The sequence below is a fragment of the Martes martes genome (assembly GCF_963455335.1).
Source record: "Martes martes genome assembly, chromosome: 15".
Classification (NCBI taxonomy): Eukaryota; Metazoa; Chordata; class Mammalia; order Carnivora; family Mustelidae; genus Martes; species Martes martes.
In genome coordinates this window covers 62,153,237-62,225,325 of record NC_137903.1, presented here as the reverse complement: position 1 = coordinate 62,225,325, position 72,089 = coordinate 62,153,237, and the positions used below count along the sequence as shown (strand labels likewise).

Sequence of the window (72,089 nt, the reverse complement as noted above, 5' to 3'; positions counted from 1 at the left end):
GTGATAAAGAAAGCAGATGGCTGGAGCTGGGGGCTCGAGGGGGATAAACATGAAAACTCTGCGCCACGGAGGGGGGCCAGCTCCTTAGGGCCCGCACTCAGCCTCCCTCAGAGAGCTCTCGAGGAAGCCGAGTGAGGGATTAGTCATTGCCACTGGGGGCCGTTGCTAAAGGAGTCCCGACACTCCTTCCAACAGAAATGCAAGCATAAAGCCCCAAGGAAGGCAAGGGGAGGGCACCGGTCTAGTTACCCTGAGATGCCAGTGTTATCCCAGAGCACCCCAGGAATTTCCTTTTACCCTGGTGGAAAGGGTCTGGCCACCTGACAGCTCAGGGTCAAGGTTGTGGCTGACACAAAGGGAGTTACCAAACGCCCTGCTTGTTATGAACTTCCAACGGCTGCCAGGGGCATCCCAGACCGCCCCGCAAGGCAGCTGAGGGTGCGCGCCTTCTCTCCCAGACCCTCCGCAGCTCCGGGGGGACAGGGACCTTGTCTGCTCCTCATCGGACCATCCAGCGCACGCGGCCTTGGGCTTGGCCTGCGGAGGGAACTTCCGGTCAAGGACTTTGCAACTGCAACCATCCTCTTCTCAGTAAACTACTCTTTGAAGCAAATGAAATGTAAGAAATGATGCTAAGAGTTCTGCTATCATCTGCTTTGTATTCTGTGTGGGGAGAGTGAACCGTTTTGAGAAAATGGCATGGCTAGAGCTGGGAGGTTTTTAAATGACCCTTGAAGGGGAAGGTTGGGAGTCCACAGAAGGAGAAGCTGGATAAAGCAATGGCTCCCCTCGGTGGCCTTCCAGAGTCCTAACGTTGGGGACTGCTGTCTCTGCCTGCGTCTCTGGCCGGCTCCTAGATGAGGACACTTGCTGACGTGACACAGCTCATTCGTGCTCAGACACGCTTCTGGGGAAGAAACGAAGCCAGGCGCCCTGTCCCCAGCCCAGGGGCTTCTCCGCTCCACCACCTCACCCCGGCAGCTCCAAACAGAGACTGTGCACTGAGGACACCTGCCCCTTAAGCACAATCACGTTTTATTTTATGGATGCATGCCTAGAGCCGCGGTCTGTATTGGTCACATGAAAGTAAATCCACAGAATCACGGGAGCTCCCCCAAAGCTCTCAAGTAAAGTGATGGACATGAAATGTGGGGACGCTCAGCCCTCCAAAAAGACTGCAGTCAAATGCAAACCCCCCAAAACAAATACACGAATCTATGCTGAACCACACTCAATAGGGAGCCGTCCACGGCACCCATGTGCGGAGAGGTTAGCAACTACCCAGTGAAAGACGGAAAGGTCTCCTGCCCAGAGAAGTTGGCCTCAAGGAGGACTTTGGCCTGATTCATGCACATAGTGACAACAGCTGGAGGGCTAACCCTCAGACCTGCAGAGGGTCTGAGGAGGGAACTACTCGGACAATGGTAGGTCTTTGTACACCGACTGGGGGCGTAGGCATCTGGCCAACACCGTGACTGACTGAGCCCCATGGCCAGAGGCAGACCGAGAGGCAGTGGGACACGATGAAGACAAAAGCCCTGAGTTACAGGGCAGAGTTCGGGACGCTGCCGAATCTCGTGCTGTGTGATTGTGGGCCAGTGACTAGTAGTACACAGGGAGCCTTGTCTCCCCAGCCTGAGGTCCGGGCCTGGCACGTACCTAGAAGAGCGCACTGATCAAGGTGAAGTACAAGGTACTCCGTTAGCATGTGGGGGGGGACTATCACGACTTCTATTTACATTTTACTTTTACGGTCTTCTGTCTGTAAGTTTCTATTTTGGTATATGTTTTTAATGCAAATGGTAATTCAGTGATACATAGATAGTTTTAAAATTATGTGGCCGAAACTGTGTGAAGGCCACCGGCTTAGAGCACTGTGAGTTAGGAGAACACAGGTTCAAATCTCTCCTCTGCCACTGACGAGCTGCCTGACCGTAGGCAAATCCCTTCATTTTCCCGAGCCTAACTTTCAATCTGTGTATTAGCGAGATAATAATAGCACACACGTCATAAGATCGTTGTGAGGATTAAATGAGCGCTTAGCATGGTGCCTGGCAAGAAATTAGTGTGAAACAGATAATAGCTCTTATTACTCATCAACAAAATGGAGACGATAATTTCTTTCTTGCCAAATTGTTGTGAAATTTAATGACATGGTATATTTAAAAGCACTTTGTAAAGTATAAATTCCAGACAAGTGTAAGGCACTATTTTTACTGCTTGTTGAAAAAATGTTTCCAAGTGCCAGAGTATTAGACCAGTTGAGTTTAACCCTTCCTCTCTGGGACCACCCGACTTTCCCTCATATTTCAGTTACCACGGGGGGGGGGGATTCCTGGGAGAGAGTGCTCATCAGCACGGGCGCCCCAAGATGTTTCTCTATAAACACAATTTGAACATTACCTCAGAGGCTGGGCGCAGCCTCGATAAGGCAACTCGGTTACCTCCATGTTTCAAATGTTACCATTTTCTAGCTAAGTCCAAGATATCCCTAGCATTTCCCCCAACTCTTCTCCTTTAAAATATAGGGTCAGAATGTGAGGTGGTTTGTTCACATAAAGCAGCACTTTTGAAACCACAAGATTTATGTGTTTAATAAGATCTACAGAACCCTGTGAGTCGGTGCCAAACTGGGTTTCCAAAACAGGGCTGGCTCCCTGAGCGAGCTATTTAAATGGAAGAAAACATAACCAACTTAATTCCAGCTTTCTTTTGGTACAGTAAATGATTTATAACTCAAATCATCCCTGTTTTAGCTCTAGTAATACCATGGGGCACCAGTTGACAGAGCAAGGACTACAATAACCATATTCTGACTCCCCCGGTTGAATCACCTTTAATCTGTCTCTTTCGGTGACCCAGGGAAAAGGTGGTGGAGGAGGCGAGCTGGCACTTGCCCTTGACTGAGGTCTGGGAGCAGAATGTTGGGGAATGCCCTCACCTCAAGTTCCCTCGGGGCACCATGTTGGGGAGGATACAACTAGCTCAGGGATGGTCCTACATTCTCCAGTCCTGGAGTTGGGGTACAGCCTTCCTGGGACCGAACTCCCATGGGCAACAAAACAGAACTTCACCTGACTCTGGGAGTCCGGAAAACAGTGAAGGGCAAGAAATCCTTCCACCCTTTGTGCTCCGGGAAACATCTGTCTGCACAGAACCACCAGCCCTATGTGACAGAATTAGACCTCACGATGACCTCTTTGAGGACCTGTGACCAGACCCTCCCAATTCCCACAAATGATTAGCCGAACTGGTGGTCCCCAGTGACCAATCTGGAAAACTGCCCACTCACTTAACTTGATTAAACGTTATCGGGCTTCCCTCCTTCCCCCAGGCCCCAGAACTTTGGGTGCCCCTAAGCTTCAGCAAGCTTTTGTGAGTACTGAAATGCAGAACATCGTCCCCTCAGTGGCTGCTTCCTGCCTGAGCTGTCTACTCACACCCCCTGCTCACCAGCCCACCCTGGATGCTGGCTTCCCTCCAGCCATCACTGCTCCCCCCATAAAAGAAGAGCCCTTTCCTCCTGGTTTTCGGATGCCTTCTTCCCATTGCAATGGTCCTTATGAATAGAGTTTCCCCTTACCCGGGTCCGGATGTGTTTTCTGAAAGGAAAGCTCCACTTGATATTCTACCCCTAGTATTTTCTTTCAAGTATGTTTTTTCTTGTATTCGCCTATTAAACAAATCTGTACATATCAACATACAGAGAGAGAGCTCAACATTGGTGCTCCTGATAAAAGCAGCAAACTCTCTCACGGCGTTATGCTATTAGGGGAGCAGCTGAAAGAGAGAGAAGAAAAAAAATAAACAAGAAACGATATGAAGTGCTTCAAAAATAAATAGGGCCAGGTAAGTGAGAAAGGGTACTCTGGCTTGGGTGTGAATTGAAATTTTACGCATGATAGTCGGATAAGATTTCACAGACACAAGTAGACACAAATAGACCTAGAAGGCCCTGAGATGTGTTTCTGGGGTGTGTTGGGGGTGTTCGAAGAAGAGCCAAAGGCCAGTGGCTAGAACCAAGTAAGCCAGGGGCAGGAGATAAAGTTCAAGCAGTAGGGCGTTCTAGACCACGCAGGCTAATAAGCCAGTGTAAGGATTTTGGTTTTTACTCCAAATGAGATGGACGACCAACAAGGAGTATGAGCCATACTGTGGTGCTCTAACACCTCACAGAATGTCTTCACGGAGTAATACTCGGGCGTCCAGGCGGAGAGCGGACTGGGGGGGAGGGGGAGAAGCAGGGAGAACATCTGCGGATCCAGCACAACATCCCTGCGGCAGGAAGAGGGTGGTGGGCCCTGCTGGGGTGACAGGACCTGAGGAGCCGGACTCAGAGCTGGGGTTGGGAGGGTGTCTTGCTTTATCTCCTTATTAGATGTAAAGCGGCGTTCTACGTGAATATTACGTATATTCATATAAGTTGTGAGTTTGAGACAGAGATCTTCACAGATTTGGGATGTTAATATTGATGAAAGGAGTATCACTGATTATTTAAATAATTAAAATGTAATTATTTAAGTCAAATAACTATTTGTTTCACGTACTTCAGCCAATTACATAAATTTAGCTTTGCCGACTACCACCGGTCTACTTTGCCTGATGACGTTAACCATGCTTTCGCCTCAGGCCTTTGTCCTTGGTCCCCTCTGTCTCCCAGTGTCACTCAAGTCCAACACGGTGAAAGTCAGGGTCAATGAACCAGACTGCAAAGTGACACACCGCTTCCTTCCACAGGACCGTCTTGCCATGAGAAAGAAAATGCCAACCGGCCCGAAGTTTGTGCTCCGTGATATGTGCTCCGTGTGGCTGGTTTACCTTCTGGGACAGTCTCCTTACCTCACCCCTTCCTGGGAGCAAACAGTTCACGGACCACCCTTTCTGCACGAGACCACAGGCTCATTCACGGATAACTACACGGCGGCTCTTCTTCAGTCCATGCGGGTCCCTGAACAGGTGTCCCTTCCTCCGAGAACGTTCCCTCCCACGCTGCTGTCTGCATCAGCCGCCTTTGCCTTGCTTTACTTTCTTTCCACTGTAGCCGTGACCATTCTGTGACTTTGCGTTATGCAATTATTTGTTTAGTTCAGGTGAACAAAGCGCATTTCAATTCAGGCGTGAACTTTGTCCTACTGAGTTACAATATCCGTGCCGAGGAGATTGCCGGGCACAGACAGGGACGTAAAAGTGGAAGTGAATGAAGAGAAATATAATGACCAGATGCTTGCTTATTAATATCAGGGCCCCCAGGGATGCCTGGGTGACTCAGTGGGTTAAGCCTTTGCCTTCAGCTCAGGTCATGATCCTCGGGTGCTGGGATCGAGTCCTATGTTGGGCCCCTTGCTCAGCAAGGAGTCTGCTTCTCCCTCTCCCTCTGCCTGCCGCTCTGCCTACTTGCAATCTCTCTCTCCCTTGCAAATAAGGAAATAAAAATCTTTAAAAAAAAAAAAATCAGGGCCCCTGTACCTCTTTATTTTGTGTCCATCTAATAAATCTTTTACTTCTTTATTTTTAACAACTCATTTTCCTATGAACACATTTAACAACACATTTCCTACGTGATGGACTCACAGTTTTATCAGGCAGAAAATCTATTTCAGAAGAACACAATAAGATCTAATTATTTTTGAGCCGTCCATTTTATGTGAACCATAACATGCCATAGATCCGAAAACATTTCAGTTCACTCATCTCACGGTGAAGTCTTGACTCAGGCAAGAACTAGGATGGCTATTTTTGGTTCCAGTCCACACCCTTTAAGAGTCCACAGACAGATATAGACTATTCTCATGGTCTAAGGTCCTGGGGTGACAACAGGGAACATAAATCACAGACTGTCACTTAATGCGCATTCCTTCCCCGGTGCCCCCAGCAACATCAGCGCCCTGGAGAGAAGGCCTTGCCCCGTTCTCCCAGACTCACGGGGTAGGGAGCCACGTTGAGCTTCAGCTCCTTACTTTCCAGCCCCCATGAAATGAGAATGAACACGGGGTGACAGGTTTACTGGTGGAACCCAGACCCACCGTGCGGGAAAAGGCAGGAGGGAGTTGGAGCCCCAGAACGTCTTGCTGCCTTCAGTTCTTGAGCTAATCGCTCGTCCGAGGGGTACGTCCCGAGTTCCACACCCACTTCCAGTTCTGCTTTCTCAAAAGGATACAGTCATGACAGCATTCCTCCAACCAGAATTTAATGGGTAAGGGTGACTTTCATCTCTAGTTTTCAGCTATTTAAAAAATATATTTCTGGGGCGCCTGGGTGGCACAGTCAGGTAAGCAACGGACTCTTGGTTTCCGCTCAGGTCGTGATCTAAGGGTTGTGGGATTGAGCCCTGAGTGGGGTTCCACGCTCAATGCAGAGTCTGCTTGGGATTCTCTTTCTCCCTCTGCCCCTCCCACTTGTACTCTCTCTGCCTCTCTCTAAAATAAATAAATCCTTAAATACACACACACACATATATATACACACACATATTTTCCTATGTTTTACTGGTCATTTAAATCAAAATTTGAGAGGAAAAATAAAATTGCCTTTTCTTCACACTACTATCTGGCTCAAAAGTAATTTCTTTGTATTCTTTTCGGTAACCAGCATGCTAGAAAAAAGGCTGAGAACCAGTTCTGGGAGTCAGTGATCGGCTTGTTTATTCAATGCTGCTATCAAATCAATTTTGGTTGTGAACTCATAAATACCATGACATGTGTGTCTCAATCCTTGTAATGATCTAAATCTAAAGAAGTTGATTATGGAGAGGTAATGCAGAAAAATGAAGGGAATCAGGGAGAAATGAGTGATGATGTTTTTATCCTGCTGAAACTGTCAAGGACCAGAGGGTAGGAGATCTGAAAGCAGAAGTAATTGGCTTTCCCTGGTATCTATTATCTTCCCAAGCCAAGATACCAATGAGCATAGGATTTATAAAGTAATAAATAACAGTAAGCTGAAGAAGGCAGATCTTTACATCTGGTGTCCACGCTTGAGGACAGAGAGCCAACAGTACGCGTTCACATCTCCAGTATTTAAAATCATGTATTAATTTCTCTACCACACAATATGTGGGCAATTCAGCAAAACAGAAATTATTTAATTTAAAAATTGCCCTAAATTTCCCCTTCTGATGCTTATTCATTATCTTACTCATCTTCGTTTTTGGCCAGAACTGTCAGGAGACAGATTCTCAATGAAGTCATCAACGGATCTGTGTCATGGAGACAGCTGTTAGGTTTTGGTGGTGGGTGAAATGGTTGACTTCCACAGATACCTCCGGCTGTTTAACTGAATGATTTAGGCAAGACTAAAGGCTAGACGAATGCCTTGTGGAGTTCACGTGTAGCAATCATCACCACATCAAAACACATGATTATCATTAACGACTCGTGCAATGCCCTTCGCATCATACAGCATCATACAGGCAAGTAGCAAAGATCAGCCTTTCCGGGTCCGTTAATTTGCTCACAAATCACAGCTACAGGAAACAAAATCCAGGTTACATAATCAACCCTAAAGGAGGAGGGGCAGCTTGTGCTATTAGCTAAGACACTGAGAGAATTAGTCACTGGCTTGCTGGGGAGGGTTTGGAGGGATGGGAGTCCTCGCTCCAAGTGGCTCTAAGTGGCCCCACTTGCCGAGCACAGACTTGCACGCAGAGACTGGAGCCCCGGGAAGATGCCTGCAGAAGGGGTTGCGTAGGACCAACACCCCGCGGGACTGGGGGAGGCACGGGGGTGAGCCAGCAGATGGGGACTCAGAGGGCGCCTTGGAGACTGAGCTAGTTCCCCCTTATGTCTAAGTATAATTCAGAGGCAGATCAAATCTGAAACATTTTATTTCGAAACTGAAAAAGCCTTTTATTTCTATTCAGATGAAAGTCCAAGGTGGTGCCAGTGTATAATACGTGTGATCGCCTCCCTGGAGCCCCACGATTCTATTTCCTCGCTAAGCTTGGCGAGGCCCTTTCCTGCTTACAATTACTAAGCTGCGTTATCGCTTTGGAAACAGCCCAGGTGCTTCACAGGGAGAGAGGAGAGAGCGATTCCATTTCATTTGTATTACTCTGCCAGCTTCCCTGCCCTATTCTACCAAGTGGCCTAGATTCAGATGTTGAGCTAGCACTCTTTTAGCTGGTGGTGATGAAACCAGGGTCAGGAAAGGTAATGGACATGGCCAAAACGAATGCCTCGTTAATGACCCAGCCAAGCCCCTCCTCTCCTAGACCCAGCCAAGCCCCTCCTCTTCTAGCTCTAAGTTGGGAGAGAAAGACCCCTCTTAAGAGACTCAGAGAGCGGCGACCACATTTTGTTGAATTTCAAGATCGCATAAATTTTATAGACCACTAAGAAAAAGAAAGATGCCCAATTAGAAAACTCCATTAGTGGTGAGCTGTATCATGATTTTACAGATGCTACAATATATATGTTAGAGATATATAATATACATTATATAGAGATGTTATTCTATGATTTATACACACACACACACACACACACACACACATACTATGTATATATCAGAGATACTGTATCTATCTTAGAAAAGCATCTTGCATCTTAGGGGGTGCCTGGCTGGCTCAGTTGTTAAACATCCGCCTTGAGCTCAGGTCATGATCCCAGGGTTGGGGGATCGAGTTCCCCATCAGGCTCCCTGCTCAGCAGAGAGCCTGTTTGTCCCTCTCCCACTCCCCCTGCTTGTGTTCCCTCTCTCGCTGTGTCTCTCTCTGTCAAATAAATAAAATCTTTACAAAAAAGAAAAGTATCTTAGAACTGAAAAAATATGGTAATAGAAATCCCCATGTTCCTAGAAATTCATCTAGGCAGGCTACTCCATTATTTCAGGTGCAAACCAAACAGAGTGCCACACCCAATGGCTTCAACCATCTACTTTTTTTTTTTTCAAAGATTTTATTCATTTATTTGACAAAGAGAGATCACAAGTAGGCAGAGAGGCAGGCAGAGAGAGAGGGGAAGCAGCCTCCCCACTGAGCAGAAAGCTCGATGCGGGGCTCGATCCCAGGACCCTGAGATCATGACCTGAGCCGAAGGCAGAGGCTTAACCCACTGAGCCACCCAGGCGCCCCTCAACCATCTACTTCAATTAGTCACTCATTCTATACTAAATCCTCTGTAGTAAGCTTATTCTTCAGCTGGTGATTCCACAGTATTTGCTCTGTGAAAATCCATTAATATAATCCATTTATCTTCCGTACACGATAGCACATTTTTAAAAAATTTTAATTAATGGACTTTTAGAGACATTTTAGATTTATGAAAAGATCAAGCAGAAAGTAGAATTCCCAATCACCCTCTCTCCCCTGCCCCCAGTTTTCCCTATTATTAACATCATGCATTGTTGTAGCACATTTGTTACAACTGATAAGTCAATATTAATACATTATTAATTAACTGAATCTACAGTTTGTAATAGGGTTCATTCTTTGCGTTATACAGCTATGGGTTGTGACAAATGCATGATGACACGTAGGCACCATTACAGAATCGTCTATAATAGTTTCACTGCTCTAAAAAGGTTTCACCTGCTCATCCCTCCCCCTCCTCAAATCCCTGGTAACCACAGGATTACTAGGGGATTACCATGTCTCCATAGTTTTGTCTTTTCCACAATGTCAAATAGTTGGATTCATATTCATATGGTTGACTGGCTTTTTTCATTCTCACTTAGCATTTTTCAATAAATATACATTTAAAGTTCTTCCATGTCTTTGTATGTATGACCATAGCTTATTTATTTTTATCTTTGAATAATATTCCACTGTCTGGATGCACCACAGTTTATTTATCCACTCACCCAATGAAGGACATCTTGATCATTTTTAATTTTTAGAAATCATGAGTAAAACTGTTACAAAACCACAAAAGACCCTGGGTAGGCAAAGCAAGCTTGGGGGAAAAAAAAAAAAACAAGGCTGGAGGCATCACGATTCTGGACTTCAAATTATATTACAAAGCTGTAGTAATCAGAACAGTATGGTACTGGCACAAAAACAGATACACAGATCAATGGAAGAGAATAGAAAATCTAGAAACAAGTATATGCTCAATTAATCTTCAACAAAGCAGGAGAGAATATCCAATGGGAAAAAGACGGTCTCTTCAACAAATGGTGTTGGGAAAACCGGAGAGCGACATGCAAAAGGAAAGTGGACCACTTTCTTATACCAAACACAGAAATAAACTCAAAATGCATTGAAGACCTAGATGTGAGACCTGAAACCATAAAAATCCCAGAAGAGGACACAAGCAGTAACTTCTTTGACATCGGCCATAGCAACTTCTTTCTAGATATGTCTCCTGTGACAAGAGAAATAAAATAAAAAATAAACTATTGGGACTACACACGCAAAATAAAAACTTCTGAACAGCAAAGAAAACAATCAATAAAACAAAAAGGCAACTTATGGATGGGAAAAGATATTTGCAAATGACATGTTTGATAAAGGGTTAGTATCCAAAATATATAAAGAACTTATAAAACTCCACACCCAAAAAGTGAATCATCTAATTAAAAAATGGGCAGGAGACATGACTAGACATTTTTCCAAAGAAGACATACAGAGAGTCGATGGGCACATGAAAAGCAGCTCAACATCATCAAGGAAACTCAAACCAGTGCCACAATGAGATACAACCTCACACCTGTCAGAATGGCTAAAATCAACAACACAAGAAACAACAGGTTTTGCAAGGATGTGGATGGAGAAAGGGAAACTCTCTTGCACTTTTGGTGGAAATGCAAACTGTGCAACTGCTCTGGAAAATAGCATGGAAGTTCCTCAAAAAGTTAAAAATAGAGCTACCCTACGACCCAGCAATTGCACTACTAGATATTTACATAAACAATACAAAAATACCAATTCAAAAGGCTACATGCACCCCAATGTTTATAGCAACGTTACCTACACAAGCCAAATTATGGAAACAACACAAGTGTTCATTGACTAACGAATGGATAAAGAAGCTGTGGCATATATCAACATAAATATACAGTAGAATATTACTCAGCCACAAAAAGAATACAATCTTGCCATTTGCAATGACATGGATGGCGCTAGACAGTATTATGCTAAGCAAAATAAGTCAAAGATGGACACTGTATGATTTCACTCATAATTTAATCACTGTATGATTTCACTATATAATTTAAACAAAATAAATGAGCAAAAGGAAAAAAAAAAACCAAGAGAGAGGCAAAACAAGAAATGGATACTTAACCCTAGAGAACACTCTGCTGGTTACCAGAAGGGAGGTGGGTGGGTGGTTGAGGAAATAGGAGATGGGGATTAAGGAGTGCGCTTGCTGTGATGAGACTGGGTGATGGACGCAAGGCTTGAATTACTGTATCATACACTAGAAACAAATGTTACACTGTATGTTAATCAACTGGAATTTAGATAAAAAAACTTTAAAAGCCTGTTATAAACTTCAAGTCCAGGTTTTTGTGTAGATATAAGTTTTCAATTCATTCGTGTAAGTACCAAAGAGGGCAGTTGCTGGATCTTATGATAAGAGTACACTTAGTTTTGTAAGAAACTGCCAAATTGTCTTCGAGTGTGGCTGTGCCATTTTGCATTCCCATCAGCAACAAATGAGCTTCTCTTGTTCCACCAGCATTTGCGGGTGTCAGGGTTTTGGATTTTCACCATTCCACTAGGAGGTAATGGTACGTCATGGTCATTTCTACTGTAGTTCCCTTATGATGATGTATAATGCCGAGCATCTTTTCATATACTTATCTGTCACCTCTGCATCTTTGTTGAGCTATCTGCTCAGATCTTTTACCTACTTCTTAACTTGGTTTTTTCTTTTTGTTTGTTGTTGAATTTTAAGAATCCTTAGTATATTTTGCTTTTTTATTTCTCAAAATAAAACAGTTTAAATAATTCATAAATAAAGTAATTTAAATAATTGATAAATAAAGCATAAATAAGTTTCATCAGAATCAGAAATTTGCATTAACAATAAAATAAAAATAGCCTTTAAATAGGAAAATGAATTTCAGTTTTCTCCACCACAAAATACCTTAGGTAAGATTTTTTTCAAGCATCAGAAAACTTCTTATAATGTGAAATGACTAACCAGTCAGATAAATAATTTTCCTCTTTCCAGCTTGGATTAATATTAATTGATTATACCTGTGGTTGCAGAGAGACGTCAGGGATGAGGTGAGATTTAGTTTTACACACATTTCTTGGTTATAAAATAAAACCAAAGACCTATGATTTATTTCTCAGGCTGCTTCAAGTGACCATGAATCAAAATGTTATGTGTCAAATAGATGTCCATGTCAGTAACTCTGTTTGAGATAATCGTAGTAGTCTTTAGATAATTAAAAGTGAATTAGATCCATGAGAAGTAAAAGAACAGACATTATGGTAGATATTTAACTATTTAATATTCTTTTTTAAAAAGATTTTATTTAAGGGACGCCTGGGTGGCTCAGTCGGTTAAGCGGCTGCCTTCGGCTCAGGTCATGATCCCGGCGTCCCGGGATCGAGTCCCGCATTGGGCTCCTTGCTCGGCAGGGAGCCTGCTTCTCCCTCTGCCTCTGCTGCCACTCTGCCTGCCTGTGCTCTCTCTGCCTCTGACAAATAAATAAATAAAATCTTTTAAAAAAAAGATTTTATTTTTAAAAAAATTTTTAAGATTTTATTTATTTATTTAACAGCGAGAGACAGCGAGAGAAGGAACACAAGGAGAGGGAGCAGGAGGGGAGAAGTGGGCTTCTCACCGAGCAGGGAGCCCGATGCGGGGCTTGATCCCAGGACCCTGAGATCATGACTTGAGCTGATGGCAGAAACTTAATGACTGAGCCACCAAGGGGCCCTAGACCTAATTTTTTAGAGTAGTTTTTGGTTCACAGCAAAATTGAGAAGTTTGAGATGACAGAGATTTCCCACATTACTCCCGTCCCACATGCACAGCCTTTCCCATTATGGACATCTCCCCGGCCCCCCAGAATGGTACATTTGTTATAAGTGAGGGATCTACGTTAGCCCATCATTATCACTGAAAGTGCGTAGCTTACATTAGGGTTCACTGAGCTTTTTTTAAAATAAAGTTAAAAAATACGATGACAGGCGCTGGCCCTCAGCTCCCTATGGGCCAAGCTCTTTGCTAGAGATATTTTCCCATCAGCATCTGTCTCCCATGATGCCGGAGCAGCCCTCTATCTGTTAGGTTAAGACTGTCTTGTTTATCTTTTCAACTTTAGGGGTGATGAAGGGCCAGAGACATGATAGGGGTTAAACACTTATTGTTGAAAGAATGTCTGTTACCCAGCATATATATTCCTCACCAGCTTCTTTGAGTCTGAATTTGTGTATTAATAAGAGAGACAAGTTTCTAGCATTTGCCATGCAGGCCGTGTTCCTCAGCCAGGCTCAAACCTTGATCACGCCAGCTCCGAGGTGTAGTGAAGGCAGCGTCGGCGCGCCTCGCCGTTCCACTTGTAATTCATGTTCCCACTGAAGAATGAAAGTCACAATATTGTGTTATATTTTGATGTGTTGGAACTGGGGAGGCTGTCTTTTTTAATTCTCACAGAACTTTTGATCTATTTATCATGCTTCAAAATAGCTCTTCTGCTTAGACTTTCCAGTAGTGTGCCGTGGTTTACTGATGCAAATGCTTTACTAATCAACCAACACTTGGTGTCCGTTTCCTCTGTGTAACAGTGTATGAGAGCCTTGTTACGACGAAGTTCATATTTCAACAAGAGACTGAACCAGATAACCTTTAGATGTGTTCCAGCTTTGTGCTTCTGTGGTATAACAGAGCCCGTCAGCGCTTATGTTCAATGACTGCACTCGGTCTCCCTGTGAGCTAATCCTCCCAAACCCTATTTGTCACACTGCTGAAAAGAAAATTGAATTATGAAACTTGACAGCATTCAAGCTGCATATCCCTGAAACCTAAGACTTCATACATCTGGGGACAGAATTCTAACAGGGCGGCTGAGCAATTGTGTATTTGGAAATCTACCCTAAAATAAATTTGCTTTAAAAACGTGGGTAATCATTCCAACTTTCAGATTAAACTTCTACTCATTGTGTACATTTCTTCCCATACTCGACACCCCCAAACCCTGCCACAATAATGGTTTTGTGACTAAGACTGGTGTCACCATAATGTTCTTGGGACAGAACGATAGGCCAATGACTCATCAGGCACTAGAATGGGAGAATATTCAAGAGACTTCACATCACTGGCATTTGAGATATTTCAATACTGTGACTCTCTTCCTAAAAATAAAGACAACTAAATAACTTGATTCAGTGATAAACGTCACAAATCGAACAACTGTGACAGAGTACAGAACAAATTATAATTACTTATAGAATTATTATGACTACTCATAAATACCTTAACATTGGCCAACCGATTCTTCTTGTCAAAATACACTGCTTCTTCTGGAGCTCATACCCTCAATTTGCCCAATTACTCTCCACAAATGTTCTTTTTGGTGGCTGAGCCATGAGATGATATTTAGCTTCTAAAGGCTTTTTTCCGTAGGAAAAACATCTGAAAAGCAGATGAATACCTTTCAAAGGCAATTGTAATTGAGGTGGTGGGTGAAAAAGATGGAAAAAACATCATCTGAGGCCTCTGGCTTGTGCCCAGAAATCGTGGCCTGGAGCAGGAACTCTGAAACGCGGCCTGCGTGGCTAATGGCGTGCACTTCTCAGCGTTGCTAGCATCGCATTTTGCTTTCTTTCCCTTGCTTCCCCAGCTTCCTCCTTCCTTCACTCAATCTTCGTGTCTGTCCCTTCCTTCTCTCCTTTCTTTTCCCTGTGCTTCTCGCTGCATATTGACTTCTGAAGTATACACCTCGGAGCAAACGGTGTGGGGACCTACAAAAATGGGTGCCTTTGCCTTTCTGGCTGCCCTTCTGATTGAAATATGATTCTGATCATATTTCAAATGCTAAGCTCAAGATATGATTAATTCCACACTGTCTTGTTTTTGGTAAGATACTCAACACATTGGAAGTTGTATAGGCACAGAGCTCCTGGGAAGTTGTCCATACCTGCTTTAAGGGGCTGTTTTCATGAACCCGCTCCTCATTCTGAGTGTTCCTTTTCCAATGCATTTACCTTCCTCTAGACCCCTTCTGGGGGATCGGCAATGGCCAGCCCCAACACCACAGCCCTGCCTCCCTTACTCAACAGTACCCCACACTCTTGACCTCATTTCACCAAAATTATGTCTCATTCCTCGAGGATCCTGCTCTGTGACTGAAGCTAACTTAATTTATTACTACAAGCCAACCCATTAATAATTTAATAGATAATGTTTGCTTTTTCCAGGGATTGTCACTTAGAATTAAGATTTTCTCAAAGAAGTGATCACATAAAGTCTTTATTTGATCAAGTATTTGTGAGGTGCTTCTGAGGCTCCAGGTACTGCCTATGATATTAGATATTCAGAGGCTGACAAAATGCACATGGGCCCTCGTCCCTATCCTCACGGAGTCTTCTAGTGCAGTGGGTCTTTGAGGCAACAATGTAGAGCAATTGTTCTCACACCATTTGAATCACATCACATAGGTCTAGGTGGTCCTGTAGGACCAACTAGGTGGTCACCACATGAACTGCAAACAATTTTTTGGTCCTTCTTAGTAGCATTTACATTCTGGGACATACGCTAGCACAAACAATGGTTATGTGAGTTAGAAACTTGTACTCCCGTTTTGTAAAGGAAATTGGCTTCACAGCGTTAAGTCCTCTGTACTTAGAGTCACAGGACAAGCAAGTAGCTGCGTCAGGCTCTGGAGAATACTTTGGAACCCAAGTCCCTCATTGTCCTTTCCACCATAAGTATCCCTCAGATCCTCCTCAAGGTCATTTAGATGGGTACATAATCAGGAATCACATGCCATCTTCAGTTTATCTCCCTCCAGAGAGATAAGACCACAAGACAGTCTTAAACTATTACTGTGCAATGGTCCCATGCTAATAACATGTCATTCTTACTGCAAAAATTATTCTGGCTCGAGTCATTCACCAGGAACCCTCTTTGTCCTTTACTTCATTTATTTTTGTATGTATTAACCCACCCTATTTCTATGTCTTCCCCCAAAGTGTCAATAGGGCCCTCGGGGTCAATTATGGTTTGTCTTTTTCTGTCTGGTTCTTTGTCTCTAGGCATAAATCTATCATCCGTTAGTCATCCTCCTCTTACATCAGCTGATCGACAAGTGGCTTAGTTCCCCAGCTCACCCTCATGCGTTGCATTGGTGGCACAGACAGTTGATGAGGCATGAGAAGAGCATGGTACTGCCTTATGTTTATTCTATAAATGAGCCAAAAATGGCTTCTGGGTATTGGTCCTTAGGTTGGTTGCTTTGTCACTGCAGACAAAGACCTGTTAGTTCACAAGCCTGCCAACCCCAAACTCAAACTTTTACACATCCAGTGGTTTGAAACATAGTTCAAAAAAGCAGATTTTTAGCCATTAGAGCTTGCCTGTTTTGTGTACCTCATGAAACTATACCCAACACATGCCAATGATAGAGAAGATATGCTCGGGCCCTAAAGATCTCTGCCCTTCAGAACTCTCTGACCCAAAGACTCCTGCTGTGCTCTAAGTAGCTTCCCCTGGACACAGAAGCCCCATTCCTGACTCCCTTCCCCCTGGGAGTTCTCCTGCCCTCCCCTGCTTCTGAGTGGTGGCCCCCCCAAAACTAAGACACTGGAGGGTCTCAGTCTGTGAGGGACTTCCCTCTCCTGCAAATCTGTCAGAGTCACCCAGCAAGACTTGTGCGTACTATTGCCACCTTGTGGTCATGTCCTTCCTTGACTTTCTCCCAAATCCCACCAGCATCCTTAAAATAATCCGAACGATTCTTGGGTTCATTGGAGATACACATAATTCCATAAGTTAGATGTGGTTTTAGTTTATTATTATTCAATTATGAGTGGTATTTGGTAATATTTATTTACCTACCAGTATAATGTGGCACTGTCATCCCTGAGGGGGCACACAATTTTTATTTTATAGTCATGTTGGTTATAACATAGAAGTGAACTAATTCATGGAGTAAATAATTACCAGTCATGTTCTTGAATTTTCAAAGGCAACACCCTGCCCCTATAGGATCAGTCTTACTTCATCACAGAAATATTTGAGGATCACACAGATGGAAAATGAAGAATGTCTTGTGGTGCTAGAAAGGTAAGGAAACACTCTGAAAAATCTGACAGCTCATTAGAAGAACACAAGAGCCAACCTACATGGTCAGAGTTAGAGCAAACTGAATCACAAAATAAGTAATAGTAGATATTTTAATACATCGAATAAATATTCATAATGTCATACTGTTATAAATAAATTTAAAAAAATAAGAAAGTAAATGTGGGGAAGAAACAAATCTTCCTTACAGTAGAATTCCAATAAACAAAGGTATAAGGGAACTAAGAGAATCACCACTAAGCAAAAGTTACAATAATAACCGTTGCAGATAAGGTCCATCACAGATGCAAAAATTGGCGGGTGAATGTTGGAGGCAAAAGAGCATTTGCATACTTTCAACATATCTCCCCAAGGTAATCAGAGCAAAGGGAGAGACAGGAATCTTACAGCAGAGAGACCGACAGCCACCAACTCAACCAAGTCGTCCAGGTAAATAGCACTGGCAACAAGACATAGACATCATGAACCCCTTCACATGATGCACTAGAAGACGACCACATCATTTCCATCCTCTTTGTGTCAAAAATGCATAATTTCATCTCAACCATGAGAAAATATGAGAAAAATCCAATGAGAAACATTCCATAAAATAACTGGTCTTTGCTCCTTCAAGGTCAAGTATCAGGTCATGAAGGAGAAGGAAGGACTGAGAAACGGACTAGCAAAGACCAAGAAGGATTTACAACGAAATGCAATTTGGGACATCAGATAGGATCCAGGAACAGATGAAAGCTCATGGTGGGGAAAATGGTGAAATTTGAGAACAAGACTATGGTTTTTACTAGTATTGTACTGAGGTTGACTTCCTGATCTTGAGCATGGTACTGTGGTTGTGTAAGATGTTTATGTTAGGGGAAGCAGGTTGAGAGATGTAAAGGAAATTTTTATACTATTTTCCCAACTTTTCTCTAAGTTTAAAATAGTTCAAAATAAAAAAGCTTAATAAAAAAGGGAAAACAGGGTGGAGGAGGCTTTCTAAGACTGCTAGAAACTCCCTAGAAGCTCTCAGTTCGGGGTTACCTTAAATCGTGATCTGAGGCACAGTCGAGCCACTGCTCCTCAAGCAAGTAGCAGATCCGGGGAGAACCCGTCCTTCCTTCTCCGGGAGAAGTGGCGCCGGAGCGCAGGGCAGGAATCTGCCGGGTTTGCAGAATCCAAACAGGGCTGCGGGCCAGAGATAGAAACGTTCGGTCACAGGCCCCCTGAGCTCTGAGCACGGCCAGAGACCAGGGAGAAAGGAGGGATTGGCGGCTTTTTTCTGAGGGTGCACTGAGGAGTGGGGCCCCAGCTCTCGGCTTCTCCAGCCAGAGACTGGGCGGCCGCCATCTTCATTCCCGTCCTCCACAGCCGTACGGAAAGCGCTCAGGGAACAAAAGCTCCGAGCGCGAACCAGAGCGGATTGCTTAGCCCGGCCCCTGGCAAGGGCGGTGCGGTTCCGCCTCCGGCAAAGACGTTTGAGAATCAGGGCAACAGGCCCCTCCCGCAGAAGATCAGCAAGAACATCCAGCGGAGACCAAGTTCACCCATCAATGAGAATGGGAAAACTCCAGGGCTAGCAGAAAGCAACCTTATTTTTTGTATACATATAAGTTTTTCTTTCATTAAAATTTTGGGGTACAGTTTCTTCAAACAGATGAAAATATACCTAAACCTAGCATGTGGCTTTGTTCTAGTCTCTAGCCTGATCACATTCTTTTTTTTTCTTTTATCAACCAACTTCTTATCAATTCCTTTTTTAAAGCCTTTTTAAATTTTCATCTTTACAGTCATAGTCCATTCAACCATCATGTTTACCCTTATTTGTGTGTATGTGTGTGTGTGTGTGTGTATTTTTTTTTCTTTAAGATTTTGGGAGGAAAATTCTTCTAACACACCAAAATATACCAAAAATTAAGTGTTTGGCTCTGTTTTATTCACTAGTCTAATCATATATATATATATATATATACATATATATATAAAATTATATTAATAAAATATACATAATTTTTTCCTTTCCTTTCTTCTGTCCCTGGTTTTAGGTCTCATCTGATTTGGTTAGTGTATATTTCTCTGAGGACATTGGTACCTTTTTAATATTTGTTCTCTCATTCATCTGTTCTCCTCTGGATAAAAGGACAAGGCAGAAAAACTCACCTCAAAAAAAAGAATAAGAGGCAGTACTGACAGCTAGGGACCTAATCAATATGAACATTAGTAAGATGCCAGAACTAGACTTCAGAATGACGATTATAAAGATACTAGCAGGGCTTGAAAAAAGCATAGAAGATACTAGAGAATCCCTTTCTGGAGAAATAAAAGAACTAAAATCTAACCAAGTTGCAACTAAAAAAGCTATTAAGGAGATGCAATAAAAAACGGAGGCTCTTACTGCTGGGATAAATGAGGCAGAAGAGAGAATAAGAGATATAGGAGACCAAATGATGGAGAATAAATAAGCTGAAAAAAAAAAGAGAGATAAACAACTACTGGACCACAAGGGGAGAATCTGAGAGATAAGTGATACCATAAGACAAAACAATATTAGAATAATAAGTATCCCAGAAGAAAAAGAGAGATGGGGGCAGAAGGTATATTGGAGTAAATTATAGCAGAGAACTTCCCCAATTTGGGCAAGGGAACAAGCATCAAAATCCAGGAGACACAGAGAACCCCCCCTCAAAATCAATAAAAATAGGTCAACACACCATGATCTAATAGTAAAACTTACAAGTCTCAGTGACAAAGAGAAAATCCTGAAAGCAGCTCGGGACAGAAGGTCTGTAACCTACAATGGTAGGAATTAGATTGAGGGCATATCTATCCACAGAGACCTAGCAAGTCAGAATGGACTGGCATGATATATTCAGAGCACTAAGTGAGAAAAATATGCAGCTGAGAATACTCTATCTAGTTAGGCTGCCATTGAAAATAGAAGGAGAGATTAAAAAAAAAAAAAAAAAAACTTCCAGGACAAACAAAAATGAAAAGAATTTGCAAACACCAAATCAGCCCCATAGGAAAAATTGAAAGGGGTCCTCTAAGCGAAGAGAAAGCCTAAAAGTAACAGACCAGAAAGGAGCAGAGACAATATACAAAGACAGTCACCTTGGAGGCAATACAGTGGCACTAAATTCATATCCTTCAATAGTTACCCTGAATGTAAATGGGCAAAATGCCCTAATCAAAAGACACAGGGTATCAAAATGAATTTTTTAAAAAAAAGACCCATTCTTATGCTGTCTGCAAGACACCTCCAGATTTAAAGTGAGGGGGTGGAAAACAATTTACCATGCTAATGGACATCAAAAGAAACCTGGGGTGGCAATCCTTATATCAGATAAATTAGATTTTAAGCCAAAGACTATCATAAGAGATGAAGAAGGACACTATATTATACTTAAAGTGTCTGTCCAAAAAGAATATCTAGCAATTTTAAATATCTATGCCCCTAACATGAGACTAGATAATTACATAAACCAATTAATAACAAAATCAAAGAAACACATGGACAATAATACAATAATAGTAGGAGACTTTAACACCCCCCTCACTGAAATAGACAGATCATCTAAGCAACAGATCAACAAGGAAATAAAGGCTTTACATGACACACTAGACCAGATGGACATCACAGATATATTCAGAACATTCCATCCCAAAGCAACAGAATACACATTCTTCTCTAGTGCACATGGAACATTCTCCAGAATAGATCACATCCTGGGTCACATATCAGGTCTCAACCAGTACCAAAAGATGGGGATCACTCCCTGCATATTTTCAGATCACAATGCTTTAAAACTAGAACTCAATCACAAGAGGGAAGTTGGAAAGAACTCAAATACATGGAGACTAAAGAGTATCCTACCAAAGAATGAATGGGCCAACCAGGAACTTGAAAAAGAATTTTAAAAATCCATGGAAACATATGAAAATGAAAACACAACTGTTCAAAATCTTTGGAATGCAACAAAGGTGTTCCTGAGAGGAAAGTATATAGCAATACCAGCCTTTCTCAAGAAACAAGAAAGGTCTCAAATACACAACCTAACCCTATACCTAAAGGAGCTGGAGAGAAATAATAGCAAAGAAAGCCTAAACCCAGCAAAAGAAGAGAAATAATAAAGTTCAGAGCAGAAATCAATGAAATAGAAACCAAAAGAACAGTAGAACAGATCAATGAAACTAGGAGCTAGTTCTTTGAAAGAATTAATAAAATTGATAAACCCCTGGCCAGACTTACCAAAAAGAAAGGAGAAAGGACCCAAATTATTAAAATTATGAACGAAAGAGGAGATATCACAACCAACACCAAAGAAATAAAAATAATTATAAAAACATATCATGAGCAACTAAACTATATGCCAGCAAAGTTGACAATCTGGAAGAAATGGATGCATTCTTAGAGACATATAAACTAACAAAACTGAACCAGAAGGATAGGAAACCTGAACAGACCCATACCCAGTAAGGAGATTGAAGCAGTCATCAAAAATCTCCCAACAAACAAGAGCCCCGCGCCAGATGGCTTCCCAGGGGAATTCTACCAAATAGTAAAGAAGAAGTAATACCTAGTCTCCTGAAACTGTTCCCAAAAGCATAAATGGAAGGAAAATGTCCAAACTCATTTTATGAGGCCAGCATCACCTTGATCCCAAAACCACACAAAGATCCCATCAAAAAGGAGAATTACACACCAATATCCCTGATGAACTTGGATCCAAATATTCTCACCAAAATACTAGCCAGAAGGATCCAACAGTACATCGAAAGGATTACTCACCATGACCAAGTGGGATTTATTCCTGGGTTGCAAGGTTGGTTCAACATCTGCAAATAAATTAATGTGATACAGCACATTAAAAAAAGAAATAACAAGAATCATACGATACTCTAAATAGACGCTGAAAAAGCATTTGACAAGTACAGCATCCTTTCTTTATCAAATCTCTTCACAGTGTGATAGAGGGTACATACCTCAATATCATCAAAGCCATCTATGAAAAACTCACCGCAAATATCATTCTCAATGGGGAAAAAACAAGAGCTTTTCCCTTAAGGTCAGGAACATGACAGGGACGTCCACTATCACCACGGCTATTCAACATAGTACTAGAAATCCTAACCTCAGCAATCAGACAACAAAAAGAAATAAAAGGTATCCAAATCGGCAAAGAAGAAGTCAAACTCTCACTCTTTGCAGATGATATGATACTTTATGTGAAAAACCCAAAAGACTCCACTCCAAAAATGCTGGAACTCATACAGGAACTCAGTAAAGTGTCGGGATATAAAATCATTGCACAGAAATCAGTTACATTTCTATACACAAACAGGACAGAAGAAAGAGAAATTAAGGAGTTGATCCCATTTATAGTTTTACTCAAAACCATAAGATACCCAGGAATAAATCTAACCAAAGAGGCACTGAATCTCTACTCAGAAAACTATGAGGTATTCATGAAAGAAATTGAGGAAGACACAAAGAAATGGAAAAATGTTCCATGCTCCTGGATTGGAAAAACAAATATTGTGAAAATGTCTATGCTACCTAGAGCAATCTACACATTTAATGCAATTCCTATCAAAATGTCATCAATTGGGCACCTGAGTGGCTCAGTGGGTTAAAGCCTCTGCCTTCGGCTTGGGTCATGATCCCAGGGTCCTGGGATGGAGCCCCGCATCGGGCTCTCTGCTCGGCAGGAAGCCTGCTTCCTCCTCTCTCTCTACCTGCCTCTCTGTCTACTTGTGATCTCTGTCTGTCAAATAAATAAATAAAATCTTTAAAAAAATCATCAATTATTTCAAAGAAATGGAACGAATAATCCTAAATTTATATGAAACCAGGAAAGACCCCGAATAGCCAGAGGAATGTTGAAAAAGAAAACCAAAGCTGGTGACATCACAATTCCAGACTTCAAGATCTATTACAGAGCTGGAATCATCAAGACAGTATGCTACTGGCACAAAAACAGACACACAGATCAATGGAACAGAATAGAGAGCCCAGAAATAGACCCTCAACTCTATGATCAACTAATCTTTGACAAAGCAGGAAAGAATGTCCAATGGAAAAAGACAGCCTCTTCAACAAATGGTGCTGGGAAAATTGGACAGCCACATGCAGAAGAATGAAACTGGACCATTTCCTTACACCACACACAGAAATAGAGTCAAATGGATGAAAGACCTCAATGTGAGACAGGAATCCATCAAAATCTTTGAGGAGAACACAGGCAGCAACTTCTTCCTAGAAATATTGCCAAAGGCAAGGGAAGCAAGGGCAAAAATGAACTACTGGGATTTCATCAAGATCAAAAGCTCTGGCACAGCAAAGGCAACAGTCAACAAAACCAAAAGACAACAAACAGAAGGAGAGAAGATATTCTCAAATAACATATCAAATAAGGTGTTAGTATCCAACATCTTTAAAGAACTTCCCACACTCAATAACCAAAGAACAAATAATCCAATCAAGAAATGGGCAGAAGACATGAACAGACATTTCTTCAAGGAAGACATCCAAATGGCCCACAGACACATGAAAAAGTGTTCAACATCACTTGGCATCAGGGAAATACAAATCAAAACCACAGTGAGATACCACCTCACACCAGTCAGAATGGCTAAAATTAACCAGTCAGGAAATGACAGGTGTTGGCAAGGATCCAGAGAAAGGGGATCACCCTCCTCCATTGTTGGTGGGAATACAAGCTGGTACAGCCATTCTGGAAAAAAGTATAGAGGTTCCTCAAAAGTTGAAATAGAGCTACCCTACAACCCAGCAATTGCACTAGTGGGTATTTACCCTAAAGATACAAATGAAGGGATCTGAAGGGGTATGTGTACCCAAATGTTTATAGCAGCAATGCTCACAATGGCCATACTATGGAAAGAACATAGATGTCCATCAACAGATGAATGGATAAAGAAGTGGTATATATATATATATATATATATATATATATATATATACACACACACACACACAATGAATATTATGCAGCTATCAAAAAAACAAAATCTTGCCATTTGCAATGACGTGGATAGAACTAGAGGTTATTATGTTAAGCGAAATAAGTCAGTCAGAGAAAGACAATTATCATATGATCTCCCTGATATGAGGAAATTGAGAGGCAGGGTGGGGATTTGTGGGGGTGGGGAGGGAAAAAAATGAAACAAGATGGCACCAGGGAGGAAGACAAACCATAAGAGTCTCTTAACCACAGGAAACAAATGGAGGGCTTCTGGAGGGGAAGGGTAGGGATAGGGTTGACTGGGTTACACACATGGGGAAGGGTATGTGTTATGGTGAGTGCTGTGAATTGTGTAACACTGATGATTCACAGATGTGTACCCCTGAAACAAATAATACATTACGTGTTAATAAAAAAAAATTTTTTAATGTTTGGGAGAATGAGAAAAAAAAAAAAAAGGAAAATAGGGGTACCTGGGTGGTGCAGTCGGTTGAGCGTCCATTTTGGTTTCAGCTTACGTCATGATCTCAGGGTTGAGTCATGATCTCAGGGTTGAGACTGAGTCCCACATTGGGCCCTCTGCTCAGTGTGGAGTCTGCTTGGGTTTCTCTCTCCCTCTGCCCCCCACTGCCCCTCCCACACATACACGCATGCATTCTCTTTCTAAAATAAAAATAATAAATCTTTAAAAAAGGGAAAATCAAAATGGTGTTGGCCAGCGAGGCAAACACTAGGATGTTAGTGAAAGCTCAAAAACAAGAACCAAAGCTGGATGACAAGAAGGTTTTGAGTCAATTTCCCAATTCAGAAAATTGAAATAAAAAAGTGCTGTGATTTCACCGCAACCCAGAAACAAATACCCCAGTTTTAGCTCAGGTTCGACCATTACTGATGGAGACAGGCCAGGTCAAGGGCCCAGAGGGGGCTGGGCAGGACGAGCCAAGAGGGTCTTGGCCACACACAGAATAGCAATCAAACATGAGCCAGCAGGAAAGGAGCAGAGCGTGTTAGGGGTATGGCGAGAGCACATATGGAGTGTCTGTGAGACTCAGAAAGGAAAGGAGAGGGGCGCCTGGGTAGCTCGGTGGGTTAATAATCAGCTCAGGTCATAATCTCAGGGTCCTGGGATCGAGCCCCACATCGGGCTCTCTGCTCAGCAGGGAGCCTGCTTCAGCCTCCCCCCCCCCCGTCTGCCTCTCTGCCTACTTGTGATCTGTCAAATGAATAAATAAAATCTTTAAAAAAAAAAAAAAAGAAAGAAAGAAAGGAAAGGAGAGGGGGACTCATCTTTGCTCGGGGTCTGAGGTTTTTCTTGAGCAATGTGGTCTTGTGTACGGTCCTCTTGGGCATCAAGAAACTGGTCAGAACAAGGGTAAGGGTCCAGGTGTCCTGCAAAAGTCGCTTGTTCCTTGAAGTCGGGGGTCTGGGCATCAAGATGTCTAGTGCCGGTGGTCTGGAAAATGCACATGGTGGCTTCATTCCATCATTCTCACCCAGTCCTTCCTTAGATATTATCTGCTGTGCCGCTGGAAGCCCCTAAGATATCAGTAACTCCTTGGTCTTACAGGGAGGAAATACCATCAGACGTATGTAAGGTTGGGGTGCAGGTCCTGGCAAGCATAGAAGCAGAAAAAGGAGCAAAAAGCAGATTTTTATGGAGTCCCTCAGTTTCCTTGTGACAAGGACAATTACACAGAATGCGAAAATGTGATGTGCTATATTTACTGTGTTTTAGCTTTTGTGCCTATAATGTTAGTATGATTTTCTGGAATACACGTTCCTTTATGATTGGGGAGTGTTCAAAGGTATGGTGAGGAATGTCAATAAAATTACACCTAACAATTACGAAAGTATAAAGTCAAATATAGTTTAAGTTAAAATCAGAATAACCGTAGACAGTATGTACTAAATGGTGCGGCATGAGGGTACTTTTTATCTTGAAAACATATCACAAAATCCCAAGAAACTATGATCTCCCTCTTCTCCTCACAAGACCATTAGTAATACAGAAAAACTGCTTTTGAAAAATGTTTAATCGTTAAGATAAAATGGCCGTGATATTTTTTCCTTTAATCATCAGAGTCTTTTAGTTGGGGCACCTGGTGGCTCAGTCAGTTGAGTGTCTGACTCTTGATGTCAGCTCAGATCATGGTCTCAGGGTCATGGGAACAAGCCCTGCCCCGGGCTCCACACTCAGCATGGAGTCTGCTTGGGAGTCCCTCTTTCCTTGTCCCTCTGCCCCTCCCCCTGCTTGTGCTTTCAAAATTAAATTAAATTAAATTAAATTAATAAAATATAAGAGTCCTTTAAGATTTGAGGAAATAAAGGAGAAGTAACTAGAGAATCTAGAACAGTGATTGATCGTGTGAAATCTTGCCAGATGACTTAAACAACTTCCTAACAAGAATGACACGATGCACATTGTTCAGACATACTCAAAATGATTATCATTTTATCTGCAATATAATGAATCACTTATTTACATATAGAAAAGTTATCATAGTTTTATACAGATTGATGGTCCCCTGTCCTGGTTACTCACAAAAATTACCTGGGAAGCTTTTCATGAAAATGCCAGGACCTGGTGTCCTTCCTCAGAAATTCTGATTTAATTCACGAGGGATGAAGTAAAACATTGATATTTTTAAAAATTTTCCAGAGACTCTAATACGCTGCCCTTCCCCCACCAGCTGGGGTGAGCATGACTGTTGTAGGTGCTTTTCGTTCGAATATATCTGTAATGAGATACGTGAGATAAATATTATAATTAAAAATTAAATGTTTTGGCAAAACAATAACATTTTGGCAAGACAGACCAAATTCCACCCTTAAAGCAGTATTGTTGGACTTGAATAAAAATAGGTGCCAGAAAATATATAAAACAAATTGTATCTAAATAATTATAAGTATAAACATGACCAAAGATGATTACAGTCAGAATTTAGTTTATCGTCACCTCATCCCAGTAAAATGCAACTTCACCCTATTTTTTAAGGATTTTTTTAGTATAAAACATGTGGTCAGTTTAAATGAGCAGCATCCCCCCCACCAAAAAAAATTGACCATAGTGTGTGAATCTAAACCTGTATTTTTGTTTTGTGTGTCTATCTGTATATCAAATAGAATCATACGTAGTTACATAATCCCAAATCAAGAATTCAGAACGTATTATGGTAATTTTCCTAATTAATGCTGCAATAATTAAACACACACACACACACACACACAAGGAAACAATTCTCTACTGAGTTATTCGCTAGCAAAGCACTTCTCACCTTGTAAAAACCACGAACTGTATTTGGAACAGATTTAATTATCATTAACACATTTTTAGCTACTGTTGTGAGAAGGTGACTATGGCCATCATCCTTGCTGTCAGTCTGACAATTGCAAGAACATACCGGATTTACTTAAAGAAGCCTTCACCAATCTTCCCTGTCCAGTGTACAGCAGCTAGTTTATGTGATAAATCAGTCTGGTTTGGTCCGTGGAATTTTGGGTCATGGTTTTCTCAGCAATTCAGAATGCAACACAGAGTTAAAATCCTGCAGGTGAGTGTTTGACTGGAAAGATTGTTAACTTTGTCTCTTTTGTCTCTCGAACTCTTTGTCTGTCAAACTACAGCCTGTCTTTTCTTTGTTGTTGTTTCCAAATATCTTGAAAGCGCTCGAGCGTAAAGTTGATGCATTTCCTGTTTGCTAAACCTTCAGAGAGTCAGCTACAAGGCAAACAGAAAACTGGAAGAAAACATCTACACAAAGTAAGTCAAAGAGTCAGTCAAGTTGATGTGTAGAAAGCTCGTTCTACTTGATATGAAGACACAAAAACCCCAACAGAAAAATGAACAAAGATGAAAAGAAGAAAAAGAAAAGAAGAAACAAATTTTAGAAAAATAATTGACTAATAAATGCGTTGAAAAAATTGACCTCAGAAGTAATAGAACGAATTCAAACTGAAACAATGAAGTGCATGAAAAAAAAGAATGCATTCAACAATTTTTGAACTGGTCATGCTTACAGTTGGCTGAAATAGTATCTGTCCGCACACAAGAGCTTCCAGCAACCTCCAACTTTATGACTTTTCTGGAAAGGAGTTTGGTAATACAGCCAATGCGTGTTATTTATGGATTCCATCTTTGCTCATTCACCTTCTGACTAAAATGTATTTGTAACCACTTGAGGTCGTTTGTGGACATGAACAGGGTGATGCAAATTCTGGGTCCCGGTGCGTTCAGACAAGACAATCTCTGCCTTCTCATTTTAGCTCTTATTCTGCAAACAGCATTGTAGGAGCCCAGGGCAGGCTCCCCAAATGTGCCACGTTCGCATATTGATTCTCTTAATACAAGTTAGTTAAGAAACGGTTGGCACAGGGTGCCTGGGTGGCTCAGTAGGTTAAGTGTCTGCCTTCGACTCAGGTCATGTTCCCAGAGGTCCTGGGTTCGAGCCCCCCATTGGACTCCCTGCTCAGCAGAGAACCTGCTTCTCTTCTTCTCCCTCTGCCCCTCCCCCTTCATATGTTCTCTCTCAAATGGATAAATAAAATCTTAAAAAAAACAACTGGTGCAAGACACTTAGACCCTACTCTGTCCCCCTGAAAGCAGGAAACAAATCTCCCATATGAAAAATATCTTCCTTTTACTAGGAAGTAAAAAGCCTTCCTCATCACCAGAGATCACTAGTGACTTTAACATCCAAAAGGCTGCAGAAATAAACCTAGTCACTTTTTACTCTCCACTACTTCAGCAGCTTAGAATTCCACTTAGAATTCCCTAATTTCATTACTGGTCCTCTGTGTGCACGTAATAAAACTCTGTGGGTTTTCTTCTTTTTTTTCTCCTGTTAATCTGTCCCTCCCTGCCAGTGTTCCTTTCGTGGTCTACTTAGCACTGTTTTTCTCACTTTTGTGCTTTTTGTTGGTGACTTTGCTATTTAAAATGGCCCCCAGGGGCACCTGGGTGGCTCCGTGGGTTAAGTCTCTGCCTTCAGCTCAGGTCATGATCTCAGGGTCCTGGGATCGAGCCCCACATCAGGCTCTCAGTTCGGCAGGGAGCCTGCTTCCCCCCCCCCCTCTGCCTGCCTCTCTGCCTACTTGTGGTCTTTCTCTCTCTCTGTATCAAATAAATAAATAAAATCTTTAAAAAATAAAAATAAAAAAAATAATAAAATGGCCCCCGAATGTGGTGTTGTCTGGTGCCCGCAAGCACGAGAGGCTGTTTGGTAAGCTTGGTTCAGGCATGACTTAGGTGGTGCTGCGGGCACGAGTGCCACGTTAGTGAATCAACAACATATTTTAAGGAAAAGATTTTCAAGGAAATTTTAAAGATTTTAAGGAAAAGATTTTAAACACATGGAAAACAAGGCATTGGTCGGTTAACGAAATGTGTGGAGCCGAGTCCTGCGGGACCCTGACCTTGTCCTTCTTCAGGAGCCGTGGTTCAGTATCTGCTAACTTGGTCTTGTCCTTCTTGCAGGAGCCGTGGTTCAGTATCTGCTAACTCGGTCTTTCTCCATGAATGTATGGCATATAATGGCCAGAATCTAGAATACAGACCCGCCTGACTCCACTGGGCCGTGCTCTTGACCCCCACACCTCCCCTCACTGCTGTATCTAGAAAACATACTTAGAAGGGTGGCCAGGAGTTTGTAGTAGTGTCAACATAGTAAAAATTAAAAATACTCAGTGGCGGTGGGAAGGTGTCTTGGATGCAGCCGTCCCCGCCAGAATGAGCAGTAGGGGAGGAGACGAAAGCAAACGCGAGCGGTCTCTAGAAGCTGGAAAAGGCAGGGCAGCAGATGGAGTCTTCCTGGAACCTCCAGAAAGAACCAGTCCTGCTAACAAGTGAGACTGATTTAGGACTTCTGACCTCAAACTCTAGGGGAGTAACTTTGTGTGGTTTTCAAGCACTAATTTTGCAATAGTTTGTTACGGCAGCGAGAGGAAGGATAGGCCCATCGTACATGCACATGGTGGGAAACAAAGACCGAGCAGTCCCGCCATTAAGCACATACGGTGAATGGTTGGAACACTCTTGCCTCACCGGTTTTGCTATTTATTGTACACCATAAATCTCTTTTTTAATTTATCTTTTCAGTGTTCCAAGATTGTTTATGCACCATACCCAGTGCCCCATGCAATCCGTGCCCTCCTTAATACCCACCACCAGGCTCACCCAAACCCCCACTCCTCTCCCCTCCAAAACCCTCAGTTAGTTCCTCAGAGTCCACAGTCTCTCATGGTTCGTCTCCCCCTCCAATCTCCCCCAATTCACTTTTCCTTTCCTTCTCCCCATGTCCTCCGTGTTATTCCTTATGCTCCACAAATAAGCAAAACCATATGATAATTGACTCTCTCTGTTTGACTTACTTCACTCAGCATAATCTCCTCCAGTCCCGTCCATGTTGATACAAAAGTTGGGGATTCATCCTTTTTTTTTTTTTTTAAAGATTTTATTTATTTATTTGACAAACAGAGATCACAAGTAGGCATAGAGGCAGGCAGAGAGAGGAAGGGAAGCAGGCTCCCTGCCGAGCAGAGAGCCCGATGCGGGGCTTGATTCCAGGACCCTGGGATCATGACCTGAGCCGAAGGCAGAGGCTTTAACCCACTGAGCCACCCAGGCGCCCCGGGTATTCATCCTTTCTGATGGAGACATCATACTCCATTGTGTATATGGACCATATCTTCTTTATCCATTCGTCCGTTGAAGGGCAAGTGGCTCTCTCCACAGTTCGGCGATTGTGGCCATTGCTACTATGAACATTGGGGTACAGATGGCCCTTCTTTTCACTACATCTGTATCTTTGGGGTAAATACCCAGTAGTGCAATTGCAAGGTCATAGAGTAACTCTATTTTTAATTTTTTGAGGGATCTCCACACTGTTTTCCAAAGTGTACACCATAAATCTACAATTATTTATTTACTTTATTATTAGGTAAGTGTTTTTAAAAATATTTTAATAAGTCTCATCAGAAGTAATAAACTCCAAAAAATCTCTCTTTCTTTTCTCTTTTTTTAAGTAGGCTCCATACCGAGCATGGAGCCCGATATGGTGCTTGAACTTATGACCCTGAGATCAAGACCCAAACTGAAATAAAAACTTGGACCATTCACTGACTATGCCACTCAGGTGCCCCAAGGAGCTCATTTTTAATAAAAAAAACTTATGTACTGCTTTTCATTTATCAAGGAAGTTATAGATAAACACGCCACTTGATAAAAATATTTGTCCACCTTTAGATCCCTCTTTAGGGTATCATGGACCATGTGAAAACCAGAAGGCACAAGTCTACCGAAGAAGCTCGGGCAGCTATTTCAGAAGTTCCCGGTTACTCCAAGAGCCAGTGCTCGAGGATGACAACTTGAAATACGCTGCTGCAGGAAGTGTCCTTATGTCTCACTTTGCAAAGCACGGCTTTTTCATTTACCTTCCATGAGCATCCTACGAAGTGGACTTCATTTGTTTTGGCTTGCAGGTTTTCTTGTGTGCACAGTAGAAGAGAAACCCTAACACTGTGCGGTTGTCCGGACCCACGGAACACCAGGAGGGAACCCTCATGAAAACCATGGACTCTGGGTGACAACGATGTGCCAATGTAGGGTCATCACTGGCACAGACGTACCATCTGGTGTGGCAGAGCGATACTGGGGGAAGCTGTGCATGGGTAGACGTTGGGGTAGATGGAGAATCTCTGTACTTTCCTCTCAATGTTGCTGTGAACCTAAAACTAATCAAACAAAAATAAAGTCTTTAAAAAGAAGTGAAGCCACAAGGTTGGGTTCATTCACCAGAGTTACATGGTGCCATCTTTGTATCAGTCACTGTGTCCCAAACAGGAAACCATGATCTCCAATAATGACTGGAGGCTATTTTTGTTGGGGTGTTAGAGGTGAAATAGTATCATGAATATTATTGTAAATGCTATTAAAAACTTCAACATTGAGGGGCGCCTGGTTGGCTCATTCGGTTGAGCTTCCGACTCCTGGTTTTGGCTCAGGTCATCACCTCAGGGTGTTGGGATCAAGCCCTGTGTGAGGAGCAGGAGCCTTGCTCAGCACACAATCTGCTTAAAAGTCTCTCCTCTCCTCCTTTCCCTCCCCCAACTGTCTCTCAAATAAACACATAAAATCTTAAAAAAAAAAAAAAAAGTTCAACACTGAGAATACGTTTTTTGATCTTGTAGCAATATAGATACTTATTTTCGTGGAACACAGTGTGGTGGTAGAAACAATGATTTCACCAGATTGTTCTCAACTTGTGGAGCAAGAGGGTACTTGGAACTGGTTGTGGTCTAAACACAATTCAAGCAAGCCATGGTAGTCTCCCAATTGATCTAGAAGATCTCAAAATATACAAATGTTACGTATTTACTTCATCAAACACTTCTGTGATGAAGCTCATGTTGAAAATAATTTCAACGGGTGGGGCACACACTTCCTCCAGCTTTTGAGGCATAACTTCATAAATCATCCTAAGCGCCCTACAGTAGAACTGAAGTTTTTGTAAATGCACTTTCCAAACTATAATTGCATTCTGTTCTTTATTTGGTGTAGTATGAGAAATAATGGCTGCCAAGGAGGTCCGGGTCCTACTTTCTAGATCCTTTGAATGCTACTTCATATCATAAAACAGGACTTCACAGACGTGATTTAGTAAAGGATCTCCAGACGGTCTGCTTCTCTTGGATTATACAGGTGGACCCTAAAGGCAGACACATGTCCCTCGATTCTTAGAGAAAAGAACATTTGTCGCAGGCAGAAGAGGAAGCCACGTGAGCATGGGTTCAGAGAATGGGGTGAGGTGGCCAGAGGCCAAGGACTGTTGGCAACCAGCAGAGGCTGAGAGGCAAGAAGAGATTCTCTCTGGGAGCCCCAGGAGGGGTGCGGCCATAGAGACGCTGACTTTGGCCAGTAAGATAGACTTCAGACTTGGGGCGACCAGAACTAAATGCACAGTGATTCATCGCCGTAGCCACGGGAAACTAATACAGTTGGAGGTTTTTGATCAAGATACTTAATGAATGGAGCACCAGTAACTTTTTATTACAGCTCCTTAATTTGAATCGCAATGATTGAAAACAAAGCTCACAAACGGTAAGACATCGAAATTTGCTCCAACAAAAACAAGAGAACTAAACAAATTCCATGATGAGGGCTCCAACCGTGCATGATTTCAGTGGGAGTGTCTCAACTTTTGAGAAAACTCTTTGTGTGAAATTCCCAATTATAATTGTGCAAATTGATATTTCATTTTGGAATAGGATTAATGGAGACATCCTACAATTTCACAGCATAACTTGGCAAGAGAATCATAAATAAGAATTTGTCTTTCTCGGTGTAAAAGCTTAGATGCTAAGTGTAATAAGTCAGACTGAGAAAGACAAAGACCATAGGATTTCACTCATTCTGGAGTCTAAAAAGCAAAACAAAGGAATAAACAACAGCAACAAAAAGCAGAATCAGACTACAAGCACCGAGAACAAACTGGTCATTGCCAGTGGGGAGGGGAGTGGGGGATGGGCAAAATGGGTGAAGGGGAGTGGGAGGTACAGGTTTCCAGTTATGGAAGGAGTAAGTCACGGGACAGAGGCGCAGCACAGGGAATATTGTTGATGGTATTGTAATGGTGTTGGTGACAGAGGGCAGCTGCCCTTGTAGTGAGCACAGCATAACGTAGAGAGATATTGAATCACTATTATACACCTGAAACTAGTGTAACATTCTGTGTCAGCTACACTCAAATTTAAAAAATTTAAAAAAAAAAACCCTTATTACAGTTAGTCTGAATAGAAGTGAAAAGATAATACCGAGTTGATATTTACACACGCCAAGATGAAAAAATAGTATTTTAAGTATCCTCCATTTAATAGAATCTGCTCTGAGCTTATCAGGTCTATCAGTAGCTCTATACAGAGAGACTAATTGCTCAATTAAAAATATTATAGTCTACAAAGAAGAGCAAATTGAAAATGTCAGCATTTCAGTTACTGTTAATGCAATTTGTAAAGATTACAGACAATTTTATATAAAAATTGAAAATAATAAGACCCTATTGGAAAAAAAATACATTCTTTAAAAAAACATAAGTGACACTTTATTAGAAGGATAATAAGGAATTGACCAAGTTAAAAGAATAGGTACCAGGGGTTATTCCTTCTGCAATGTTTAAAGTTCCATCAGTAGAACCTTTAAAAATTTTGCTTTTTAATGTACGCACATATACGTATGTGTTTTTATTACTTTGGAGAAAATTCTATTTTTGAAATTAGCCTTTGAGTAGCACCTACTGATAGGTCCACCAATATGACAAAAACGATTGTTTGGTGCATACACAGTTCAAACATTGTTATTTTATTGCCTCCTTTAGTTCTACAGAGTGCTCCTGGTTAGATGAGAAATTACACAGCTGAACACTCTCGAAGGAACGAATGGCCAAGTCTGATTTCACCTCAGTCTCATCCTTTTAAAAATCTGCTCAGCATTTGGCAATGTTGCCCGCTGTCCTTGGGGAATGAAATGGAGACACCAACTGGGGTGGGCATTGTGTCGGGTGCTTCATATAGATGCACAAGTTTATACATATGTGTCAAGACTTCCATTTTAAGGATAAGGGAATGGGTTTATAGGCATCAAGTTTTGGCCAGAAAGCTAATTGGGAGGCAGCAGAGATGGAACGGGACCCCACTGGATCTACGTGCTTTCTCTCCGAGTGTCTAGAGCATGAGCCCCTCCAATTGCCCTCCATGGCCACGTCTCTCCCCTTCGGTGCTTACCTCTCACTTGCCTTCTGCATCTTGCTGGGCCATTCTCCAGCTTCGCATCTCACCTCCGCTTAAACATCCGATGTGCGGGCTAGTCCCGAGTTACTGATGCAAACATGCCGCTCTCATCACGAACGGTGCACTCCTCCCTCACCAGACAGAGGCAAAATGAACAGTCTTGACTGCAGATCCTTAAAGAGAAACGGAAGGCTTCTCATTCCAGAGACTTACGAGTGGATATGCTTGATGCTACGGCAGCAGATGGGACGGAATGAGCTCTTCCGGTGCTCACCTTAGCCTCCTGGTCTGTCGCTGGGTGCCCGTCGTCAGTCTCCGGGGGAGAACCCTGAAGTGAAGGGTAGCGTCAGTGGCGTCTCCAGGACCATCAGAAGATGCCAACGTGGCGGCCTCAGCTGTCTGGCTTGACAGGGTTGCGTGATCTCAGCATTCTGCCTGTTGACGTCACACAAGGCCGACAATAATCAGCAGCTTCTTTCTCCTCACACAAATTGCAGGCAGAAGCGACTCTAGATCACTTACCGAAGCCAGGGGCTGAATGCGAATGTAGTAACTTTGCTGTAAGAAATCCCTTCCTATAACACTCCATGCGGTTAAGAGCTTCTGTTCCAAACTTTTAAAAAAACGATCCAAGTATCATTGACTTGCAATATCCCGTTCGTTTCAGGTATACAGCATGATTAGGTATTTTTATACATTATAAAATGCTCCACACAAGTCTAGTTACCGGCTGTCTCCATGCAAAGTTATTAAAATAGTGCTTTATTGCTGTATTAAAATATTTCCTATGTTGTATCCTGCATTCCCATGACTTACTTTTAACCGGGAGTTTGTACCTCTTAATCCCCCCGAACAAATTCATTCTTGATTACCAGTTTTAAGCTTACCTTTCTACCTTTTAAAAATTATACTAAATTTGTGTATCTCCCAGATTTCTTGTTGCCATAGTTATAAATCAAAAGGACAGTTAAGGAGGAAATGAAAGAGCCATAATACAACTATAGTCAAGGACATGGTCGTTAAACATGTGGGTATGAAATAGTCTTGTAAGTTTTTGTGAATATATTTTTTCTGTCAACCAAATTAAAGTTATATGAGCCAATTTCGCTTGTGACTTGCTATGAATTTCTCTGATGCTTCTGTGTGTCAAGCTGGTGGTAGTTCCAGACTGATCAGTTTATAAATCCCATGACTTTCCTCCCCTGAAACTAGTTTGCTCAAGAAAACCCCTTGTCATTCTACATGTTTGTTCATAGTCATGACACCTTCACAATCCATGGACTGTTTCTGGGTCCATTTCAAACATATTTACCTGACATTTTAACCAAAAATGTCTCTAGATATTGCAAAGCATAGAGAGCCATGTGCAAAGCATGCAAAGCCACGGGTACAAAATGGCCCCAGTGTAAAAACACTTGAGGTTGGAGAGCCTGGGTGGCTCAGTCCATTAAGCATCTGCCTTCAGCTCAGGTCATGACCTCAGGGTCCTGGGATAGAGCCCAGTGTCAGGCTCTGGCTCAGCTGGGAGTTTGCTTCTCCCTCTCATTCTCCTTCTGTGCTCCCCCCCCCACCTCTGTCTCTCAAATAAACAAATAAAATCTTTAAAAAACAAAAAATAAAACAAAACAAACACAACACTGAGGTTGACTTTCAGTACAAACCTTTACCAGGGAATTCTAAAACCCTTATATGGGATTTTATCATAGAGCAGAGTTTTCCTTCAGAAACATCGCAGAAACCACTGTCAGCTCACAGGATTCACTGATGGCTCCTATCACGCTAGGAAAGTGAAGAGCTGTGCAGACTGTTTGAGGCTGGGAACTCAATCTGCTGCTATCTCTGTTACGTAACTGCTGACGTCTCGAGCTGAGCCCTCACACGATGGCCTATTTAGACAGAGGACGCCTGCCTGGACAGACCATCCATGTCACCGAGTCCCACAACAACACAACAGTTGCCAGTCTGGATGTTGATTACCAGGCACTGCTAAGCCATTTAATTGATTTCACGATTTTTTCCAAAAAAAAAAAAAAAAAAAAACAACAAAAAACGTTTGAAACAAAATAGACTAAGGAGAACGCATGCTTTGTTTTAAAGCAAACTGTGCCAACGTCACATCACCACCACCGTGAAGAACACTGGCAAAAACAGTTACTGATGGGGTGGAAAGTAGATCCTATAGGTTCCACATTCCATAAAAAAGCTGGGAAATCCTTTTTGTGGAAAAAAAAAAAAAAGAGTGCTCACTCAGGCTTCGGAGATTGGTTAGAAGAACATATAAGTTCGTCTTTCATCACAAGGATTCTAAAACTCTCGATTACAGTCTTAGATGCTACGTACACTGCCTCTAAACACCGCAGGGAATGGGTGTGGATGGCCAATTTTCTAAGGATAAGTGAATCCCTGCTTAAAAATCCTGGCACATGCACAGAGATGATGGACAAGTGCCTTTCACGACGCCCTCCTCTCTTCCCAAGTTCGGGCCCGCACCCTGGTCCTCTCTAACACACGTCCTCGAATTCCGGACCCACAGTCTGCAACCCTCCACTGGTAACTGATCTAAGGTCAGGAGGGGGGTGTGCGTGTGTGTCATCGGCACATGGAGCATGTCTGCCCGATTTTTACACCTGCCCTACTTCCTAACAGAGACACGTATGCACACGCACACACGCGCACACACACACACTCACCCCCGTGTTGCAGGGGAAATGCTTAGTTAGCTTATGCCAGGAAACCACGGGAAAAGAAAAATGTTTAAGTATATAAGGAACGAGGTAAGAAGTACCTTTTCATTAAAGGGGAATTGAAAACAGCACCAGCCAACAAAATCAAAACACTTTAAAAATTGGTATGGCTCTTTTATAAAAGATACGAATAAACACACATACACAGAAATGAGATTTGACTATAGTACAGTCAATTAACATAAAAGAAAAATGAGTCTGTTTTTACTTTATACAATTTAATCACTTCATTTTACACTTTTCAAACTCACTTTTGGACCCAGCACATCCTGGGGTTTTATGTATCGACCAAATTGTTCTGATAGAGACATTCAAGTTCAGAAGCCGTTTCCTTGCACATTCATCCATTTCTGTTTAAGAACAAATAAGGAGTCTTTTTCATTTCTTTTATTGAACATAATTATTTTTATTATAAATTTATTAAATCACTTTGGACCCAGCATGTCCTTAGGTTTCACCCACTCATCAAACTGCTCCGCGGTGAGAAAGCCAAGTTCAATAGCAGTCGCCTTTAAGGTTGATCCATTTTTGTGCGCCGTCTTTGCAATCTTTGCGGCCTTGTCATATCCTGAAGAAAAAAATTAAAAAGGCAATGTAGGAGTTCGTAGTGAAATCTGGTTTTCTAAAGCAAAAGGTAATCATTTACTCAACTGAGGCTACTGATCTCTTAAGTAACATTTTTAATCTTAAAAATATTTAACAGGGGCACCTGGATGACTTGGTCGATTAAGCCTCCAAATCTTGATTTTAGCTCAGGTCATGATCTCTGTCATGAGATCGAGCCCCTTGATGGCTCTACATTCAGCATGGAGTCTGCTTAAGATTCTCTCTCTCGGGGCACCTGGGTGGCTCAGTGGGTTAAAGCCTCTGCCTTTGCCTCAGGTCATGGTCTCAGGGTCCTGGGATCAAGCCCCACATCGGGCTCTCTGCTCAGCAGGGAGCCTGCTTCCTCCTCTCTCTCTCTCTCTGCCTACTTGTGATCTCTGTCTGTCAAATAAATAAACAAAATCTTAAAAAAAAAAAAGTCTCTCTCCCCCTCTGCTCTGCCCCAGTTTATGCTAAATAAATAAATAAAATCTTAAAAAAAAAATTAACAGTGATTAGCCTCAGAGTTGTGACTTCTGATGCAGCCTAAACGCTTTACTTTTCGTAAGTGAGACAGACTTAAACATACCTCACTTGCTATAACAGATTTGTTTCTATGGGCAGTTGGCCACTTTTTTTTTTTTTAAAGATTTTATTTATTTATTCTACACAGAGAGAGAGAGATCACAAGTAGGCAGAATGGTGGGCAGAGAGAGAGGAGGAAGCAGGTTCCCCACAGAGCAGAGAGCCCGATGCGGGGCTCGATCCCAGGACCCTGGAATCATCACCCTGGGATCATGACCCGAGCTGAAGGCAGAGGCCTTAACCCACTGAGCCACCCAGGTGCCCTGGCAGTTGGCCACTTTAATCGTCTTTGGGTTCCCTTGCATAGCTCTCTCTGGCTAAATGCTAATGTACAATAATTTTTAAAGGATCAAAAACATATTAGCCAATCTCAATACTACACTGAGAACAACTCCTATCTTCACAGGGGGAAGAACAGAAACACAATATAGCACCAAGACATGAAAACATACTTCTGAGTAGTGAACATATGTTTTTTTCAGAAACATGTTTAACTGGAAGCAATGATTCTACAAAAGCATAACCAGCTAAGTGTCACAGTGCCCCCAGCAGACAGCATCCCTGTGTGGGAGCTGTGGGGACTGGCTCTGAGGGGGGGAGGGGGGGGGCTGGGGAGGGACGCACCTGCCAGCTGCTTCCAACACACTTGTCAGTACCTTGACCTCTTCCCAACATCCCAAGGATACAGGGGGCAAGTTTCAGCAGAGATCTATTCTCATACCAAACACCACCACCACACATATCTGTCTGCCTCAGATATTTGCCTCTGCAATTAACAAAGGCAGGGACAGCTTTGCAAGTTGTCTTAACACAACTGAAAAAAAGGTCAGAAGGCAAGAGCAAGAACGAACATAAAAGAGCGCCTAGCTGGCTCAGTCGGTTCAGCGTCTGCCTTTGGCTCAGGTCAGGATCCCCTGCTTCTCCACCTCCCTCTGCCCCTCCCCTCTGCTTGATCTCTCTCTCAAATAAATAAAATCTTAAAGAAAAAAAAAAAAGAACAACAATGAAACCAACAAAGGAGGAAAAAAACCCCAAATACCCCCAGATCAGAGGACTATGGTCAAAGGGACAAAAGCCTTGAGGCAACACGATCGTCAAGCGGGCAAGATGTGACGGGTTGTTGGCATGTACCCATTAATCACCTACGAAACAAATTATGGGCAATTTCAGTACTCACCTGAACTGGCGAGGCTAAGCTTGTTGAAAAGGGCATTTACTGATCAGAGTAACTTTGAGAAAGAATTTTCATCAGACGGTCAGGGTCACTATTAGATATTGTGTAGCCTTATACTGAGGACGTTAGAAACTAAGTCTTAACGCTAACCGTTCAGCTCTACTCTTCGGGTCCCACAAATCCCCATCACCAGCCAGCCTGCTCCACGAGTGCGCAGAGAACCCGGGACAAGCAGCTACAAGGCTCACGCTGTAGCAGCAAGGTGTGGCTTGCCCATTTATCCTCGTATGGCCTTTGGTTCACGGAAATCTGATTCCAAGAAAGACGAATCAATCACTTGGCATTAGGAGCACTTATAACAAGTGTTCTGAAGTACAGATGTGAGAGAACATTTCTCACATAAGCCTTTGGGTTCCCCTGTGTAGCTCTCTGATTGAATGCGGAAGTACAATAATTTTTAAAGGATCAAAATATTATTACCAATCTCAATTCTATACCCCAGAACAGGCTATATTGCATGTCACAGCTACATACATATATGATATATACAGATATATACCCTATAAATATTTGAAACAGTCAAATGAGCTCTAACTTTATAAAACAGAAATTACAGCTTGATGTGAAGCCAATAATAGAAAATCTGCCTTGAAAGTTCGGCATTATAGAAGAGTATTTTAAACAGCAACCATATCGTGCCAATGACTGTGTCATAACTTAGTATAAAATAGAAAATCGAAGAATATGTTAACAACCTCAGCTCATCAGTAAGAAGGTGGGAAAAGGCTTTCAAGGCACCGTAACAAGGCAGCGAGCGCCTCCAAACCTATGAGCTAAAACTGTCTTTGGTGAGGATCACTCTGGTCGGTCCCCAGTCCAAGCAGGTATGTTTGAATTTACACAAATGAAATATTTATAGTTCTGGGAAAGGCTTGCAATGTAAGACTCATGGTTTTAAACATAGTATTTACATTGTCCTCCTTTCCCTACAAGCAATGAGTACTACCCTTTTTCTTCTGTTCTTATTGGTAACTCCCCATTTCTGAACTGAATCAAAGAACAAAACCGAAGTGTAGTAGAGCAGCTAGAGAAGGCAGAAAAATGAGTTCATCCCACACTGCTAACTGGCCAGTGCCACCTAGTGACGCTACCCGGTGAGGAGCGCTTTCCCAGGTAGAATGCACAGAACGTTCAGCCTCTCGATACCACTAAGATTTTAAGTTTGAACTGCTGAGTTTACCACATTTCAAATGAAATGAAGCTTCACTGACAGCCTATTAATATATAAACAGTGTCTTTCAACCCAGTTTCAAATATTTTGTGAGATTTTACTAAACGCCCGAAAGGAATCTGCTGTCCACCTTGATCCAACAATCTCTTAAAAATATTTTAGCTTTTTAATTTTGTAGTTGAAAACGGCATTATAATTCCTTAAACCTTACCTATATGAGGATTAAGAGCTGTCACCAACATTAGAGATTCATTCATCAGCTTGTTGATCCTCTCTGTGTTGGCCTGGATTCCCACGACGCAGTTTTCGGTGAAGGAAACAGCCGCGTCCCCCAGCAGCCGGGCTGAGTGTAACACGTTTTTGATCTGGGACAGGAGGGGTGAAGGGAAGAGGGAGAGAGAGAGAGAAAGAGGGTTTAATAAGCCTAACTTTTGTGTCCAGTAACATATATTATGCACTGGTTCCTAAATGAGTATGTAATTTGATAAACACAGAGCACTCCTGTGATGTGTAAAGCACCATCCCCCAGAAACAAATGTGAAAGAAATTATGAACCTTTGAGGACATGGAAATCTCAAAGACGTAAAAGCCATAAACACAAACAACTGGAACCCAAGAGACCTGCAGTGTGAAAGGACACTGAGTGGTACGACATGTTAGCACGAAGAGAAATGAACTCAGTTGCAGGAATCGGTGAAATCCTATTTGATGGAAGGGACTTAGATAACCAGAGATGGAAACAGAATCTTCTGGAAGAGAAGTAAAAATGCGGAGGTTAGACAGTTCAGCCTGTTTGAGGCAGTCGGTGCCGAGAGGGCTTCCCAGGTCTTAATGGCCATCATGTTATTAATGCTTAACAAAACAAATATTCCTTGGCTCCTTTAAAATAAACTTTCACACAGTATTTAAAATGAACATGAAATTAGTTAGTTTGCTTTAGAGGTTTTTTTTTTTCCTTTTTTGTAACATTTCCAATAAATATAATGTCCGCATCCGACTCTCTTTTGGGTCTAAAAACTCAGGGTCTGAAAAGTACAGTCCCCAAAATGGACTCTAGTAGAAGGTTCAGAACTTCAAGGTTTGATTTGGCACTAATGATTTTAATATAAGGCAAATGTTGGGACGCCTGGGTAGCTCAGTCGGTTAAGCGCCTGCCTTTGGATCAGGTCATGATCCCAGAGTCCTGGGATCGAGCCCCACATTGGGCTCCCTGCTCCTCCTCCTCCTACTCAATCCCCTACTCGTGCTCGCTCTCTCTCTTGCTCTCTATCTCAAAGAAATAAAATCTTTAAAAAATATATAAGGCAAATGTTGATTACCTTGATGGATTTTCTATAAAAGACAAAAAATAGAATTTTTTTTTTTAAATAAAAAGATTAGCAAGACATTTGTTGCACATCTATATTGCCAGACAGCTGGTATTTCCTGTTTGGAATCTGACAGGCAAGCAAAAGCTTAGATGACTGAGTTCTGCTTTGGCTTGGCTTGTATTTTTCACGAGACTGTACATTTCATGAGGGCAGAAAAATATGTCTCACTTATTGTTCTATCACTAGTACCCAATATGGTGCCTGATACAGATTTGACAAATGCACTGAATAAATATTCTTAATAGTTGTCATTTGCCTGTCTTTGTCAACTTAAAACCAGACTTTATACCGGATGCAAACTGGTGGTAAGCTTCCAATATATTTTATATATAACACTTTACACAAATAAAGCACTCCAAAGGATGACGGTTCCATTTTCTGAAGCTGAGGAAAGCGGACAAAAGCTGACGATGACGCACCCTGCTGCATCTTCAGGAAGAGGGAGGTGAAGAACAGATTTTAGACACATAAATGTTTTCCAGGTATGTGGAAAAGGGAAAACCGGTGAAGGGAAGCCAGAGAGGGACAGGGACGAGCATGGGAGGAGGGTGCTGAGGAAGCCAAGGAGAAGTGTTTCAAGGCCAAGGTCAGATGTCACCAAGTCTACGGGCCTGCGGGAGTTCCAAATGACCAGGAGAATAATCCAAGGACCAGTCGGAGGCAGGAACCGGGAGCAGTGAATTTGCCTTAAAGCGAATGTGGGTTATCCTTCTAAGACGACGGAGTTTGAGGGAAGCAGCAGCAATGTGAGAGGAGACAGGGTTGAGGGACGGCTCAAGGAGACCCGACTTATTTCTAGCCACTGGCATCTCCCCCACTGGGTGAGGGGCAAGGAAGAAACCCACACCCTATTTCCAGACTTTTTCTTCTTATTAAATAAAGCAAACCATCAAATCACTTGAGCTAAAAGTCACCTAATTAAATATTCAGGCTTAATCTTCTAATACTAACAAACGCTTGACTTCCAACTGCTACTTACATCATCCCCGTACCGAACGTGAAATCTCTAGAAGACTTTATAGAAAGAAAACACAAGACAATTAGCCTTCAGTCAAAAAACATTAAAAACCGAACCTCGAACTTACCATCATTGGCTTGAAAACATTCAACTCAAAATGTCCATTGCTGCCTCCAACTGTGACGGCGACGTGATTCCCCATGACCTGGGCGGCAACCATGGTCAGCGCCTCGCACTGGGTAGGGTTCACCTTGCCTTCAAAAGAGCCACCAAGGAAAGATTCCACATCAAACGTGCTCATGGTGTCGAGTACCAGTTAAGATTACGTATCACGTCAACTGATCAAGAAAAGGAGGAAATCTAACTTCGTTAAATAAAGCAAGTCCCCTGTCATCAGGGCTGATACAATGAAACCAAGCAAGAGGGAGGGATCGGTGGCCCCAAACCGTGACCCATTCGCTCAGGGGCTCCTGAGTAACGAGTACCCACACCCACACAGGAAATGTGGCCGTCCCCATTTCCACGGCTTTCGTTCACTGTAGAACACTGGAGCCAGGCACTGAACACCCCACAGGGAGTGACGCAGCCCCTGGCCTGCAGAACCTGGAGGCCGAGGGGAGAAAGCTGGCAATTACAGCACATGAGAGGTAAACACAGAGAAGCGGGCTACAACGGGAACACTCATAAAATAAGCACCAGGCTGACATTCGGGAGACTTCTCAGAGGAAGCAGACATGAAGCAGAAATTCTACTCGTCCCAAGTCTCCAGAGCCCCATCACCCTGGGAGCAGCCCTCTGACAAGCTCAAGTCTGAATCAGACACCGCAGATGCCTCCGACCAGTACAAGGCAACACACCGGAAAGGTTATTTCCTTATCTGTGAATCTGGGCTTCTCTTTTCTAGGCAATCACCTCGAATTTGCCGCCAACTAAACTTACATCATTTTTCAACATGAACTATTCTAAAACCTGATCTCTTCTCGTTCTATACACGTGCATAGATTTCAAAGAACCTACAGTCAGGTCTTTCTTTCTCACTATTAAAAGTCACCTTGTCTGTTTTAGTTGAACCTACAGAGGACTTTCCATATAATTCTTGATCCTATCACCCGGTGTGCTGCTGTTTCCTTATCCACTGACGTGAGCCACTGGTACCCCCTGCCTTCGCCCTCAGTCACCAGTGAAGCAGTGAAGGGGCAGAACCCCTCAGCCTGCTAACAAGACATGCCTCTCGTCTGAAGTCAACTCATTAGTGTCACTCCAGTGTCACTGTTCACCCACTACATTCATCTAACATGGCTACCCACACGTCCCCACGGGATTCAGTGACTGTCACAGGAGTCTGTCAAATGACTCACTAGTGCCTGTGTCACTTCCCTTATCTGCCAGGCCAAAACCCAAAGCAAAAAATGAACTAACAGGCAGTTGGAAGAATTCGTTTCTATTCCACCCATCCTGATCGCTTTAACAGCTGGTTTCAGAGTTCTTCTGGCTTTGGATTATGAAAGATGGAACTTACACATTCGCTCACGTAGGAACCAAAATACACGTGCTAACTCATCTCATTCTCTCTTCCTGTATTGCTGGGTGGTGTTCCCAACTCGGATCACGGGGGGCCCACAGACATTCTGAAATGAGCGTGCGACACACGTCCCTATCCGTGTTTGGGATCAAACTCATGCTCTACACACGGAGACGTGCTCTGTTTATGAGGATGCCCAGGTTCTTCTCCAGCTGCTGTGCTCAGATTTACCAGCTGTGTCATTACCTGGCATGATACTGCTTCCTGGTTCATTTTCAGGCAAGATCAGCTCTCCCAGACCTGAGCGGGGACCAGACCCGAGAAAGCGAATATCGTTGGCGATCTTCATCAGACTGCAGGCGCTGGTGTTCATGGCTCCACTGAGTTCAACCAAAGCATCGTGCGCGGCCAGAGCTTCAAATTTATTTGGAGCTGTGACAAAAGGCAAGCCTGAAGGAAAAAAAAAAAAAAAACAACTCTATGAGTTAACAGGTAGAATTAAATGTTTTTTTTCTAATATCTGCAAGTTAAACAGAAAGTTCCAGGACACGAAAAGCAAACACAGAAGAAAAATTTTACTTCTAGAAAAAAATGCTTATCTTCTGATTCAAGCTTTGTCTAGGTTTAAGTCTTGAACAAGCAGGAAGAATCTGGAGATACTAGCGTGTTTAAAGGATAAAGAAACAAGGACAATAAAAGAAATGCACTGAAAGAAAAACACTGTTCTTCTGAGAACATGTGTATGATGCCTACTTCTGAGTAAGGAGGAAAAGGAGCTAAAGTCCACTTTACCCCACACTCCTTTACTAGTACAATTGCTCCCCATCTTCGGCTGTCCTAGTGCCTCCTTTAGCCGGGACCCCACAGACCCCCTAAGACGGCAGGGGGCCAAAAGGAGTTAGACATTTCCACCCACTGTCACCTGTGTTCAAATTTTAAAGATCACATATTCTAATTCCTATAATACAGTTCTTCTCAATTAAAACTTGACTGAAAAACCAATCTCTACTAGAGGCCGTCTAATTATGTCTGCCCTTTCAGCCAGTAACATCTATCTTTTCAGAAGAGTTTTCTGGAGATGACAACTCGGCTGTAATAATAGTTATTATCGAGAGCACAGCACTCTCTCTACTAAAGGAAAAACAAGATTCAAAAAGGTCATTAACTCAGAGAAATGTCCCAGTGTGATACAGGGAAAAAAGAAACTAAGCCTGTCAGTATCTCAACATATCTACCATTGAAAGGACCGTGTCTCAACCATCTGCTGATTTTGCCTGCTTTGAAAAGGGTATTTGAAACAGCTTTAAAGGGAAAATGACTGAGCATCACCATGACAGTAAACAAGCCAGCACTGATGGGTTTCATCGCACACCGTATGAATCATAGATAAGAAACATGAAAGGCAGGAGGATTAATACTGCTACTTCTGAAACAGACATAAAACATGTTTGATGGGAAAATATTATTTTTTAGCTTTAAAGTCACAAGAATTCAAAGCAGAAACACCTAGAACATATAGACCAGTGTAACGAAGAGGAGTCGGAATTCATATTTCCGCTGACCTGTGAGCGCAGCCACTTTGGCCGCCACCTTCTCTGCAAAGCCGATTCTAGTATTCAAGCCGGTGCCCACGGCGGTGCCTCCAGCCGCGAGCTCGTAGACCCTTGGCATGGCGGCTTTTATTCTCGCCATCGCGTATTTCACTTGTTGAACATAACCGCTGAATTCCTGGAAAGAGAAGGAAATTAAGGAGGGAACATGTGATTTCCTAACAGCTTACAAGTGACTCCGACCGTGTTGAACAGAAGTTCTTTTAAATATGTTTCAGGTACTAAATTATGAGCTACCAAGTGGCATGTGTACCATTTTAATTCATATGATGAGCAAAGTACAAGGAAGAACGAGGATTTATAAACCTATAAGGTGGGATGACACCACAGAGGGTAACATGCAGCCTGTTTGTGTTCTTTTAATAGAAAGCAAAGATAAACAACACAGGAAATAAGCTTTATTTTCTAAAGATTTTATTTATTTATTCCTGCAGAAGAGAGAGCAAGAGATAGGGAGAGAATGAGCAGGAGCGGAGGGGAGGGGCAGAGGGACAAGCAGACTCCCCACGGAGCAGGGAGGCAGCCCTACACGGGACTCGATCTTAGCCCCTGAGACCATGACCGAGCTGAGGGCAGACATTTAACCGACTGAGCCACCCAGGCACCCAGGAAACAAGCTTTAAGAAAGAATTACTTTAGTACATTACATTATTAGTCTGTTTGCAGGTGATTTTTTTTCTTGTTGTTGTGTCCCAGACAACTTCAAGAAAGAAAAAAACAAAACAAAACAAAAACACAACCCCTGAATCATCTCTCCAGACAAATACAAACACAGACATTTTCTCCACACAGTTTCAGCTTAAAAACCTAACAGAGAACAGGAGGCTGAACGGCTCACTGACAGCACAAGCAGGTAACAGGCCACAGCAAGACTAGAGCTTCCAGATGCAAGTTAATTCTGCTATTACTGTCACAGGGTTCCCAGAATGACACATTTTACAAAAGGTAGCCACAGAATGCATTGTCTGAACAGGACAGGGCCCTTTTTAAGAATTCTGCTGAAACAATTTTAAGAATTATGTGGGGTGGGGCACCTGGGTGGCTCAGTGGGTTAAAGCCTCTGCCTTCGGCTCAGGTCATGATCTCAGGGTCCTGGGATCGAGCCCCACATCAGGCTCTCTGCTCAGCAGGGAGTCGGCTTCTCCCTCTCTTTCTGCCTGCCTGCCTGCCTCCCTCTCTGCCTACTTGTCATCTCTCCCTGTCAAATAAATAAATAAAATCTTTAGAAGAAAAAAAAAATTATGCAGGCACAAAAGGCATAAGCCAGAACTCAACCGAGCAAGCCAGACTTATATGGTTACACTAAAGCTCTTTTCCCTGCCTAAAAACATGGAAAAACCGTGAACAGTTCTGATTAGTATTAGGATATCTTACTATTTTAAAGAAAACATTTTAGAAGCTGTAACCCCTTTCAGGTAGACCGGATCCATCCAACCTATTGTCACTAATACATAACCGGCTGGGTGCACTGAAGAAGTTTCTTTTTATTGGGGAAAACCTGCATAAACTCAAAAGGCAATTCCAATCAAAGCAAGTGTAGGTGCTCCGGTAAGGTGAAGTCCACCAGAAAACTGTTGCCGATGTAACAGGGAGAATGATGATTTTACCCAGGAGGCTGTCATGGCCCCAAGAGACGTTAGCTCGGTGGTTTTCCACCATGTGACACACACAACAAGGAAACGTTAGAAACCAGAGGGACCCTGCTCCTCTGTAGACACCAGGCCAGGCACTAAGAACGTGCTGCAAAGAGAAGAGGCTTCAGGGACAATGGAAGGTAGGAGCTCCCTTCTCTCACAGCACCTGTACTCCAATGAATCATTTTGTTTTCCTTGTCCCTTCCGCATTGAAATTAAACTTAGCAATCAAGCTTCCTGCGGTGTTCATCTGAACAAAACTACAAATGAGCCTTTTCAAGTAAGCAGCCCTGCTCCCCTCGCCATCACCTGATACCGCCTCTGAGCAACTCCCTGTTCCCAAACCACGGGAGAGTTTTACCATCAAAAACCATTGCCTGGGGGCACCTGGGTGGCTCAGTGGGTTAAAGACTCTGCCTTCGGCTCATGATCCTAGGGTCCTGGGATCGAGCCCTACATCGGGCTCTCTGCTCAGCAGGGAGCCTGCCTCCCCCTCTCTCTCTGCCTGCCTCTCTGCCTACTTGTGGTCTCTGTCTGTCAAGTAAATAAATAAAATCTTAAAAAACAAACAAAAAACAAAAACCATTGCCTGATTCCCTTCGTGTCCTTTGTGCTGCGTGCTACTAGACATGCTCTGAGGCACTGTTGAAGAAACACAAAAACACTTTCGGGTATTTGGGGGAAGAGTAATACCCCTTTCCCATATGGCCCAATACAATCTTAGAGGTAGACAGGCCTTGCTTAATCAATTTAAAAGTAATTTTTATAGATCCTACTCTGTACAGTAAGAGACAAAGGGAGACAGGATAATGATCCTGGGACAGTGAAGGCGGCGGTGACCGCTAACGCCAGTATGTCCTTATTACTATGTGTCGGCATGCTTCTAAGCCCTTCACACGAACCAATAGAACCTCACAGCTGGGCTAAGACACAGATGTTATTTTCCTCATTTTAAAGCTCAGAAAACTGAGGCGCGGAAAAGCTCACTAATTTTCCCAGGGTCCCACAGTTTGTACGTAGCACAGCTAAGCTCCCAACCCGGGCCAACTGCCCAGAGACTGGCTCACAGCCCTCACGCTGTGCTCTTCCCCTCAGAAGCTGTCGGTAAAACTACTGACGGGTTAATGCAGAAAAATCTCTGCCACTGAACTGTTATAACTTGGCCTTTTATTTTTTATTTTATTTTTTTAAAAAAGAGTTTACTTACTGATTTGACAGAGAGAGAGACAGAGAGAGGGAAGACAAGCGGGGAGGGGGGGTGGGAGAGGGAGGAGCAGACTCTCTGCTGGGCAGAGAGCCTGCCGTGGGACTCGATCCCAGGACCCCGGGATCATGACCTGAGCCAAAGGCAGACGTTTAACGACCGAGCCACCCAGGCGCCCCTAACTTGGCCTTTTAAACGAGTATGATTTAGAGGGTAATAATGCTGGCCATCTGTACCAACCCCCAAACTGAATCAACAGCCGCACTCATCTACCTGCCCAAGGGTGAGAGGAACGGCATCCTGCGTATGGGTACGCCCAATTTTGATGATCTGGGCAAACTCTTTGGATTTGGCATGGAGAGCATCATGTAGCTTCTGGAGTCCTGGCAGGAGCACGTTGTGGACCTCTATGGCGGCGGCAATGTGCATCGCTGTGGGAAATGTGTCATTTGAGCTCTGTTGGAAAATTTACAAAAATGGTAAAATGTTACATCAGAAGCAACAAAAAACAAACTTGAATGTCCCCATTAAAAATGTCACTAAACGATTACACGAAACTCATGTCTTTAGTGCTCAATGACATTGACTTGTGGCAAGACACAGCTCACTTAAGGTCCGAGAGCAGCAGTCGGGCTTAATAAGCGCAGGACTGTATCATATATGCCACCTACTCTTATTTACTATTATGATATCTGCTAGTAAATGGCAGCAAATAGGAAGGACAATTAACAAGTGCATGTAAGGATAGCAGTAATAAAATATCTTACAGTTAATACAGAACCGATAGTCTTTTATTAAACTTGAGCAAAATTCTTGTGAGGTAGTTCATCACTCTAAAAAAGAGGAAAGCCAAGCTCTCAAAGAAATGGTGTGACTTGCCAAAACAGTTAGGAACTGGCAGAACTGGGACCTAACCAGGAAGTCCATACTCCAAGCTCTGTTTTCAACTAGAAACCCTATACTTTTAAATTATTATGCTACTTTAAAAACAAAGGGTTATTTTTGTAGGTTTTTACTGTGGAAAATATCAAACCATTTCCAAGAGTAGAATGAATGGTATAAGGAACATTCACGGTGCACACCGATCTCGCTTGCCACGTAGCGCCCCCACTCCTGCACCCGAGTGTACACATGCGATTACTCTCACATGGATTTCAGACTTCGGTATACATAAAAGAGAAGTTTATATATGTGAACGCAAACAAATTTGAAAAATCCTTCATACGGTAACCTTGTATGAAAAAGCTTCCCTGTTAATACTTTAAAATACATTAAATTACGCCTAGCACCAGATCTTGACTTCTAAATATTTTCCAATGAGATCCTCCAAGACTTCCCTGGAAAAATGGGTGCTGACGGGGGCCTGGGGCAGGGAAGCTACAGCATGATGAGCCTGGAGCATCTGGTAGAAGAAAGTAAAGAACTGCTTTAAAAAAGGAAAAAAGGAGGTTGGGGAAGGATGGGGATACATCCAAAGGACACAGGAGCCAACAGAGAGGACTCCCACAGCTAGAACAATCTGAGCAACAACATAAGTAATAACAGTATCAGATTAGAGCCCTAAGAGTAAAATAAATATGCACAAATCCAAACTTTGTGGACAAGTTTAAGGAGAAAGAGGGTATTTGCCCAGCATCAAAATTACTTATTAATTCTGTGTTGATTTTAGTACATGACCAAAAATTCCTTGATACTCCTCCCTTTAGAAAGTGAAGTTGAAAGGCAGTGCCTGAGTAGAGGCAGGCCTGCATGGCTCACTTCTAACAGAGAACGGAAGGTGGAGAAGCCCACCTGCCTAAACAGGGGTTGAAGGTCACATCACCAGTCCCAAGTCCTGGTGCTATCAGGTACCCCGGCCGTGACTCAGTAAGAGGAGCCCTTCCCTTCTGAACAGTCTTCCCAAAATCCAGAGTCTCCACCTGATCATGAGAAAGCATCAAACAAATCCAAACCAAGGGATTCCACAAAATACCTGACCGCTACTTTCAAAAGTTCAAGGTGACAAAAGACGAGAGTCAAAGACTAGAGGAGACTAAGGGAACACAGCAACTAAGTGCAATGTGGAGCGTGGGTTTTATCTTGGAAGAAAAAAGGTATTTGTAGAAGACTAGGGCCATCCAAGTAAAGTCTGTCTGGTTGAGGGTGCTGTATACCAATGTTAATTTCACAGTAGAATAAACGTACCAGGGTGATGAAAAATGCTTAACATTAAGGGAAGTTGGGAGAAGGGTGTACAGAAACTCTGTGTGAAGTACCTTTGTAATTCTTTTATAATTCTAAAATGATTTAAAAATAAAGCATTTTTAAAAAACCAAACAATATAAATACACTTATTTACTAAATTCAGGTTCCCCAATAGGGATTTTTATGAAGTTTAAGACACAGACCCAAGATTTCTAAAAGAAATAAGAACATACAAGAATTCTGCAATACTGAAAAGAAATAAAATAAAATAAAATGGAAAAAATATATACTTCAAAGAAAAAAAAAATGTGGTATATGGACTTTCTTCATCTGGATTGAACCTGAATTTTGAAAAGTGGCTTTAAAATCTTTTATTTTTACTGCTCATACCTCTGTTGAAATAAGCCTTTCAAATGTGAGTTGTTAAAATAAAATCAAAAGAAAATGCCAAACACACAAACAAACAAAAAAGATGTAAGTCCTTTCCACTAAAGAATGTGAGCCAAATGAACCTTCCTTGTCAAAAAGCTAATTCCAGTTTTATAGGCATAATCTCAGGTGTTCTTTTCAATTTACAACGAAGAAAAGATCATATACTGACCTGGCTTTTATTAACGTGGTCATTGGGATGCACGGGTTTCTTGCTACCAAGTTCACCTCCTAGCATTTCAATTGCTCTATTGCTAATGACTTCATTTACATTCATATTTGTCTGGGTTCCAGATCCAGTCTGCCATACCACAAGAGGAAAGTGATCATTTAATTTACCTTCGGCTACCTGCAGGAAAAAAGGTTTAAAAAATGGATTTTTAAAAATAAGAAGTATTCGATAGCCATTTAGCTCTTGTGATCAGCTATGATTAAGGAGTCACCTATCAAGTGCTGTTCTAAAGATGCTCACTTTTCTCATATGCTAAATGATTTACGGATGGTGCCACACAGCTCGTGCTTGTCCAGCGGCTCCAGGCTTCTGCAGCATCCCATGCTCCAACCACTGCTGCTCTACAAAGTGAAAGGTTATCTACTCTGAAAGATACAATTGCATGGACTGCAGGTGAAGACTGAATCAAAGCCATCTTTCTTCTGTATCTCCAACGGCATCCTCTAATAATAACCAGACAGGGCCACCCATTAAGGCTGGCCTTAGACACATTTCCTGTGGTGCTCAGTGGGAATGTCCAACAGAAGTTACAGCTGGACTCAGCATGACAATGAACGAGTCACTTGAAAGTGAGTTTGCTAACAGCTACTTCAGGGCACAGACGTCCAACATGTAGCAACTGCCAAGAGTAGAGACAAGCACAGCCAGATTCGTCCGTTTCTGTCATATAATTGTATGTGTTAGTTTTTGAATTATAAAGCTTTCTAAGAGAGTAGGTGCTGAACTTCGTCTTCTAGAATGATTTTAGCTTAAAAAAACAGTACACACCGTAGAAAGTTATTACCTTAAACAATTAGTCCCTTTTAAAATACAACTTTTTTCCTAGTTATGTAACAGACATTCAGTGTGGAACATTTTGAGAAGTGAGAAAAGTGTAAGTTACGATAGCGCTGCCCCTCAGAAATGGTGACTCTTGGCATTTTGGCTTCTCCCTTTAGGCTTGCCCCAAGCAATGTGTGTGCAAACATGCACAAAGAAAAACACATGTTCTCTGTTCATATTTTCCAAACACAAATAGGATCATAAAATACATACATTTTGCTACCTCCCCGACCCATACTTCCTATATGGTGGGCTCCATCATAGGACATTCTGGACATTCTTTTTTTTTTTTTTTTAATATTTTATTTATTTATTTGACAGACAGAGAGAGAGCACAAGTAAGCAGAGCAGCAGGCAGAGGGAGAGGGAGAAGCAGGCTCTCTGCTGAGCAGGGAGCTGGATACGGGGCTTAATCCCAGGATACTGGGATCATGACTTGAGTGGAAGGCAGCTGCTTAACCGACTGAGCCACCCAGGTACCCCTATCATAGGACATTCCTAAGAAAGTAATTTTCTATGGCTCTACTATATAGTTTATATAAGCATCTGTTATGGTCGGGTACAGTCTAATTTGTTATTATCGTAAATAGTACTACAATGAAAAACATTGTAAATACATGTTTTTAACCATTATCTCTGACTACTTCCTTAAGATTAACTAAGTGGATTAGTGAAATTACATTCTCCATACATATCATCAAATAACTGACTAGTTTTTTTTTTTTTTTTTTTTTTTTTTTTTTTTTTAAAGATTTTATTTATTTATTTGACAGAGAGAGATCACAGTAGACAGAGAGGCAGGCAGAGAGAGAGGGAGAGAGGGAAGCAGGCTCCCTGCTGAGCAGAGAGCCCGATGCGGGACTCGATCCCACGACCCTGAGATCATGACCTGAGCCGAAGGCAGCGGCTTAACCCACTGAGCCACCCAGGCGCCCAACTGACTAGTTTTAAAAGGAATCATTTATACATAAAAAATAAAATGTAGTATAAGTTTAACCATGTCTCTTCAAACTGTGAAGAGAATGAAAAATAAAAGGTATGGGGGGCCTGAGTGGCGCAGTTGGTTAAGCGTCTGACTCTCGGATTCAGCTCAGATCATGATCTCAGGGTTGTAAGATTGAGCCCTGCATCAGGCTCAGTGAGGTATTGACTTGAGACTCTCTCTCCTTCTGCCCCTCCCCAAATCTGTCTCTCTCTCTAAAATAAAGTCTTTAAAAAAATTTAAAAAAAAAATTTTTTTTAAAAAGGTACAGCATCATCCCAAAACTTTTGCCACAATATTTTAAGCACCACATTAATATCCTCACCAAACAAGCTGCTGTCACCCTACCTTGAAATTCATTAACTCAGGAATTCGATGCCCCTTTGCCCTGCCAGAGCCTGACATCATCTAGCAGAGATGCAGGTCTGATGCCACTGAGTAAACAGCGCACTTATCACCTCCTACCTCATCTGCTGCCTTCATGATGGCCTCGGCAATCTTGGAATCAAGACCGTAATCCTGGTTTACTTCAGCAGCTGCTCGCTTCAAAATGCCAAAGGCTTTAATAACTGGGATCTAAAATTAATCAGAAAAATATCTCAAAATTGCAGGTTCATTAAGCATATAAATTTAAGATTATTCTTTTATGCAAGTGCAAAAACTACATAAAACACTAAAGTAAGTAATGTTACAGTAACACTAAGATTACAGAGAGGTATGTAATGAACCAAGATTCATCATGTATATTTAGGAAACCAAACAAAAGCAAATAGGTTAACTCTTTAATACATGTGTGTGTCTGACCGTACCCCCCAAACACACAATGCGCCCCTTTTTTATGAGATTAAAACAGACATGTGTTTATTTCATATATATAAACACAAATGGCACTCAGTCATTTCACCAGCAAGCACCATTATTTTCCCTCACTGGATCTCATGCCATATTATAATTTTTCCTTCTCCTCATTAAAAACAATACAAGTAAAAATAATATTTAACGGCCAATAAGTTCTAAATAACCATTACTAAATGGGTATCACTTCATCCCAAAGCCAAAAAGCAAGTTCTTCTGGTTCGTCAATGAGGCTTTGACAGTCCTTAAGTCACTGGAATGTCCCTCAGAATATTTCTTTAACCCCAGGGTACTACATACGGACTTAGGGCTTACAGCTTCTGATGCATCATCTCACCCTATATCAAACCCTTTCGGTTTGCAGATCTTTTCACTTCCTGCTCTGGATCACCTCACCAAATTTAAAGGGATAAAATTCAGCAAGTTTTGCTGACACACCAAGAAGTGGTATCTGGTTTTTGTGAGACGAGAGAATTATGTATTATTGCAAAAATTAATAATGCAGATTATAGTCTGGCTCCCACACGAGGTCTGAAGGGGGAAATGTGCAAGGGAGGAAGGGAGGGCGGGAAAAGTACAGGAGAAGCTACAGTCCTCACCCGGGATCAGGGGGGAAAACTGAAGAAAAGGAAGAGGACATGTTAAAACCAGGCTGAAGGGAGGACATGCTGAAGGTCAAACAGAAAAGGAAATAACAAGAGAACATCCGTGTTTTCAATTCTAAGAAACCAGAATCAAAACATTTTGAGTGTTTTACCCAAATGAGATAGAAACAAATGGCACATAGCATTAGAAATTTAAAAACTTTAAACATGACACGGATGGGAATTTAAATTTCTACAGGAGGACACTGCAGTGGTGGCTTAAACCACTGCCAGGTCGTAACTGACGGGCCTCCCCACTCTGGCCATCTGAAGGCAGCAACTGACCCCAGTGTCTGCGGATTCAGAAAATGGAAAGAGCGTCACAGCAGCTTCACTGACTACGATCACAATAAAATGGTAAAATGTCACTGGGGAGAAAAGAAGGGTCTCATTATTCTAAATTTACTCACATTAGAAGTTCATAATCATTTTTGGTTTTGCTTTCCCCTTTGGACCTTGGGTACAAAGGGCCAGGTTTACACATACTGCTCAGGTCAGGGCCCATCAGAGTCTGCTTTGTATTTTAAAAAGTTCAGGATATTAATCAAGGTGAAGCAAAATGTGACAAAAAACAGATACCCCACATGTCCATCTTTTACAGGCGCCTAACAGAAACAGCTGCCCCATTTCTGGAGCAGCGGCAGCAACCACACACCCCTGAGTCCCACCCCTGCCGCCAGAAGCAGGAGCATTAAACCTGAGCCCTGCTTACTCGCCCGCTAGTGCCCTGCACTGCCCTCCTCAGTCCCAGGAGCTGAACTCGATGAGGACACTTTAGGATCAGCTGCTACCCTCTATCATCTCACCACGTTGCCTGACCCTAGTTTGCCCCACCACCGGGCGGACCGGTGGGGGCAGTGACAGAAAGATTTTCTTTAGAGTCAGCTGCCTATTGTAATAGTGTATAAGCCTGTGAAGGTTCAGTCTTAAAGGCTTAGCAATGGACTAAAATACGGAAGTTAAGAAGACCGTAAGGTGAAAAGTATATTCGGAAGACAGTATTCCGCAGCAGCTCCCCGGCCGAAGCCCGGCCACTCGCAGGCTCCGAGCCTAGGCTGCAGCCTGGCGCTGACCAGGGTTCACGCTGCGGCCAGGCTCAGTAGCATACGGAAGCCACTCGGGCGGTTCTCTCCACTTCTGACACGTCTGAAGCCAGGCTGCGTCACCATCCAGCCCCTGACGGGGCCCGACTCTGACAGCCCTCCTCCTTCCCAGTGCTACTGAGTGCATCTCACCGGTGCGTCTTCTAACTGAGGTCACCTTACACTTAACGAAATACGGTAGGAAAGTTTCCTAATCCTTCGGTCATTCACGTGGCACTGCATGTGTACTTACGTATAGATAGGCTGAAGAAGAATAGTTTTATGTATTTGTGTACACTTTCCTGGAAACCGAAACCAAGATAGACAGAAAGTATAATATTAAAGAAAAATCTGTTTCCTTTTCAATCAGTTTCTTAAAAATCTGTATTAAATCAGCTTAAAAACTAAGTATTGAAACGAAAAGTTCAAACTAAAATTCTAATAAAAATCTGAAAAAAAAACCCCAGCAAAAAAAAAAAAAAAAAAGACTCACAAAGCCAATTCCATAATAATTTTTTATTTTAACTCAGTAAGATATTTATTTGTAAAATAAAGTGACTCATTTGAATAAAGCCAATACTTCCATAAAACCACTTACTGGCATGCGTTCTGTCGCACCTCCAATCTTAAAATTCATTGTGGATCTCACCGTCTGGGCGCCATAATACTTATCATTCGGGACCTTGAGTTCACCAAAGGTGTCAAACTCTATCCTAAAGGAATCTTGGCTCGCCTAAAGAGAAAAATTAAGACACCGTTAGAGCTTGAGAAGAAACTGAGTATCAAAGCAATAATATCCTATCAGCTATAAGGGGCAAGAAACCTTAATACCTACTAAAAAGATTTAAAAAGAAAAAAAACCCACTAGATTCTCCTTCTGGTCTCCAGTTCTTTTCCTGAGAAATTTCTGTCACACTTTTTTTTTGGAGTATAGTTAACACGCACAACGGTACACTAGTTTCAGGTGTAAAACACTGAGACTCAACTCTAGGTCCTGCTGTGCTTGCCGCGGTGTAGCTACCACCTGTCACCACACAACGTTATCACCACACAATCCACTATATTCCTTGTGCTGTACCTTCTACCCCAAGACTGACTTCACTCCTTAATGGGAAGCCTGCACCTTCCACTCCCCTTCAGCCATTCTGCCCATCCTCTCATCCTCTTCCCTCTGGCAACCATCAGTTTGTTCTCTATATTTACGGGTCTGCTTCTGCTTTGTGTTTGTTTACTCATTTGTTTTGATTTTTAAATTTTACACATAAATGAAATCATATGGTATTCGTCTTTCTCTGTCTTATTTCACCTAGCATAATACCCCTCTAGGTCTATCCATGTTGTTGCAAATGGCAAAAACAAACCAACCTCAGCTTTTTTATGGCTGAGTAATATTCCATATATTGTGTGTGTGTGTGTGTGTGTGTGTGCGCGCGCGCGCACGCGCGCGCGCGCGCGTGCACACACGTGCGGTGTGTATACACCACACCACACCTTCTTTATCCATTTGTCTCTCAGTGGACACTTGGGCTGCTTCCATAATTTGGCTATTGTAAGCAATGCTGCCATAAACACAAAGGTGGATCTATCGTTTTTAATTAGTGTTTTTGCTTTCTTTGGGTAACCATCCAGTAGTGGAATTACAGAATCATATGGCATCTCTAATTTTTTGAGGGTCTATTCCTCCACTGTTCTCCAATTTGCATTCCTACCAACAGCACACAAGGGTTCGGTTTTTCTCTGTCTCCTCGCCGACACCTGCTCTTTTTTAGCTTTTTGATTCTGGTCATTCTGACAGGTGGACGGTGACGTGTAATTGTGGCTTTGAGGTGGAGTTCCTTGACAATTAGTGATGTTGTGCATCCTTTCGTGCCTCTGTTGGCCATCTGTACATCAGGTCGTCTGCCCATTTTTCAATCAGATTATTTGGGCTTTTTGGTGTCGAGTTACATAAGTTCTTCATCTATTTTGGATTTAACCCCTTATCAGATATTATCTGCAAATAATGCAAAGATGTTAAAGACAGACTGTAGAATTCACACACCTATGCAGAAGATCAAGGAAAGCCTCTGAAGTATCTCTAGTAATCTTTTCCAATCCAGGAGTATACCTCTTATCGGTTAAGCTTCAGCCAATTCAGTGCACTTGGGTTAATCTCTACTTCACTGGGAACTTGTTAAGAATGATACTTTAAAATTTGTAAATATTAGATATTTAAGTAGAGCTTTGCCATGATCTACAAATACTACGAGCCACAGCACAGTGGCTTTGCAGTCAAACAGCCCCCGACTCAGTCGCTGTGTCACCTTCAGTAAGTCAGTTTTTCTCATCTATAAATTAAATGTAGTGATAAGGGAGGATGGCTAGGTCAGTTCTTAACCTTCCCAGGGCAACTGAGCCCTCTGAGGATATGAGGAAAGCTATGGATCCCTTCTCTAGAAAAATGAACATAAATACATATATGAAAACTCTTATGTAAGATTTTATATCTTGAAGCCAATCCACCACCCTGAATAAGAACCCATGATCCAAAGTCCCTTTTATGGAGACCCTAGGATTCTACCAAGTACCTCAACTTTTGCTGAAAAAAAAGTTAACAACTGCTCAACAAATATTTTAGAATACTATAAAAAAGATTTATTGTAAAACACTAAATAGTTGGAATTTACCTGTGACAATGTATATCAAGGAGACTTCAGAAAGATACTCTGAGGGTGCCTGGGTGGCTCAGTGGGTTAAGCCGCTGCCTTCGGCTCAGGTCATGATCTCAGTGTCCTGGGATCGAGTCCCGCATCGGGCTCTCTGCTCAGCAGGGAGCCTGCTTCCCTCTCTCTCTCTGCCTGCCTCTCTGTCTACTTGTGATCTCTCTCTGTCAAATAAATAAATAAAATCTTTAAAAAAAAAAAAAAAGAAAAGAAAGATACTCTGAGCTTTAATGTGCATTAACTATGAAATAAACATGGTCAGATGATTCAAAAGATTTAAAAATCCCCAGCCAAGTAATTCTGCTTTAGTAAATAGTCCTCTGGGAAAAGAAAAAAAATTAATCTCTAGTTGTCCTTTGGGACTAGACAGGTTTACAAAACCATTTATATGTTATAAAGCCTTCTGGATTGCAAAAATAGAAAAGTATCATTGTATCTAGGTAGAAATAGGGTAATATTGCCAATGAGGTACATTTTTTTCCTATGTCTAAAAGTCTACAGAAGACTGGCCTAAGCCAGTAAGAAGCAGCAGCTCATAAAAATAATCACACCTCAGCATTTACTGGGCTAATGTAGCAAATTCTTTCCAAGTATCACGTTATTTGACTTTTACAACCATTCTAGGAGATTTTACTATTACCATCTCCACCTTAGAGAAAATACTGGGGCTTGGAGAGATGAAATAATCTTGGGAGATCACCCAGTTAGCAAGAGGAAGGGCCTGAAACCCCCCAACCTTGGACTGTCAAAACCCGAGAACTGTTTGGATTACTACTTTTTTGTTACTACTTCCAAAAGCCAAGAAATGGAGGGAGTAACTTCAGATTGGTCCCAATCAGCCCTTGAGCTGTACCCCTAACCCTGGACAGTAAGAGGACGTAAAGATGAGTAGTTAGATTTTTTTCTCTAGTCGGGCTTGGTTACACTGACACCACTATACACCCGCTTGCTCCCTTCCCTGTAGACCAAAAGCACGTGGGGTTCTTCATTTCAAATGCACAAATAAAAATATTTTCCATTATGATCTAAGTTTTAGATAGCCTCAGGAAATATCCACATATGTTGAAGTAGACTTCGGCCCAATAACACCAGCAATGACAGCAGTGACACTGAACACATGAGCTAGGTTTTCTTCCTCTTGTCACCTCATTATGTGACAGCAATAAGAAGCCAGCTCCAAAGGGGAGGTCAGTTTCCATCAGTCACTTGAGGAATCAGGTTCAACTCCTTAGATTTACATCATTGCTTTCTGTGTTCAAAATTATTACATTTTCATCATAAAACAGCAGTAAGTTTGTTTACTAAGTAACTGGTTTCTATGGTAAAACTCAGATCCATTCAAAGTTACTTGAAAAGATCTAGATGAATATATTTTGCTGTGTTCTTCAGCTTAAACCTGAACAATTTTTTAAATTCCAAATCAAGAAACAGCAACCTCAATCAAATTCTAGGATCTTGACAGTGACCATTAAAATGTGCAGAGGTCAATTGTGGCTGAAATCACAATCCCAGCAAAAACATCCAAAAACATGCTTATTGTCCTTATAATAAAAATCAATATCCCAAATTTGCAACAATAAACATTGTTTGCAGCAGCTTAGGTAGCTAATAACAAACTGTTGCAAAAATTCAAACACGTATTTCTTTATTTGAACCCAAGGAAATATATAGATTGCATAAATTCGTAAAACAGAAACTGAAGCAATGCTGTAAAACCCTTTTTAAGGCACCAGGAATTAGAGAAAACTATCTGTCAGGAAGCTAGATGTGGAGTCAGCATCTATTAGAGAAGCTCTAAGAGAGAGAGAGAGAAACAAGGAACCAGGTAACTTTGCCAAATCTCTTCAAACATTCTTTTAAGAAACCTACAGAAGCCAAATTTCTGTAAGTGTGCTTTACAGTAACCCACAGAAAAGACCTTTATACAGTGACCTGGTACGTACATCAACACATAGATATATGCACACAAGGCTGAAACAAAAACCTCACAAAACAGTAGGAATATTTTCTCTTCCATGCCACTCTATTCTGTCAAAATAATAAGAATCATGTTGGTAACTACCCACTACGTTGATTTCACCATCCACTAATCAGTCCACCTGAGGTCTGAAAAGCACCTGTGTGGTTTTCAAGATTTTCCAAATTATCATGTACATTATCTCTTCCCAGTGTCGTGGGCAAGAAGAGGAGGGAGGCTCACCCTGAAATACTGAGAAAATGATCAGTGCTTTTGATGAAAAATGAAGCGATGAATGGCATCTCTTAAATATATGTTTTTACTTCATACAATATAATCCAGTGTTATTAGAAAAGCTAGTGTTTCTGAAAATCGTGCCTTCATATACCATAACTCATAAAGAGTTTCTAACAGAAGGCAGTTTATCACTTCAGGGTAACACCACGGTTTAAAGAGTTTAACCAGCCAGGCATGGGGCAGGCAAAAAGTGCTACTTGCCACCGGCTCCTGTGAGATTCGTGCTCATTTAAAATCACCTCCCTTCCAGGGAAGCATGAAGGGTCATGGTCCTGCAGTCTGATTGCCAGTAGGCCCTAGAAATACCAAGGACTATTGTTAATAGTCACTAACCCCAGGAAACTCTGAAATTCAATGAGGTGTTCTCAAAATCTCAATGCCAGTCTAAACCTGAAAGGTCTCAGGGCCCTGGGATCCAGCCCCACAACAGGCTCTCTGGTCAGCAGGGGCCTGCCTCCCCCTCTCTCTCTGCCTGCCTCTCTGCCTACTTGTGATCTCTCTCTCTCTATGTCAAATAAATAAATAAAATCTTAAAAAAAAAAATATATATATATATATATATCGGCCTTGAGCCTCTAAGATGTCCCCATGTATATTCATGTGTAAGATAACCATTAACTAAACCTTGACATCTCCTGAAGAAATGAAATGCCTTTCAGATTCTCAGTTTAAAGCGAGTTAAAAGAATATTTCAGCGTTCAAGAAAATCCAAATCATTTTTCCTGTAAAAGGACTATCCAAAGATATAAAAATCCAATATCTGACTTCATTGTGTTTGGGTTTTCGGTTTCTTTCTGAAAAAGTGTGTCTGGTCTTAAAATGTAGGTAGTAAGGAGGGCACGGGTTGTGATGAGCACTGGGTATTATACACAACTATTGAATTCTTGAACACTACATCAAAAACTAATGAGGTATCACACAGTGGCTAACAACATAATAAAAAAAAAGGGATTTCTCAAATTCATAAACTTCTGCTTCCTTCTAAAAAAATGTAGGATGACCACCAAGTCCTGCTATACTGGCAAAAATATAATAAATGTTTTATTGATATTACACTGCAATATAGAAGATATTATCTATGCTTCCAGACTTCATAGTCATTCTGCAGGTCATGAAGGAAATAAAAGTGACTTTACAAGATGTAGGGCTTCCCCATCCATCATGCCAGCAAGGGACTATCAAAGCTACATTGTAGCTGTTCTCCATGAGACATTCTCACCCTCACTGTGCTATTTCTCTGGGTAGTTTTTATCACACCATAACTAACTGTGCATCATTTCTTTGTTTATTTAATCTCCCCTGCTAGTCTCTAAACCCTATGCCTGTAGCGACTGTCCTTTTCACAGGGCCCAATACATAGCAGGCATTCAATAAACACGTTATCTTCCTATTGGATATTTGTGTTCCTTTAGATAAAACGTAACTTAGGGCAGTTAGGGTTATGTAAATCCTCAACAGTAGCAATAAGAAAAACTTCATAAAATCAACACAAAGATTGTGGAGCAGAGCTCAGAGGGCGGAAGATGTATTTAGAATTAGGGGGGGCAATCTGTCTTCATTAGATCTTAGCTATCATTCCAACACTAAAAAGCAAGGCAGTGCTAGATTTGGAACATTCAGAGCAGGGCAAGTTCAGTTCTCCAGCCTCCGATTCCCCTTTACAAAACACTAAATTAGTAAAAACTAAATAAATTTTTAGAAGGCTCTAAAATGCATTAAAATTAGAGCAAGGTGTTGCAGGAACATAAAAGCACCCCGATTTTGTAGTTTCAAGCACAGTAATGCTGTGTTAATATCTTCCAGTTTATAGTTCAGAAAATATCTTGGACTTTTGAAATACATGGAGGCACTAATTTAAGTGCACTCACTATTTGCCAAACACAAAGTACTTGCACATGAGCAATTCTGCTGGATACCTGTTCTTACTTCCATTTCACACGCAGAAACCCAAGCACAAAGACAAGCGGCCCCAATCCCCAACTCTGAGTAGCAGCACAGGATCTGAAATCACGTCTGACTGCAAAGCTCATACTACGGCTCAGTGAACCGTGCAGAAGTGTGACTCTTCCTAAACTACCACTTATTTCCCAAACTCGTCCGAACAATACCCGTGTGCATAAGTATTTAAAATGCTCGGTAAGGGACGCCTGGGTGGCTCAGTGGGTTAAGGTTCTGCCTTCGGCTCAGGTCATGAGCTCAGGGTCCTGGGATTGAGTCCCACATCCGGCTCTCTGCTCAGCAGGGAGCCTGCTCCCCACCCCACCCCCCGCCTGCCTCTCTGTCTACTTGTGATCTCTGTCAAATAAATAAATAAAATCTTTTAAAAAATAAATAAAATTAAATGCTCGTCAAACAGCCCAAATTACTGAAGGTGCCACTCTAAAGCGCAGAAGACTTGAGCTCGGACCGTTAAGTTCCCCAGGTCTCTCTGAATAAAAAGTAGGCTCAGCTACAAGTTAGATCCTAACCAGTCTCCACCAACTTGCTTCAGGACACGGTTCAACAAAACTGGGGGAACCACAGCCCAACAAGCGAAACAGGCCACTTCACGAAAGGCAGAATCTTTGAAGTTCCCTAGAGCCTTCAACCCCACCTGGAGGCCTGCAAGCAGCTCGCCACACAGGGGTGGTAAGAAGCCACGGGTCGGAGGCGACCGCCAGCAGCCGGCTAAGGGGCGGGGGAGGCAGCGGCCCTCGGTCCCGCCTCCAGCCCCGCACAGTCGCCAGGGCAGCGGCCGAGGTGGGGGCTCCGTCCGCACCGGCTGGAGCGCAGCAGCAAGCGCGGCTGCGGCGCCCCCCAACCCCGCCCGCCCCGGAACGCGGAGCAGACCCCGCAGGACCCTCGCCGCCGGGCACCGCCCCTGCCCGAGCGCTCCCTCCGGGCGGCGGCGGCACGGCGGGGCCCGGACGCCAGCCACGCGGGCACGCAGCCCACGCCGGGCTCTGCCGGGACGCCCCGGGAATGCCTCCCGCCTGCCCGGCCGGCCAGCGGAGGGCTGAAGGTCACCGCCGGGAGGCCGGGGCTCGGACGGCCGCGCTCACCATTCGGGCGGAGTTCGGGGTCCGCGGCGGGAGGACGGCCGCCTCTCCGAGGCCGGGAGCGGAGGCTGAGGCCGGAGGCCGCAGCAGGCGACGCGAGCGCGCGAGAAGCCGAACAGCGCGATACATGATGCAGCGGGTGCCTGGGTAGAATTTGGGGGTGGTTGAGGCCACGCCTCCGCGCTGGCTGTCATAATCCGTCCCGCCCACAGCGCCTCGCTCTTATCCAATCAACAGCCTCAAACCCAGCGCGTGGGGCGGGACCAATCATGAATGGCCAGTAAAGAATGAGGGGTGGGGTTAACTTCGAACTGTGGAGCGGACCCTCGACTCCCTCGGATTCATGGGAAACGAGTGAGAAGGGAATTATGGGGAGGGAAGTTCGGTGACTCTGTGAGGCCGTTCGGTCGCGGTGTGAGGCGGGAGGAGCGGGGAGCTGACCCGTGAACCCGCGGTTTGGTCCATGACGTATTCCAGAAAGAAATATTTATTTATCCTGTAACCCGTCATTACTGCTTCTCTCTTTGAAATCTTTTAAAATTTCTTCCAGATTACTTCTTCCGTGTAGAAACTGTGGAAATCGGAGCAAAGTATAAGCAAGGAGATAATCATCGTCACGATGCCGACACTTAAGAAAGTCGTTTTGAGGTCTCTGCGGTTTCCTTTTCTTCTTTTCTCGAATTTTTTTTAAGCTTTTATTTATTTATTTGACAGACAGAGATCACATGTAGGCAGAGAGGCAGGCAGAGAGAGAGGAGGAAGCAGGCTCCCCGCTGAGCAGAGACCCCAATGCAGGACTCGATCCCAGGACCCTGGGACCATGACCTGAACCGAAGGCAGAGGCTTTAACCCTCTGAGCCACCCAGGCGCCCCCAACCTGTTTTTTTAAAGTGCAGTGAGGGCGAGGTCTATAATTACAGGTGACTTTAGGTTTCTGTTATTTACATTTACGTTCTCCGGGGTTTTTGCACTGATAATATACATATTCACATTAAAAGCACATTGTTTTCGTATAATAGGTGGTGACAGAAAAGCACGAGCTGATACGAAATTGCTTCTGACCCACAGTTTTATCTCGTCTTGCTTCTCTTTGTTGCTTGAAACTAGTTGACAGTTAATGATGGAAAAAACCACTGGATGAAGTCTGGAAGTCCAAAGTCCAGGACCTGCAAAGCCGAGCTTACAAGAGGTAATCGCTGCCAGACCTCTGGGTCACACTGCTTATGTTACTTTGTGGCTTATGAATTTGACTTACATATATTTCAAATACGAAAATTTAAATGAGTGAGCATGATAGTTGCACTACAGTCAAAACTCCAAAACCTCACCTGAACTCTTTATACCTCAGCGTTTCTTCCCTCCGTCCCCTGATTCAGAAATTACTAGAATGCTTTATGGAAAAGGGAAACCAAGAGTTACTGAGAAGTTAGAAGGTCAGAATACAAGAAATAATGTAATTCAGAATCAAAAGATAATGCGGGGCTCTTGAGTGGCTCAGTGGGTTAAAGCCTCTGCCTTCAGCCCAGGTCATGATCCCAGGGTCCTAGGATCGAGCCCCCCATCGGGCTCTCTGCTCAGCGGGGAGCCTGCTTCCCCTGCTCTCTCTCTGCCTGCCTCTCTGCCTACTTGTGATCTCTGTCTGTCAAATAAATAAGTAAAATCTTTAAAAAAAAAAAAAAGATAATGCAATGGTCTTACAAAACAACCTATCCCACACGCTTAGGCTTCTCACCATTAGAAGCAAACAACACAAAAGTTAGTGTGAAGACAGTAGTGTTAGTGTCATCAGTTTGACAGAAAGCTGCAGGAACATCACCAACAATCCCTAGCACCGCGCATATGTTTGAAAGTTCTTGATTTCCCACTTTTTTTTAATATCTTTTCCTTTCTTCATTACACTTTGTCCCCTTTCCGCAGCAGAAGTATTAGATGGCGTAAAACTGAGATTATAAATTAAACCTTTTGCTCAGCATTCACAACATTACGTCCCATTTTCAGAATTTCACCTTTGACTGCCATTCCCAGGTGAGTTTCATAGGTTTAGTTCCAGTCTGGACTGAACATGGTGTACAGTTGTACTTGTCGTTAGGAGGGGAGCATTTTCAATGTTATTCTTCATTCTCATCTCTATTCAAGGTCTTTGCCTACTTCAGGAAGATCAAGACTCTTTAGATAAGGAGTCATGTGTGTAAATCCCTGTTGGCTGGCAACCCTGCAGGGTAGTCCAGGGACACTGGATTATTTCCCCCTAGGTTGGCCCTCTCTTCTGCTACCCATCTAGCCCACCTCTTTCTAGGTCTCCAAGCCCGAGTTATCTCTACTCTGTTTGCTGTTCCTCTGAAGCCCTAGGAATATGGCATATTGGTTTTATAGAACTCATAAAAGTAATTCTTAAAAAGTTGTAACTGGTTGTTCTAGACACTTTTTAAATTTCCCATGACTTCTGGCAAGCCTATTTTTCGGAGTAGAGAAAAGGCAGTCGTCACTGGGAGTTTGTTAGCGGAGGAGCCCAGCTCCTCTTCCCATGATAATTTGAATTTTCTAGATGGAATTATGGGTTCATATATCAACTCTTTTTTTCAGTTTTTTAACATGCACTTTTTTGGTTAATTTAGTCTTATTTTTACTTAGTTCATTGTGTGTGTGTGTGTGTGTGTGTGTGTGTGTGTGTTTCCCAATATCCTGATTTGAAATCTAGTTCAGAGTTTCTGCAAGGGTGGGATGTAAATGGTACCTGGTGATTGTAGGTGGGCCAGGAATGTAACATTAAGTAATATTGATCATTATCCCATTTTCAATTTTCTTCTAACCCTACTGATTTAGTAAGAAAGAGCCCTTTTTTGGTGCTGGTGTATACTTTATACCTCTCTAACACTTGCTAATATCCTTTTGTAAAAACAGAGTGGGGCGCCTGGGTGGCTCAGTGGGGACCTGCCTTTGGCTCAGGTCATGATCTTAGGGTCCTGGGATCCAGCCCCGCATCAGGCTCTCTGCTCAGCGGGGAACCTTCTTCCCCCTCTCTCTCTGCCTGCCTCTCTGCCTAGTTGTGATCTCTCTCTCTCTCTCTCTCTCTCTGTCAAATAAATAAATAAAATATTTAAAAATAGCAGAAAAGTCTTTGGTGAAACTTCATCTATAAGTATAGAATTCAGCTACAATTTCTTTATTTTTCTATTTTTTTCAAGATTTTATTTATTTTAGAGAGAGAGTGCACGAGCTTGCGAGCAGGGGGAAGGGCAGAGGGAGAGGGAGAGCATCTCAAGCAAACTCCATGCCCAGCAGGGAGCCCAATGCGGGGCTCGGTCCCACAACCCTGAGATCATGACCTGAACAGAAACCAATAATTGGACACTTACCAACTCAGCCACCCAGACGCCCCTCAGCTATAATTTCTGTGTTTCCCTTCTACTCATCAATGAAACCGATTTTTCCATTTGCAACCATAATTTAAGTTACATTTTTATTTAAATAAAATGTACATCAATTTGAAACAAAATATTAAGTATACTCTGAAGGTGTTATGTAATAATTGAAATTTGGGAAACAGTGGCTAGTTCACTTATTATATTACTTAATAATGAAAATGTAATGTAAATACCTTTATGTTAATCGTTGACACCGTTTATTTTCATTTTCACATACAACCTTTTATCCACGTGGAATGAGTTTTTTGTTTTGTGTTTTTTTCATTTGTTTACTTTTTACCTTGAACTTTGTCCATAATAATATTGACCTGTTTTCTTCTTGTTGACATTTGTGTAGTTTGTGTTTCTGTTTTCTTTATTTGTGCTCAAGTTATGGGACTCTATGTCCTCCTGTGAAAGCCAAGTGAACAATATAAGAGTCTTCTCTGTCCTCTATTCTAAATCTATAACCTTCTTGGCAAAATTGATAGTAACTTTTGATTCTTATCAGTCTAAATATCTTCATTATCCTAAATAAAGACTTTGAAAATTCTAATTTAGGTTACCTCCAAGCCTGCAAGATTACTAAGGAATTTTTAAGTAGAAGCTTGGTAGAAATGTTGGAAGATTTAACTGTAAAAGTCTTCCAGAAAGTAGGGCAAATACTCAAAGAGAAGGAAAATATGAGACGTGTATTAACAAAATTAAATAAACAGGTCAGTATGTCCAACATCTCAATAATTTTGGTAAACAATATACCAGAAACCATTAAACAACTAAATTTAAGACAATATTTCAAAACTACCAGATGTGAGTTTTCATAATAAAAGCCTACCAAGTGCCCAGAACAACTGGGAACACAGGGCAGAATAAGTCATATCATATCATCAAGAAATGTTAGAATTCAGTGAACTCTTCTCTGTAGAACAGTTTCCAGAAAGAAAATTAAACAAGCCACCTACAGAGGATTAGGGAATTTTACGACTTCTCAGTAATCACAGTGGAAGCTAGAGGGCAGTGGATTGATGTCTTCAAATTGTTGAAAGAAAATAATTTCCAACTTAATATTCTATACCCGGCCAAATCTCATGTGAGTCTAGAATAAAAATATTTTCACATGGGCAAGTCTCAAAAATTTACTTCCCATCTATCCCTTTTCCCAAAATCCCCAGAGAAAATGGTCCACCAACACTGGGGAGTAAACCAAGGGAGAGGCAGGCATGAGCTTCAGAAAAGAGAGTCTCCAACATAGGAAACATAGACATGGAAAATTCTCTAAATGAACTTACGACAGCTTGCACTTAGCGTAAAGAGCAGCCATGGCAGACTGACGCAAATCAGAGCCTTCAGGAGATTATTTCTCCCAGAACACAAAATGTTTAAAGCCTTGAATATATATTCATGAAAGATTTAGACAATTGAGGAAAAATTTGGAAATTGAATTTCTGGTAAGTCTTAGAAAATTCAGCAAAGAAAAAAAAAAAGACAACTCTTAAGCCAAGAAATAAAAATAGTTGCATTTTTCAGGAAAGGAAAAATAATCATTATTACATTTGAATGTCACAGTTATAATAAATCCAATATTGAATACAGACCTCACCAAAGCTAAGAAAAGACAAATGGAAACACATTAATCCTCATTTCGAATAGTGTGAAGTCATGACCTAAAACCACAAACTAAAAGAAACAAGAAATAATAAAATAGTACTGGCGTTGGGAACCTGGGTGGCTCAGTGGGTTAAGGCCTCTGCTTTCGGCTCGGGTCATGATCCCAGGGTCCTGGGATCGAGTCCCGCATCGGGCTCTCTGCTCAACAGGGAGCTTGCTTCCTCCTCTCTCTCTGCCTGCCTCTCTGCCTACTTGTGATCTCTGTCTGTCAAATAAATAAATAAAATCTTAAAAAAAAAATAGTACTGGCGTGTTACTGAGAGTCACAGACATGTACCTGGAGCTGGAAAGGGTGGATCTTTGTGGGGACAAATGGCAGAAGGGTAGAGAGTGATCACTGCCTATATAGAATGTCTAGAACTTCTTAATTCTTTTTTTTTTATTTTAAAATAGAACTTCTTAATTCTTAAAGTTATGTGCACATACAATAACCTTGAAAAACACTAATATTAGCAGTAACAACAACACAAGCTAATGTACTCTCCCTGTGTTTAAGAAAATAAAGGAAAAAAATCAATTCTTCTACTAATGTGCTGGATTCCCTACCCTCACAAAGACATGTTCCTTACATTTTTCACCCTTTTCCTTCTGTCATCAGTTTATTTCTCTTTATGGGACCACTGCCAGAATTCATACTGTAAAGTTGCTGTGTTATCTCTTATGTTTAAATAAGCAAACCTGCTTTGAATTTGCATCCCACTCTGACTCCCCTCCCTCCCCCCATTTCTAGGACATACTGTATTCATGCACTGTCTTCTTGGCTTCACCTCTCATTCTCTCAGTAAGAGGGTCTTCTTCCGTCACCAGCTGCCTTCAGTAAGCATCACTGCCCTGAAACTGCTCTTGTCAAGGTCACCAATCCCTTGCACTAACCCCAGTGCAGGTCCAATGGACAGTCTTCTGTATTTTCAGCAACATTGTTGCAATTGACATTAGACATATTTTTCTTGATCTTTGTAATTTTGAGCTCTCTCCCCTGAATTCACTGGCTGCTACTTCATAGTATTCCTTGCCAGCTCTTCACTTATGAATGAGGAAGTGACTCAGGGCTCAGTCCCAGAAGACCTTTCCTTTTTCTTTAAAAATTTTTAGTAGATCTACCACAGACAGGATTGAGTTAACCATGCTCTCAACTTTATAGCACATTATAGAGTAGAAGGTTCATTCATATTTGATTTCACCATTTATTTTCTCCTTTTCTATTCATCCCCTACACCTTTTCTCCTTTTGGTCCCCAGAAAACTACTATAATATGTTTATTTCTATCATTTTATTCATACATATTCTTGTAAAATATATACAGTTGTTTTGTGCATTTAAAAAATTTTATGTAGGGGCGCCTGGGTGGCTCAGTTGGTTGAGCGGCTGCCTTCAGCTCAGGCCATGATCCCAGCGTCCTGGGATCGAGTCCCACATCGGGCTCCTTGCTCAGCAGGGAGCCTGCTTCTCCCTCTGCCTCTGCCTGCCACTCTGTCTGCCTGTGCTCGCTTTCTCGCTCTCTCTCTCTGACAAATAAATAAATAAAATCTTTAAAAAAAAAAAAAAAAATTTTATGTAAATAGTAAGGAAATACACGTTTTTCTTTCTCAGCCATCTTCCCAGCCAATCCTCTATCACAAAGTGAGTTATCCATTCATATGATTTTCAATACAATCTTCATGCTGATGTCCTTGTTGCCTCCAGACTTAATTTTTCCAGCCTAGATTCCTTCTCTGTGTTTCAGATGTATGTATCCCACTGTATACTTACTATCCCTCTTTATTTACCTAACTCAATACTCATATCTCAAACTCAATAATACCCCAAAGGATAAGTCTCAGTTGCCATCCCCACCTCATTTTTTCATACTCGGTAAATGGTCCCATCAGTTATTCAAGCTAGAAACCTGGGAGTCTTCTTTGATTCCTAAACTCTGTTCCTATTCCCCAACCAACACAGACACGATGCCCAATTTACCAACAAATACAGGCCATTCTCCCTCAAAATTATATCTGAGTCCATCTACTTTCCTCCCTCTCCACTTCCACTATTATCTATTTGCTAATGAAACAAGTAAATGAATAACCAGTGTTCATACAATAGTAAATTTCATGTACTAGTAAATGTAATAAAAGAAACAAGCTGGATGATGTTTAGAGAAAGGTGGAGGGGCGCACATCTTTTATGCGAAGAGATCAGCCTGAGGATATTACGTTTGAGCTGAGACCTGAATGCTGAGAAGTAGGCACACAAAGACA

At 42.3% G+C, this 72,089-nt stretch overlaps 1 protein-coding gene across 1 annotated transcript; it reads right to left on the bottom strand.

The window, feature by feature from the left end:
* Window positions 1–38,055: 38,055 nt before the first annotated feature.
* On the bottom strand, window positions 38,056–64,936 carry FH (fumarate hydratase). Its single transcript, XM_080824401.1, has 10 exons — window positions 64,784–64,936; window positions 57,385–57,519; window positions 54,671–54,781; window positions 52,342–52,518; window positions 49,830–50,012; window positions 46,671–46,836; window positions 45,355–45,558; window positions 43,714–43,841; window positions 41,470–41,623; window positions 38,056–38,251 (listed from the first exon to the last, which is right to left on the bottom strand). Exons 1-10 carry the CDS (start codon window positions 64,907–64,909, stop codon window positions 38,109–38,111), a joined length of 1,527 nt encoding a protein of 508 aa, XP_080680527.1. The 5' UTR covers window positions 64,910–64,936; the 3' UTR covers window positions 38,056–38,108.
* Between the last annotated feature and the right edge of the window lie 7,153 nt (window positions 64,937–72,089).

Coding starts and splice junctions, on each gene's coding strand:
- FH (XM_080824401.1), bottom strand. CDS start 64,909: ATGTATCGCGCTGTTCGGCTTCTCGCGCGCTCGCGTCGCCTGCTGCGG. Junction 54,782..57,384: donor GTGCGACAGAACGCATGCCA/GTAAGTGGTTTT, acceptor GATTAATTTTAG/ATCCCAGTTATTAAAGCCTT. Junction 52,519..54,670: donor TCATGAAGGCAGCAGATGAG/GTAGGAGGTGAT, acceptor TTTTTCCTGCAG/GTAGCCGAAGGTAAATTAAA.